General features: G+C 40.6%; 3 protein-coding genes across 6 annotated transcripts in view; 1 reads left to right on the forward strand and 2 right to left on the reverse strand.

The window, feature by feature from the left end:
- Window positions 1-3974: 3974 nt before the first annotated feature.
- On the reverse strand, window positions 3975-19931 carry csrp1a (cysteine and glycine-rich protein 1a). Its single transcript, XM_062052122.1, has 6 exons — window positions 19736-19931; window positions 12553-12665; window positions 11832-12000; window positions 11634-11763; window positions 11459-11555; window positions 3975-4160 (listed from the first exon to the last, which is right to left on the reverse strand). Exons 2-6 carry the CDS (start codon window positions 12659-12661, stop codon window positions 4084-4086), a joined length of 582 nt encoding a protein of 193 aa, XP_061908106.1. The 5' UTR covers window positions 12662-12665; window positions 19736-19931; the 3' UTR covers window positions 3975-4083.
- A 4103-nt stretch (window positions 19932-24034) lies between these two features.
- On the reverse strand, window positions 24035-43389 carry LOC133654383 (uncharacterized). Its single transcript, XM_062054701.1, has 9 exons — window positions 43299-43389; window positions 43010-43207; window positions 42626-42712; window positions 37990-38243; window positions 37732-37854; window positions 33801-33941; window positions 33601-33739; window positions 33353-33532; window positions 24035-24126 (listed from the first exon to the last, which is right to left on the reverse strand). The coding sequence occupies exons 1-9, from the start codon at window positions 43333-43335 to the stop codon at window positions 24035-24037; spliced, it is 1251 nt and encodes a 416-aa protein (XP_061910685.1). The 5' UTR covers window positions 43336-43389.
- Window positions 43390-65416: 22027 nt separating this feature from the next.
- The window catches only part of nav1a (neuron navigator 1a), a 154902-nt gene continuing 148229 nt past the window's right edge, over window positions 65417-72089 (forward strand). For all 4 annotated transcript variants that reach the window (XM_062053855.1, XM_062053856.1, XM_062053857.1 and 1 more), the window contains exon 1: window positions 65417-65518. The gene's annotated coding sequence lies outside the window, so the exon portion shown is untranslated. The remainder of the gene's footprint in view (window positions 65519-72089) is intronic.

Raw genomic sequence — 72089 nt, forward strand, 5'->3', positions numbered from 1 at the left:
GACTAGTATCAGGACAGTCTAGTTTTTAAAAAACAAAATGACTCAGTTTGCGTCTTCATCAAAGTATTCCAAAAAAAGTTGATAAACGTAAACCCTGAGATGAGGGAAAGTCTGAGTTTTTAGTGCCAGAAATAAAGTAGGTCAAACTCGGAGTCAGTTACCATGGTAACTGTGAACCTAACCTCCTCTTTGGCAGGTTTTCTTAAACAAACCCTGACTTTTCATGTACAGTATTGCATAGTAACATAAAGTAACATAACAAGCTTGATTATGGCATCAACATTCTTGTCCTGCCTCACATTCTTAACGTGGCTTCTAATGGGAAACAGCTTCTTGGGCGGAGCTAAACTTTAATTCCCACACCTTTTGAAATATGTTCTATTATTGTACCTTATGTGGTCACGCCAGTGTGATGTGTCAGCAACATGCTATGAGAATAATGTTTACTATCAATGGGCGTTATTTCTTCAAACTTGATTGCATGATGTCACCCTCAACGTTTACTCTCCCAGCCTTCACAGCAACTATTTGCATATTTGTCATAGTAGCCATGGAAAGGCTGATGAATTTTGGAAACAATGGAAGCATCATTTTTGCTGTGTTGTACTGGTATGATGCTGCTGCTTTTTGTGCAAGCGACCCGGGTTCAATTGTCAGACTGAATCTTGACGCCGTACAGTGCTGGTCCCAATCTTGATTAGATGTCAGGGATGCGTCACGAAGGTGAACTGGTGTAAAAACTAAACCAATAAAATCATGTGATTGACCCACTGTGGCGACCTGTGACAGGAAAAGCTGAAAGACAACAAACCAACTGCAGGTTATTTCCTCTTAATGACATTGAAGAAGATTGTTTCTACCCAATTAGGCACTTTTTTAGAGGACCATAATATTCAAGAGGTGTTTCAGTCGGGGTTTAAAGCCCCCCATAGTCCTGAGATCGGCTTCAATATGGGGTTTTTAGCAACTGATTCAGGTGATCATGCAATTCTGGTCTTGCTTGATATAACAACAGCCTTTGGTAGAGACAACCATAATATCTTAGTTGGCAACAGACAGTGCCATATGGGCATCTGTGGCACTGCTTTAAATTGGTTCAAGTCCTATCTGGCAATCAGGACATTCTGTGTAAATGTTACTGGTGTAGAATCCTATGTTGCTCCTCTCTTATGCGGGGTCCCACAGAGCTCAAAATTAGGACCACAGCTTTTCTTCCTTTACATACTCCCGATCCAAAATAATTTATGATAATCTCGTTCCATTGTTATGGTGATGACAGCCAATTTTTTTTAGTTTAAAGAGGAAATATGCCTTCTTGGTGCAGCCACTTCTTACACGTCTTGACGACATTAAAGCTTGGATGGCCCTACATTTTTCAGCTTCAATAAGGAAAAAACTGAAATGATGGTATTTGGACCCTAATTGTTTATATACTCTGGTGGGCACATCAATCAGTCTGAGGAGTAAAAGTTGGCACTTTTTTGTGTGAACTGTTACCCAGCATCACATCTGTGTGTCGATAAAGTATCCCCAGATTGTCGTAACCTGCGTACGGCGGGTATGGAGTTGCCCTTAGGCAGCGCACTTTCACGGCCCGGGCGCACGCCATTGCACATTAATGTGTGCGCTGCGCTGAGCGCTCTTCCAGGACCGCGTCAGGCAAGCGGCTGCAATCAATCGCCAGCAATCAGCACACCTGTGGCTGATCAGGGGACCTATTTTAATAAGCCTGCACAACCTGCTATCCCGCACCAGAACGTAGCTACCTGTCCTGTACAGTAAGTCAAACCTGTCTAGCTCTATGCATACTCTCTCTCTGTGCTTCTCCCCCTCCGTGTTGATTTGTCTCGTGTTTTCTTGTCGATCCAGCAGCCTCCCTCCGTTACCGCATTACGAGCAGTGTGTCTCGCCTCCCTGTGTTCCCTCTGCTTCCCGGACTGCCTCTTGGATCTCGACCTCCCGCCTGGACACGGACCTTCGACGCCTCGCTATAGCCCCCAACTTCCTGCCTGCTCACGGACCTCCGAGCTCTGCCTTGTCCCTCTTGATCTTCCGCCTCTCGCTCAACACTACCGGTAACACTCAACAGCTAATCACCACACATAGTCACACACCACAGACATTTGGGTTAGTTTCACACTTAATGTATTATTTATGTATATTATATTTATATATAAATAAAACATAGAGCTAAATACGACGTTTTTGTTGTCTGTGCCGTCTCCTCCTCCTGTACACATAACACGCACATTTCCAATGTCAACGTCAGTCTTGGTACAGCTCACCTTTCCTGTAAAAAAGTGTGTATGGCAGGTTTTTGTGCGTATGCAAGCTTGTTACATGAGGGCCCAGAATGTCATGACGCATGCGCAATCCCTCATGCGCAATCCCTCATGCCATCTGCAGCAAGCGGCGCCCCGGTACACGCCCCTGCTCGTTCTTCCCGCATCGTGGCCACACGCCTGCACGGCTGCAGGCAATCAACAATTTGCGCACCTGGATCTGATGAGGGCAGACGACATAAAGACCAGCGGACCTGAAGATCCAGTGCCGGAACGTAGCTCACTCCTAGTAGTAAGCATTCCGTCTCTGGCTTCCCTCCTCGTACCTGCTCTCTGTGCTTTTCACTCTGCCCGTTTCTTATTTTCTCTGTGTTTCCCGCAGTGTTCCCTCCGTCTCCACCGATCGGGCTGTGCGCCTCACTTCTGTGGACTTCCTACCGGACTTTGGACTGCTTCCCTCGATCCTCGACCCCCGCTCTGACACTTCTCTCCAGCCCCCGACCTCTCGCTTGCCCACGGACTTCTTTCTTGCCTTGCCCCTCTGGACTTCTGAACGATTCATCCAACACGCACGTACGACACCCTCTAGTAACATTTACATTGCTAAAACTTCACATCATCTTGCACCATACACTTTTAGTAGCATACACACCCCAGTACATCATCAGTTTCAATAAACCTATTGAACTGATTCCTGCTGTTGTGTCGTCTCCTTCCCCCGCCGTACGTAACACAGGACTATTCAAGCAGTTCTAGCCTCACTTCACTGGCAGTCTGTGCCTTTCAGAGTCCATTTAAAAATAATTTTACAGTTGTACCTCAACCTAGGAGCAAATTGTGTTCCACGCCCAAGCTTGTAACTCGGAATATTCGTATTTTCATTGATTTGAATTTAATCGCTGCTTGGCTCTCACAAAATAGCACAATTTTAGCATGCCTTTTAAAAATAAAAACAAACTTTTAGATAAGAAATATTGTTTTAAGAACAATACAATATAATACAGACAACTACACTACAGAAATACATTATGAATATAACAGAGTAGGTAGGTGGATAACGTACAGCCAGCACTCCCATTAATGCATCACCTGTATTTTATAATACAGCAACAGTATTGTACAGCATTTTCCTTTTCCAGCAGAAAGGAGGACTTTAAAAAAAATTTTGTCCATTCTGATCGGCATGTTCCTGTCTCATTAGATTCAACATGTACATCGAGCAAAGTTATCAAATAGGGAAGGCTGGTCAATAAGGCTAAGAAAGCAGCGAGTATTGGCATTAAAAGAGCTGCTATTCCTACAGTTGTACCTCCCATAATCCGTGTTGTGACAGAGAAGAGTGGACATTTTTCAGGCAATGTGCTGGGATTGTTACTTGGTATCTTAAAACCCACTTTTTTCACTAGCTTTTAACCCAGCACGGGACTTTGAATCTTATTTTATTCTTCGCAATTCTGACTCACTGTTTCTTATTATATTTCTTCCAATTCTGAACATGTGTTTTTAATTTTGCTTACAAACTATATTTTAATGCATGTTTGTTTTTTGATTTTAGTGCTTTCCTCTAGTTTTACGTATTTTGGTGTACAGCCCTTTGTTTTCATCTGTTTGTTGTGAAAGGTGAAAGGGGTTTATAAATAAAGTTGGCATGGTATGGTATACTACATGAAAACAGGAACAATGTATTTGAGATTTTTATTTTAAAAAAAGGGGTACCTGATACACTTGTATTATATACTTTTAGCGTTGAGCATTGATTAGATTCAAACATTATTCAAATTATATATTCAGTCGTGGCTGTCTACTGAGTGAGTGACAGGACTCCTGCCCCAGATCCATAGCCGTATCCTTTTGGACCAAAGTTCTTGGCGTAGCACCCTGTAGACCATAAAGGCAGTATTAAAAAAAACACAAATTTCATAAAATATGCTGCTGTCATTATTAGTGGAGTTCGTTCTTTTACATTTCACATGAAACCACATAGTACATTTAAATTATTAATGCACAGTAAAATAGAATGTATACCCCAGTTTGCCACATCAATAGAAAAAAGTGCATGTTTAAAGGTCAGAGGTGCAGTGAGGCTGAACACATGTGATTACTGTGAAGCAATTGCATATCATAGTGCAACCAAAAGTGCATAACCAGTTCTCTCCTTTGAACAAATATTAGAAATCAAAATCTGCAAGATTTTGTTTCCTTGTAGTTTTTGTGTACTGTGGCCTACTGGTAGTGTAGTGGGTCACTGAGCTGACTTTTGTGACGTTTTCTACAGTTGCCCTGCGTTAGCAGTCACTGTACTATGGCGCCCTCTGCTGCCCTCGAGTTAATTACACGGCTGCCTTATTAAAACGGATGACGATAATGTGTACATTTTGTTCCACGGTAACATATATAAACTAATTACCGAGTATGTCTGCAAACAGTTCAAGGATTCAAGGAGGCATTCTCTTCAGATTGCATTTGAAACCCTCCATACTCCACCTTTTCCAAAATTGCCACGTCAAAAAAAAAAAAGAAAAAAAAAGCTGCAATCATGTGCATTTATCTCACTGAATGTTGCATGTCGATGTTGTTGTGTGTAATGTGAGTGCCACAATTAGATGAAAATAATATTTTATTCTAACTTAACTTTTGTTTCCTCATATAAAAGTATTAATGTCACAATGGTCTTAATCACAGAAGTCTAGTGGCTAATCCGATTTCTTACTGGCCCATGTTGACAAAACAGTCCTGGGTAAAATGTTGTGGCCAAATAAACACAGAAGTATTTATTTTATAGACATCAGAGCTGGCGGGAGGGCATGAAACGAGGAGGAATAACACGGGTGACTGCAGGACTATGCCCACAAAAGTACATCTGCCAATCTGTGATGTAATAAATGGCCCACTGTTAAAAAAAAAGACCCCAAAACCAGGCGTTCAGAGACATCCATAAATGTGTGCACACTCACGGCCAAATGCACGAACCTTTTGATTATGCGCTTTGATTTATTTTACAGTTTATGACCAGTGACCAACATTATAAGATTTGGAAAGTCAGAAAATATGAAAATCATCATAGGTCACTTCTAACCAGGTCTTATAAAAGACTGTTTCACAAATATTCAACACAAATCCAGAAAAGTGTAAATAGAGCAGTGCTTCGAACGGTAATAAAAAAAATAAATCAGACTATTCACACTTGAATTTATAAAGATAACCCCAGTATTTTATAGGGGTGTCCCAATACAACTGTTTCACTTTCGATACAATACTGATATTGGAGCCCTGAGTATTGGCTGATACCAATATGGATCTGATCCAATAATAGCAGAAAGCATATTACGTCCATCCATCCATCCATTTTCTACCGTTAGTCCCTTTTTCTTTCTGTGTGGAGTTTGCATGTTCTCCCCGTGACTGCGTGGGTTCCCTCCGGGTACTCCGGCTTCCTCCCACCTCCAAAGACATGCACCTGGGGATAGGTTGATTGGCAACACTAAATTGGCCCTAGTGTGTGAATGTGAGGGTGAATGTTGTCTGTCTATCTGTGTTGGCCCTGTGATGAGATGGCGACTTGTCCAGGGTGCACCCAGCCTTCCGCCCGAATGCAGCTGAGATAGGCTCCAGTGCCTCTATTGCATAATTCTATAATATTGTAGTGTAGAATGTTTCAAAAAAGGCTTGATCAAGTGAAATTACTCAGAGAACAATGCTACTAATCTTATGACAGATTTATGCTTTTAAAGTGGGGTTTTGATTTGTTTTTAGTGGCACTTAGTGGTGAAAAGAATATTAAATTGAGGTCAAAACACAGTCAATTGAATAATCCATTCATCTATTTTCTACCGTTTGTCCCTTACGGGGTCGCGGGGGGTGCTGGAGTCTATCTCAGCTGCGGACATGTTTGTTGGTAGCATCTGCCTTGGAGACTTTGTATGTGCATGGACGTAATTTGGGGAAGAAGGGAACATGTCTCTTTTAAAAATCAGTTTTTGGTCCCTCTACTTTTTAACGTACATAAATAAAGTAACATTTTTTAATGGAAGGAGACAAGTCAAACTCTAGTACTAGGGAAATAAACAGCCACTCAGGCTGAAGTTTGTTTCTGTAGGACGCCCACAAACTTTCTGGAGCTGCCTTCTTGCCGATGTTACCATGACTGAATAAATAAAAAAATCCAAACAAGAGGAGTCTTGTTTTGTCACTCAAAGGTAGTTATGTTGTTGCCTAAAATGCAAATAGCAGCTGACGTGTTTGCAATTCCTGGTACCGCATTAACCTAATTTTCATTATTTCCTTTTAGCTGACATGGTTCGATCCCCAACCAGGACATAAGAGGGAAACCTTAAATGGGAATTTGTCCGTCATTCACAATCCTTATGTGAGACCAGCACTGTGAAGCACACACTTTTCTATTTTTTATGCATTCTAACTTGTAATTAAAAGCTAGCAAAAGTCAGCTAGCAAGGGAGGTTTTGTGAAGTGAAATATATTTATATAGTGCTTTTTCTCTAGTAACTCAAAGCGCTTTACATTGAGAAACCCATTATCTACATTTAAGCTACATTTATGTTAGTGTGGGTGGTTTTTGGAGCAAAGTGGGTGAAGTGTCTTGCCCGAGGACACATCAGCAGTGACTAAGATGGCAGAAACTTTGTTTCAAACCAGAAACCCTCAGGTTTGTGGTACAACGCTTTACCATCTGAGCCAAGCTGCACCGCTCTCCGGGTCTAAGACACCTCAATCAACGTTTTATATACCCACTGTAAGTATATATGTAATGTAGTAACAGTTACATTCATAATAACATGTAATATTTATGTATTTTGGTCATTTTACAGAACCGTAGTAGTTTCACAGACGCATTACAACAGACTTCATGAGAGACAAAATCGACTACTTTGGTACACATGATGATCCAGAACCTTATATTTTTTAGCCTGAATATACGGAGGATGGGCTACAAGTTTTAGAAGCTGAGTGATGAGCAGATTCAGTAAGTAGCACAATTGCTAAGTGCTAAAGAAATAGAAGCTACAAACATAATAAAACAATCACTTACTGTACAATGTCTGCTCTCATTGGGATGCCGACTGGTGGTATGTTTATATCTTCCCGTTTAGATAAAGAATTAATCATTGTCCTCACACAGGTAAAAAAAAAAAAAAAAAAGTGGGTGCAAACAAGTGTATTTTCGTGTTTTTCTCGTGGTCTCTGAGTCTAAGTTGAATGTCAATGTACTATGCATTTGAGAGGCATCATTTATAATCAAGATTAAACTTTTACCAACTCAGAGTAGTAGCTCACCGGGTCAGTATGTCAATAGTTGCAAAAGCTAGTTACTGTTACAAAATATCATGGCTGCGGTAATTGTGACCCCAAGATGCAGAAGACAGGAGTACGACGTTTGTATTAAAATAAAATAAAGTCTTTAACATAAATCAATCCTCGAGCCCTGACTGTGGGACAGGGCAAGCATAAATAGAAGCCTAATTGGCAACCAAGACCAGATGTGGCCAGGCTGCCAATCAGCGACAGGTGTGGGGAAAAAGCACTCAGTGACACAGACAGGAAGTGGAACTAAAATAAGGGCACTGACCAGGATGTTAACACAGAAAGTAAGGAAACAGAACATGTGACACCTGATGTGACAGATCGTCACAGTTACAGTACCTCTCTGTGATCATGGTGTCGCTAAAAGTAGTTCCTCTGAGTTAGGGCTTATAATAATATCGCTAATATTATTATTCAGATCACAACATGTAAATGTAGTATTTTTTAAATGTTTTTAGAGGGCTTTATGTGTGCAATAGATGACTCCCAACAGCTTCATTTTTAGCCACATTGTTCTTGCCATATATTACAAATTAGAATGCATGCGTTCTTGTCTCACATTGGGATTGTGAATGATAGGCAAAATAAAATTTAAAAAGTGCAGTTCCCCATTAAACTATGCAATGCCAACTTTAAAAAGTATTTTGTTTCATTGTTTTAAATCTGTTATTTCTTTCAACAAAAAAAAAAAAATTGTAACTTTTATTTTGAAAAGGGATTAAATGCAAATTTAATCCCTGCTTGTATGTAAATATAATGCAGCGATAATGATTTAATACTTACATCCAGGAAAGCCCGTGCATGAAGGCGACGCTGCCTACAGTATAGTCTATCATGTTTACCTTTTGTAATCGACTCCAAAAAAATGCAGGAAAAGATTTGGTGCTTAAGTGCTTATTGGATGACAGTCAATACGCTGCAGGGAATCTTGTATTGGGGCTTATATCAGAGATTTGACATGCAATTCGTTATCATGTTTTACTTGTTTTTTGTGATATTTGAAAGATGTCAAAGAATCAATAATATTTTTACTCAAATGCAAATTTTTTTGTTAAATGTGACACAGAAATGTGTTTGTTTTATGTGAATGCATGTCTAAACTTGGTATTTTGGTATTAAAAAACAAGTGTTAGAAACCTAAATAAAATGTAAGTTTGCAGTTCTCTTACTGCAGTCAGTGCATCGTAGATTAAACATTTGTTAACACGTATTTCTATTATTATTTATAATAATTGTAATATTATTATATCTTCAAATAATAGTTTATGTATTATAACATTTATGTGTACTGTACTTTTGTCCATCATTCACAATCTTTATGAGAGACAAGAACATATATGTCTCTTTTTTTATGCATTTTAATTTGTAATATACATCAAGTACGACGTGGCTAAAACAATGAAGCTAATGGGAGTCATCTATTGTGCCCAACTTCCAAAAAAACATGAAAAAGTTGTAGATCGTCATCCTTATATTCCAACTAAAAAATCAAATTTAAGGTTCTGGATCATCATGGTGTCCCTCATGAAGTCTGCCATGATTAGTGGTAGTTGTTGATGTTGAAGGAAATAGCGAACGTTTTGATGCGCCAGTGAAATAATGCGGCGCCGTATGCTTAAAATGACCAAAATACATATATATTAAATATTATTATGAATGTGCCTGTTATTACATTAAATATATACTTACAGCGTGTACAGAGGTTTTGGATGTTTTTTTATGGTGCATTGTAGGCAAAATAGAGCAAATTCCATTACTTCCATTGTTAGCTGACTCTTGCTTGCTGTCATTTACAAGTTAGAATGCATACAAAAAAGAAAGAATGATATACCAAATTCCTCTAAAAAGTGCAATTCCCGGGCTATTGGCTAGAATACAGACTTATGTTTTTTCATTAAAAAAAACAATGAATACCAATAGTTTCACCCAAGGAAATAGTTACGAAGACCAAAAATGCACTCAGGTTTGTTGCACCAATGAGGTATAAAACGTGGTTTCAAATGACAAAATTTGGCATGTTTTTATTAGACTAGCCAAGTACTAGTAAAAGCATTTTAATTGTTATCCTCTAGAGTGCCTCAGATTATTTTCTTATAAATTACAAAAATTAATTATTTTATTACAGTCCATCCATACATCCATTTTCTACCGCTTGTCCCTTTCGGGGTCGCGGGGGGTGCTGGAGCTTATCTCAGCTGCATTCGGGCGGAAGGCGGGGAACACCCTGGACAAGTAGCCACCTCATCGTAGGGCCAACACAGATAGACAGACAACATTCACACACTAGGGACCATTTAGTGTTGACAATCAACCTATCCCCAGATGCATGTCTTTGTAGGTGGGAGGAAGCTGGAGTACCCGGAGGGAACCCACGCAGTCACGGGGAGAACATGCATATCCACACAGAAAGATCCCGAGCCCGGGATTGAACTCAGGACCACTCAGGACCTTCGTATTGTGAGGCACATGCGCTGACCCCTGTGCCACCGTTAAAACATTAAAACTATCACATGGGCACATTAACAGTTAAAGGCCTACTGAAACCCACTACTACCGACCACGCAGTCTGATAGTTTATATATCAATGATGAAATCTTAACATTGCACCACATGCCAATACGGCCGGTTTAACTTATAAAGTGCAATTTTAAATTTCCCGCTAAACTTCCGGTTGAAAACGTCTATGTATGATGACGTATGCGCGTGACGTCAATCATTGAAACTGAAGTATTCGGACCCCATTGAATCCAATACAAAAAGCTCTGTTTTCATCTCAAAATTCCACAGTATTCTGGACATCTGTGTTGGTGAATCTTTTGCAATTTGTTTAATGAACAATGAAGACTGCAAAGAAGAAAGCTGTAGGTGGGATCGGTGTATTAGCGGTGGACTACAGCAACACAACCAGGAGGACTTTGAGATGGATAGCAGACGCATTATCCGACGCTAGCCGCCGACCGCATCGGTGATCGGGTGAAGTCCTTCATCGCTCCGTCGATCGCTGGAACGCAAGTGAGCACGGGTGTTGATGAGCAGATGAGGGCTGGCTGGCGTAGGTGGATAGCTAATGTTTTTAGCATAGCTCTGTGAGGTCCCATAGCTAAGTTAGCTTCAATGGGGTCGTTAGCAACAGCATTGTTAAGCTTCGCCAGGCTGGAAAGCATTAACCGTGTAGTTACAGGTCCATGGTTTAATAGTATTGTTGATTTTCTGTCTATCCTTCCAGTCAGAGGTTTATTTCTTTTGTTTCTATCTGCATTTAAGCCCGATGCTATCACGTTAGCTCCATAGCTAAAGTGCTTCACTGATGTATTGTCGTGGAGATAAAAGTCACTGTGAATGTCCATTTCGCGTTCTCGACTCTCATTTTCAAGAGGATATAGTATCCGAGGTGGTTTAAAATACAAATCCGTGATCCACAATAGAAAAAGGAGAGAGTGTGGAATCCAATGAGACCTTGTACCTAAGTTACGGTCAGAGCGAAAAAACATACGTCCTGCACTGCACTCTAGTCCTTCACTCTCACGTTCCTCATCCACAAATCTTTCATCCTCGCTCAAATTAATGGGGTAATCGTCGCTTTCTCTGTTCGAATCGCTCACGCTGCTGGTGTAAACAATGGGGAAATTTGAGGAGCCTTTCAACCTGTGACGTCACGCTACTTCCGGTACAGGCAATGCTTTTTTTTTATCAGCGACCAAAAGTTGCGAACTTTATCGTCGATGTTCTCTACTAAATCCTTTCAGCAAAAATATGGCAATATCGCGAAATGATCAAGTATGACACATAGAATGGATCTGCTATCCCCGTTTAAATAAAAAAAATGTCTTTTCAGTAGGCCTTTAAGAATGTGTTACCTTTGCAGTAGATTTCTCCGTCCTTGTCAGCAAGTGTGGTTGACTCAAGGCCCTTCCCACACGAGGCACAGCGGAAACAACCAGTCTTGTGCCACGACTACAAATAGACACAAAACAATAACTATGTTATCATATTTTATTGTTTGCAAGCTGGCCTACGTGCATTCTTACTTACACTGCCAGCCCCTATCACTTTCTCAGCTGCGTAGACAGCCTTGCCACAGCGAGGGCACTTCTCAGAACCTCCAAATTTCTGAGCCATCTTTGACGGATTCGGGTTGGTGGTTGGACGATGAGGACTAGGTCTGAGAGCAACATGTGACTAAAAAGTTTGAAATCAGAGAAAGCACAGCACTTTGTGTGGTATACTCACTTTTCATGGGTGATACCCTGACCCTCCCCCTTGTCCATGTTGAGGGTTCCTGCTCCAACGCCATAACCGTATCCCTTTGGTCCGTACTTCTTGCGGTAACATGCCTTGCAGTAGATTTCTTCCTGATGAACAGCAACAATGGTGCTGTCTAAGCGCTTTGCACACACCACTGAACAGATGCAAACGTGAGAAGAGAAACATTGTTTTGCATTTATGTGTTGGTATACACGCCATCTTTGAGCTCATTAGTGTGGGTTTGGAATGTGTTTTGTCTAAATTACATTGGAAGAATGCACAAATAACCTAATTGGAACCCACATCTACTAAAGTGTTTCAATTCATTTATTTTCAAATTGAATCAAACTTATTTGTAAAGCGCTTTCATACATAAAATAAATCCAACACAAAGTACTTTGCAGACTTAAAAACAACGCCTTAATGACCCACGTCCCCAAACCCCATTTGTGGCTGCAATAATACAACAAGACACAAGGGGGACGTTGGTCAATACTGCATTATAGTGGGTCACATAGCCTTTGAAATAGCTGCTATGCGTCTCATTTGTGCATTTTCAAATGTGTTTGTGGAAATATATTATAGTCTTTTTGGATAGATTGTGCATTAACCTTGTACGTGCCCTGGAATGCTCCTGACTATATACTGAAGTGGATTTTTTTTTGTGACGGTAAACAATTAGTTAGACAGGAAGCAGTCTACTTACTGCACAGGAAGCAGGACTTGTGGAATCTCTGACCGTGACACAGTATCTCCTCTGCAAAGTAAACTGTGTCCTTACAACGTCCACACTGGTTTCCTCCTCCGAAATTCATCTTTCTGAAATGCACCAAAAAGGAAAAGTATCTGCTTAGTCTGGACATCTTGGTTTAGTTGCTATTTCTGTTTTTTCCATAACAGGCTGTCAAAGTTAACATATTAACGCAGACGATTAAACAATAATTTTAAATCTTTAAAAAACAGCATAGTTTTTGTTACAGTATATGATTAGTGATCAGGTCGATGCATAAGAGCAAAGATGAGTGAGCGGAAATATATATATATATATATATATATATATATATATATATATATATATATATATATATATATATATATATATATATATATATATATATATATATATATATCCATCCATTTTCTACCGCTTATTCCCTTCGGGGTTGCGGGGGGCGCTGGAGCCTATCTCAGCTACAATCGGGCGGAAGGCGGGGTACACCCTGGACAAGTCGCCACCTCATCGCAGGGCATATATATATATATATATATATATATATATATATATATATATATATATATATATATATATATATATATATATATATATATATATATATATATATATATACTGTATATATATATATATATATATATATATATATATATATATATACATATATATATATACAAGGGTTTTCTAATAATCAATTAGCCTTCTGAGCCAATGAGCAAACACATTGTACCATTAGAACACTGGAGTGATAGTTGCTGGAAATGGGCCTCTATACACCTATGTAGATATTGCACCAAAAAACAGACATTTGCAGCTAGAATAGTTATTTACCACATTAGCAATGTATAGAGTGTATTTCTTTAAAGTTAAGACTAGTTTAAAGTTATCTTCATTGAAAAGTACAGTACTTTTCCTTCAAAAATAAGGACATTTCAATGTGACCCCAAACTTTTGAACGATAGTGTACATATATGTGTTATCTATAGTACTTAAAGCAAAATTGTACACAGATCACACACATTATATATATATATATATATATATATATATATATATATATATTTACACACACAGTATATATATACATATATGTATACATATACAGTATGTATATGTACATATATACAGTATATATATATATATATATATATATATATATATATATATATATATATATATATATATATATATATATATATATATATATATATATATATATATATATATATATATATATACAAACCCCGTTTCCCTATGAGTTGGGAAATTTTGATAGATGTAAATATAAACGGAATACAATGATTTGCAAATCCTTTTCAACCCATATTCAATTGAATGCACTACAAAGACAACATATTGATGTTGAAACTCATAAATTTTTTTTTTTTTTTTGCAAATAATAATTAACTTAGAATTTCATGGCTGCAACACGTGCCAAAGTAGTTGGGAAACGGCATTTTCACCACTGTGTTACATGGCCTTTCCTTTTAACAACACTCAGTAAACGTTTGGGAACTGAGGAGACACATTTTTTAAGCTTCTCAGGTGGAATTCTTTCCAATTCTTGCTTGATGTACAGCTTAAGTTGTTCAACAGTCCGGGGGTCTCCGTTGAGGTATTTTAGGCTTCATAATGCGCCACACATTTTCAATGGGAGACAGGTCTGGACTACAGGCAGGCCAGTCTAGTACCCGCACTCTTTTACTATGAAGCCACGTTGATGTAACATGTGGCTTGGCATTGTCTTGCTGAAATAAGCAGGGGCGTCCATGGTAACGTTGCTTGGATGGCAACATATGTTGCTCCAAAACCTGTATGTACCTTTCAGCATGAATGGCGCCTTCACAGATGTGTAAGTTACCCATGCCTTGGGCACTAATACACCCCCATACCATCACAGATGCTGGCTTTTCAACTTTGCGCCTATAACAATCTGGATGGTTCTTTTCCTCTTTGGTCCGGAGGACACAACGTCCACAGTCTCCAAAAACAATTTGACATGTGGACTCATCAGACCACAGAACACTTTTCCACTTTGTCTCAGTCCATCTTAGATGAGCTCAGGCCCAGCGAAGCCGACGGCGTTTCTGGGTGTTGTTAATAAACGGTTTTCGCCTTGCATAGGAGAGTTTTAACTTGCACTTACAGATGTAGCGACCAACTGTAGTTACTGACAGTGGGTTTCTGAAGTGTTCCTGAGCCCCTGTGGTGATATCCTTTACACACTGATGTCGCTTGTTGATGCAGTACAGCCTGAGGGATCGAAGGTCACGGGCTTAGCTGCTTACATGCAGTGATTTCTCCAGATTCTCTGAACCCTTTGATGATATTACGGACCGTAGATGGTGAAATCCCTAAATTCCTTGCAATAGCTGGTTGAGAAAGGTTTTTCTTAAACTGTTCAACAATTTGCTCACGCATTTGTTGACAAAGTGGTGACTCTCGCCCCATCCTTGTTTGTGAATGACTGAGCATTTTATGGAATCTACTTTTATACCCAATCATGGCACGCACCTGTTCCCAATTTGCCTGTTCACCTGTGGATGTTCCAAATAAGTGTTTGATGAGCATTCCTCAACTTTATCAGTATTTATTGCCACCTTTCCCAACTTCTTTGTCACGTGTTGCTGACATCAAATTCTAAAGTTAATAATTATTTGCAAAAAAAAATGTTTATCAGTTTGAACATCAAATATGTTGTCTTTGGAGCATATTCAACTGAATATGGGTTGAAAATGATTTGCAAATCATTGTATTCCATTTATATTTACATCTAACACAATTTCCCAACTCATATGGAAACGGGGTTTGTAGTTATAACTCAACGTTTATTTTTTTTGTGAGATTAACCACAGTTGATACAAAAGTGTTGCTTAAATGATGTATGACACTTTTGTTGACAACATTGCCATAGGTCAGTGCTTCTCAAATATTTTCTGTTATGCCCCCACTAGGAAGAGGAAAAGATTTTGCACCCCCCATTTTCCACCGGGACTATAAATAGTATAATTAGTCGATAAAATTGTTACAACTATACCTCTGGATAACATTGTACGCTTATTAACAATAAAGGAAACAACACACTGGTCTTTCCCCGTCTCCCACCGTGGTTACAGTGAAGCCAAGTGCTGCATACGCTTCATCATATTTATCATATTCTGGTACGGCAAAAAGAGCATGTTCCCCGAGGTCGCATTGAGCACCACCTGGGGAGCCCGCCCCACTATTTGAGAAGGACTGCCATTGGTAGTCATTTGTCTTCCACTGTTTGTTGTCGATGCATTAGTAGCGTTCTTTTGTGGGTTTTATGTTTAGATTCTATATTAAACTTGCGCTTCAATGATAAGATAATTATTTGCTGCAATATCTGCTAATTTCATGTACATTTATTTAAAGTGCCATCTGGGTGTATTTTGAAGCAAAATTTGCCAGCGAGCACACCAGTCGGAGTCTATTCGCTCGTCTTTGCACTGACGCATGCATTCACTGACCATACAACAACCTGCGCCACATTTCAGGTACAGCAGTAATCCACGATTAAGGTAAAAGCTTGTGCAGCCAAAATATTGATGTGATAAATGTATGTGATTAATCGCATGCATTAACCCGAAAACTTTGACAGTCCGAACTCTGACATGCACTACAAATCCTTTCATTTTAAGAAAGCAAGTAGTTGCCACAAAGAATGGAGTGACGTTTCCACATTCATTTGAAATCATTTTTTTGTGAGTGGGGCGTGGGGTGGTTATTAAAGCCTTTAAACATATACAGTATATGGATGATATGAACATCTCTGAATAATTTACATTAATGATTAACATTACAATTATACAGGCTTCATGTCAACTAATTGTATATTGCAGTGGTTGTCAAACTATTTTTTCTTTTACCAGGTACCACCTCAAAAAACACTTAGCTCTCCAAGTACCACCATGGTGACCAACATTAAAATACAGTAGCGTAGTAGGCCTAAGTATTCATTCAAAACAAGGCTGAGGTCTTATTTAACAAGTATATTTAATAATTTGGCCATTGTAACATTACACACAGTTTGAACAGTAACACTCTGTTTCAATATTTATTTAAGTGATTCTTTGGCGCACCACTACATAGAGCCCGTGTATCACTAGTGGTATGTGTACCACAGTTTGAGAATCACTGGTCTATTGTATATACAAACGTATAGCAGTGGTGTGCCATCAGGGCCAGCAAGGCCTTCTCTGCTAGCCTAACATAACCAAAAATCATGATCATAACTAAAGATACAATTATTTTTTTATTTACTTTCCCTAAATATCGAAAAGTATTCATATTCTCTTCATGTCATATTATGCTCCTTCCAGTGCTGTTGTTTTTAGTTTTAGTTTGTATCCAATCAGAATTCAGCTAGCTTATGTTGCCATGCTGTACCAAATATGCCCGGGGCCTTCAGAATCAACAATGTCGGCGTCCGTGCAATGTAATTGAACGGGCACATACAGTTGATAGACAGTTGCGATAGCCAATCAGATCACAACTTGTTGTCAGTAAGGCCTTCTAGATGGCCTCACATTGAACGTGACATTTACGCGTCCTGTGATTGGATACTCATCGGGACTGTTAGCGGATGAATTTGAGAACACACACAGTTGATAGACAGTTGCGATAGCCAATCAGATCACAAGTTGTTGACAGTAGTTAAAGTTAAAGTTAAAGTACCAATGATTGTCACACACACTAGTAGCCTATCTAAGTAGCCTGATGTTAACGAGACTGTGACTGGATACTCACTTGTCATTCCAAAGTGAGTATCCATTCACAAGTTTCAATTTAGCAGGAAGCGGTTGTTGCGCCGTAGCCATATCGGAATAGCAGAGAAGGAGAACAAAACGTTGATTAGGTGGCAGATATATATTTGCAAGGCCATTTAAAGAGAAACTATATCTTGTGAGACGATGTTGGCCAAGTCTGGAAACTAGCTCAGCTGTTCTGGCAATGAAATGTTCGCCATTTCCACTCGAATAAGCCGAATACGAGGAGTACCACTGGTTCTATAAATTGTGAGTTCAAATATTTAATTTTTTCACTTTTAATATGATTTTTGCCATTTTCATTTTGACAATACCAAATAAGATATGTTTTAATTTCTGAAGCATTTTAATTGATTTTTAAATGCGCCAGAAAATAACCCGTTAACTTCAAGAATAGAGCTGGAGATCTTGGAGATTGCCCATACTTTTAGCTCAGTAGTCAGGACGCAAGCCTTTCACACAGGCGACCTGGGTTTGTGCCCTGCCTGGAGCAGTAGGGAAAAAATCGTAGCCAAGAGAGAGAGTTCATAATCACTTCACAAAGCTGAGCCATCTGTGATTGACATTTATGAACACCAAACATTGTATTCAGCAGTTTAAATCGGTATCCCTTGATTGGGTGGGACCCCCTGGGATTCAGCCAAGGTAAGCCCGTGCATTTAGGTGGTCCTACTCTCGCTTTCAACACGCCTAAATTAAGGTTCTCGTTGTAGGTGCACCGCAGGACTGCTTATAAAATTCCCTGAAAAAGTGGTACATGTATGCTGCATGTTTAAAAAAATATCAAAAACACCGTATTAGGTAGGAGAAAAACACCACAGGGAGGAGCATTATAACATGACTGTGCAGTGAAGGAATGTCTCCAAAGTCAAAGCGGCGTATACTAAAAATCTCATTTAAAGAGGACAGGTTGTACCACTTTCGCACTTAATATTAATTGTATATTAAGCAACACACCCACTAATAGTACACACAGAGCTTATAGATTGTTGAGCATGTGCTTGGATCTTAGTAGATCAGTCCCATTATGTTCAATTACATTTCCAGTACTACTAGAATAGCCAGGCTTTAGAATATATTGAATACATAATTATTCCTATGAGACATTTTGTGTGTAGAACACAAGTACACATTTGTTTTTAATTTTGCAATTTGATTTTTATTTGACTTTATTAATATTCAGACATGGACCAAAATGTTATTTCCTTCAGTTTTGACAATTGCATTATTATTTATTTATTTAACCATATTTGAGCGATTATAAAGCAACTCCACACTTAGGTGTGACCTCAGCCTTTATTTAAAAGCATGGGCAAATTCAATCAATCAATCAATCAATCAATGTTTATTTACATAGCCCTAAATCACAAGTGTCTCAAAGGGCTGCACAAGCCACAATGACATCCTCGGTTCAGAGCCCACAAAAGGGCAAGGAAAAGCTCACAACCCAGTGGGATGTCAATGTGAATGACTATGAGAAACCCTGGAGAGGACCGCAGATGTGGGTGACCCTCGCCCCCTCTAGGGGAGACCGGATGCAATGGACGTCGAGTGGGTCTAGCATAATATTGTGAATGTCCAGTCCATAGTGGAGCTAACATAATAGTGAGAGTCCAGTCCATAATTCAAGAGTATTTATACAGAAATGTGCATTCATGCATATAAAGCATGCACTTGCAGTTTGTTAAGTGATTCAATCCTCGACACCTATCCAAAAATACAATATGTTCTTCCAAAATCCAATCTTTTCTGGTTTATCAGTTTTTGTTGTTCCCTGCTGATGGAAAAAAAAACACAGAATGACGATTCAAAGTCCTTGGTGGAGTAAACTTGACATGTCATATTGTCTGCAGCTTTGACTGTTGCACATATAAACACTACATTTTGTGTCATCACATTGAAGTCTTTTGAATGTAACGTCTCCCCTGGTTGGGAGGCGATAACCCAATTGTTATGATAATGATGTATAATAAAAATGTGGGATAACCAGAGACTTGCACAGGAATGCATAAATAAAACCGCAGGACAGGTAAATGTAGACAGTCAGCACAAACTACACACACCGTAAATGTGTCTGCATTTGACAAGGTTCCATTGATGTCAGTATATATCTTTGAACCCCAAGCTATTCCTTCATTATACTTTTAAACTACAAGCTTCCTGAACCTAACGAGCATGCATTGTCTTTTTCTACACAAAAGTGTTGCTCAAACAAGTGAGTCTCTCCTCGCCTGACTTAACTTGAACCAGAGGCTAAGCTGGCAAAGGGCGTTGACCCAAGCAGCTGAGGAACACAAATGCAATAAAAGAGGAACGCTTTTGAAGTCAGTAGCAGTAGTAGGCTACTGTACGTCAGAGTTACGTACCTGCAGTTGTTGTTGCTTTTAGTCAGCAGTTGTGAAGAACGAGTCAAAGTTGGACTGTCTAACAACAATCAGTCAAGCAGCACAGTAGCAGCCCTCAACTGTATTTATTTCTTCGCTCCTCTTTCTCGAATCAAAATATGCTGAGAGGGAGGTGCTTCTCTTCTTGCTGCTTTAGTCAGTAGCTGCCTTGTGCACAAAAGAAAAAGGAATTCATGACTGAGTGCATGGTTCAGGGAGGGCCGAGCAATCAGGAAGGAACTTGAATACGGTACTGCACATTTTTTTCTTCTACCGTAAATGGAAAAAATACAGTGTATCTGCAAAAGGTATAATGAGTAGGCGAACAATTTGAAGTATTGGATTCTCTGTGAGGGCTTTTCTTACCTCTTTCTTATTAGTATAGTTTTGGTTTGATCATGAATCCTGGTAAACTGAAACAAAAATGTGAGAGTAAAGCTTTGGTCAAGTGACTGGTAAGGACTTCTGTTTGATTTTTCTCTGCGTGTTTTTTGTTTAGCTCCTGTCTTGTGCCCTTATTTTGCACATTCGCTTCCTCATTCCATGCACAGGCATCCACATCTGCTGCCTGATTGGCAACCGGGACACACCTGCACCCGGTTGCAGTCTCAGGCCATGTCTACACAAACACGGAGAGTTTCAAAAACACATATTTGGGGTTAAAACAATCTCCATCCACACAAGCGTAGTTTCAAAACTGTCTATGTCTACACACAAACACATACACCTTCTGTCATGCACATTTTGTCCAATCAGAAGCCTTGAAAAAGCAGTAATAGCTGACTTAGTGGTATTACACCTCTAATAGGTTTATTTTGATATACTTTAGACGTACAATGACATGTACATTAGCTTTAAGACCAGCCTGCACGTACACAGAATCCTGGGAACATTATTAAAGAGCGAATGCATGCCTGTGCTGCTGAAACCCAACACTCATAGAATTATAACATGTTCAGCAACATGGTGATGTACTACATGTGCAGTGAAGTGTACATTATTTCTAATATCAACACGCACTAACGAGCCAAGGAAACACTTTTGCATGTTTAAGTGCCTAAGGTGCACGGACGTTTGAGTGCCGCTGCAAAACTCTTGTGAAATTATAAAGACTTTAATTATGGATATAGTGATACATTACATGTGCAATGAAGTGTATATTGTCTTTAACATCAGTACACACTACAAGGAGGACGCTACATCATGTTTTTTAGTTGCTTGGTGGCTTTTTACCCACTACACCAGCTCCATCTATAAAAATGGAACCAACATACGTAAGTTAACTTCATGATCTGTCTAAAAACATAAGATCATGTTGCACCTTTCTTATGACACGGAGCAAAAAGTCTTGCTTGTCAAAGTTGTTCCGGTGGAGGTTCCACAGCGATCATATCCAAAACAGCTAACTCATTAGCGCTGGTGGGAGCATCGCAAAGCCCATTTTGATGTCATTTTTATTCATGTTGAATGAAAATAGCAGCATGCTTACGTTCAAACATACAGTAAGTCCTCTTATAGTGTGTTTAAAGCCAGCAAGGAAGTGTTGTTGAACTTTGGAAATGACAGCGCACAACCGTGACGTCATCAGAATTGTACAAGTCTCCGTTTGTGTCGTGTACACGCATACGCTGAGCGGAGAGTTTTGGAACTCTATACTTTGGCCAGCATTTGCAAAAGTCTGCATTTTTAAAGATGAAAGTATTTGTTTGCGTGTGGACAAGAGGCCTAAACGCAGAGATAAGTATGCATTTATTAAGTATCTGTGTTTATGTGGACATTGCCTCAGTCTCCTATTTAGTCCGGCGCTGTCTTCATTGTCATTTGCAGTTCTCTGCTGGGCTATGCTTACTGCATATTGCTCTGCTGGACTGCACGTGTTGTTCCTTTAACAAAAAAAAAAGTTCAGTATCTTGTGCCGTTATGTTTGCACTCGCCTTCTTTTGTTCTTTTCCACTTCTAGTTGCGTGTTCCCCCACTTCTCCGCAAGTGCTTTTTCTTTTATATATATTAAATATTATTTTACTCACCAACTGCTTCCCATCTGCTGCATTTTGGGGTCAAGACGCTAAAGCTGCCTTTCACATCGTGACAGCTTTCCTCTTTCAATACTACCTTTAACAGATCCCTAATCACGACCCAAGAAGTTAAAGTTAAAGTTAAAGTACCAATGATTGTCTCACACACACACTAGGTGTGGTGAAATTTGTCCTCTGCATTTGACCCATCCCCTTGATCACCCCCTGGGAGGTGAGGGGAGCAGTGGGCAGCAGCGGTGCCGCGCCCGGGGATCATTTTTGGTGATTTAACCCCCAATTCCAACCCTTGATGCTGAGTGCTAAGCAGGGAGGTAATGGGTCCCATTTTTTATAGTCTTTGGTATGACTCGGCCGTGGTTTGAACTCACAACCTACCGATCTCAGGGCGGACACTCTAACCACTAGGCCACTGAGTAGGTAAACAAGCAAGTGATGTGTATTGTATGACTCTACACTTTTATAACTCAATAAAACTGTAAGAGTAATTCCAACCTCTGATGACCTTTGCTGCAAAAGGTCAGCCAGATATGCTCGAATGAACACACGTACAAAAACTGCTTGTTGGAATCGATGGTAGTTAAGAGAGGCTCTGCTACTATGGAGAGAAATTTATTTTTCTTCAACCAAACAAAAAAAGATTTGTAACCAAAAAAAGATTTGCTACCATTTTTTTTATTTGCAATTTACAAAGATTTGCAACCCAAACAAGTATTTGCAACCAAAACGTGTTTTGTTTGCAATTTATGTTTTGGGTTGAAAATCCATTAGTTTTGGTTGCATATATTTTTTTGTTTGGTTGCATTGCATCAAAAGACAGATATATATTTCCATATACAGTACTACCACTTTGTGGTGGTTTGTAATAATAAAACGGCTGTATTTTGACTCATTGTCAAGGAAGGCAGAGCCTCAGTTGTCATGATGAGAAATTGAAACTGTACAACTAAGCACACGTAGGAAAGTACATCAATATACGCATGAAGTGGGTATGTTAAATTAATAATGCAGTTTTGAATAAACTGAAAAAAGCAATACAATTATTGTATAGTTGGCTCTAATGCCGCTAGCTTAATGCTAACGTACAATGGACCAGCTCATTGACAGGCTAATGAGAATTAGCAAGACCAATCCCAGGGTACATATAGACAAACAAGCATTCGTACTCACATGTATACCTATGGACAATTTACAGTCTCCAAGCAAGCATATTTTTGGAATATGGGAAGAAGCCAGAGTATCCAAAGAAAACCCAAACACGCAAAGGGGAGATCATACAAACTCCACAGTCCACACACAATGTCCAAAAGGAGGTTCGAAGAGGCACACGACGCAAAGTTAGACTTTACTGTCGATATTAATGTCAACATTTTTCACAGGCTTGAAGTAGAAATGCATTAATTAACTTGAAATATCTTTCTACAGATCCGCTACACCTCCCTGATACTAAAGTACATGTCAAACTACTTCCATAATGTAAATGACCGCCATAACCACAACACCAGGGGGAGCTCCACAAACCATGTTAAACCCAGATTCCGATCTAACAAAGGTCTTAACTCATTCTCCTTCTATGCCACATCAATATGGAATGCACTCCCAACAGGTGTAAAAGAAAGTGCATCTCTATCCTCCTTCAAAACCGCACTAAAAGAACACCTCCAGGCAACTTCAACCCTAGACTAACACCCTCCCCCCTCCACATCCTACCTCCCTGGATTGTAAATAATCAAATGTAAATAATTAAATGTTTATACTTGTTCTTATGCTTTCTGGACTCACTATGTTCACTGCTCGCTGTACATATCCTACCAAGTCAGACCTACACTGTTTCAATGTCCATTTCTCAGATGATGCAATTGTTGATGATTGAAGTGCTGATATCAACCAAACCTAACCCCCCCCCCCCCCCTCCACATTCCACCCCCCGGATTGTAAATAATGTAAATAATTCCAGGTATATACTCTGTTGATTAACTTCTGTGATGACTGTATTATGCTGATAGTATATATAAATATGTAAAAAAAGCCATATTTTTTTTAGGCGTAGCTGCTTTTATTTTGCTGTTGCAGTGCGTCACGTTGGGATATATTATGTTGGGATATAATTAAGATAATGAAGGATGAAGTGATTAAGAAATGTTCAATATAGATGTGCTTAGAATAGGCCGTGCAACTAATCATATGTTCTGAGTTTCAGTTGAAACTGGCCATAAACCGACCATAAACACTCCTATCTCCTACATCTTCACTGGTCACTTGGCTTCTTTGCCGAGGTCAGAAGGACACCAGATGTGGGGTCGGAGTCCAGGAAGAAGAAAGCAGAGGAAGATTCCACGCCTGGAATAAGACACTTTATTACATATTCATACATTGTGATATATATTGGAAGAGCGCGAGGGAAAGGGCGCGTCCGGACAGCCCTCTGTAAGTCACCGTGTTGATACTAAGGAAAGATAGCGCTCAGACAAATTGTATTAGAATTGTATCCAATAGGGAATAAATACTTCTGGTTTTAAGTTTACGCATCGTGTCCTCTTTAAACATCTTCTGGCTCCAGATTAAACAAATATGTCGACAGCCACGATCAACTTCATGTAGAGGAAACATAAGACAAGACCTCCCAATCTCCTTGTTCTGAGGCCCTGTCCACACGGAAACCATCCATCCATCCATCCATCCATCCATCCATCTTCTTCCGCTTATCCGAGGTCGGGTCGTGGGGGCAGCAGCCTAAGCAGGGAAGCCCAGACTTTCCTCTCCCCAGCCACTTCGTCCAGCTCTTCCCGGGGGATCTCGAGGCGTTCCCAGGCCAGCCGGGAGACATTGTCTTCCCAACGTGTCCTGGGTCTTCCCCGTGGCCTCCTACCGGTTGGACGTGCTCTAAACACCTCCCTAGGGAGGCGTTTGGGTGGCATCCTGTACAGATGCCCGAACCACCTCATCTGGCTCCTCTCGATGTGGAGGAGCAGCGGCTTTACTTTGAGCTCCCCCCGGATGACAGAGATTCTCACCCTATCTCTAAGGGAGAGTTCGCCACCCGGCGGAGGAAACTCAATTCGGCCGCTTGTACCCGTGATCTTGTCCTTTCGGTCATAACCCAAAGCTCATGACCATAGGTGAGGATGGGAACGTAGATCGACCGGTAAATTGAGAGCTTTGCCTTCCGGCTCAGCTCCTTCTTCACCACAACGGATCGATACAGCGTCCACATTACTGAAGACGCCGCACCGATCCGCCTGTCGATCTCACGATCCACTCTTCCCTCACTCGTAAACAAGACTCCTAGGTACTTGAACTCCTCCACTTGGGGCAGGGTCTCCTCCCCGACCCGGAGATGGCATTCCACCCTTTTCCGGGCGAGAACCATGGACTCGGACTTGGAGGTGCTGATTCTCACACGGAAACATTTCTTCTAGTCTTTTTTAACTGCATATGTTGGTAGAAACAGGGAGGGGCATTATAAGAGGTGCCATGAGGTGACATGATGCCTCCCTTTCCCGGACGTATGCTCCGGGTTTGCATATTTTTGCTTCATTCAATCACATTTTAAAATAAATCTAAGATTGTAAATCTGACATTTTAATCAGACAGAATGTTATGTACAGGGGGGAGGAGACGGCACACACAACAGGGGCGTAGTATTAAGCTATATTTATTTATATATATGACTATATATATAAATAACAAATAATAATATTAAATAAACAAGGGAATGGAGTGTGACTAAATCCAACAGTGTATGTGTGTGACTATGTGTGGGAATTCATTGCTGAGTGTTACCGTGAGTGTTGAGCGAGAGGCAAGTCCAAAAGGGCAGGGCAGGCTCGTGGATCCGAGAGACAAGCAGGAAGTGGGGGGTGATAGAGAGGCGTCAAAAGGTCCGTGTCCAGGCGGGAGGTCCAGATCCAAGAGGCAGCCACGGAACCAGAGGGGAACACAGGGGAACACAGGGGAAGACGAGACACACCGCTCATCACGCGGGAACGAAGGGTTGCTGCAAGATATGACAAGGGGTACACGGGACCAACCAAACATGAAGAGGGAGAAACACTGAGAGAGAGTATATCATAGAGCTAGACAGGTTTGGCTTACTGTACAGGACAGGTAGCTAAGTTCTGGCACGGGATAGCAGGTTGTGGTCCTCTGATCAGCCGCAGGTGCGCAGATTGCTGGTGATTGATTGCAGCCGCTTGCTGTCACCGGACTGACACGCGCTTGGCGTGCTCCTGGAAGTGCGCTCCTGGAAGTGCGCTCCTGGAGGTGTGCTCATCAGAGCGCAAAGATGTCAGTCTACCCCAGGGCAGCTGTGGCTATGAAAGTAGCTTACCACCACCAGGTGTGAATGAATGATGGGTTCTACATGTAAAGCGACTTTGGGTATTTAGAAAAGCGCTATATAGATCCCAGGTATTAAAGATGAGTGCACATTGGAATGCGCTGGGGCCGTGACACAGAAAGCAAACATGCTGCGGAGAAAAGTATTCTTTCCCTTTAATTACATATTGTCAAATGGCTTTTTTCACATGGGGCATTGACAATGGTTCAAGAGGCTGGCTTGCAGCTGGCATATGATCACTTTCCACTGTGGCCCCATTCACAATCACTCTGTGATGAAAAGTACTGTATATAAAATGAAAAGGATGGGAACGTTTCCAGAGGTGGGACCAAGTCATTGCTTTGCAAGTCACAGGTAAGTCTCAAGTCTTTGCCCTCAAGTCTCGAGTCAAGTCCCGAGTCAAGACAGGCAAGTCCCGAGTCAAGTCCAAAGTCAAGAATGGAAAGTCTCAAGTCAAGTCCCAAGTCCTGCATTTTGAGTTTCGAGTCCTTTCAAGTCCTTTTAACCACAGACTAATATTTTTACACAGATTGTGTATGCTTTCAAAACGCTGTATTTATTTATTAAAACAAGTGCATTTGAAATAGCAGGAAAAAAAATAGTGCTGACATTGCAATTCATAATAGCACTATTAACCAGTCATTTTAATAGTTTAAACAATTTAAAACATTTAACTCATTCCTTTACAGAATAAACACATTTGCAAAAACAAGTGCAACTGTACTTATTTGCAGAGGTGGGACCAAGTCATTGCTTTGCAAGTCACTCAAGTCTTTGCCCTCAAGTCTCAAGTCAAGTCCCGAGTCAAGACAGGCAAGTCCCGAGTCAAGTCCAAAGTCAAGACTGGAAAGTCTCAAGTCAAGTCCCAAGTCCTGCATTTTGAGTTTCGAGTCCTTTCAAGTCCTTTTAACCACACACTAATATTTTTACACAGATTGTGTATGCTTTTAAACCGCTGTATTTATTTATTAAAACAAGTGCATTTGAAATAGCAGGAAAAAAAATAGTACTGACATTGCAATTCATAATAGCACTATTAACCAGTCATTTTAATAGTTTAAACAATTTTAAACATTTAACTCATTCCTTTACAGAATAAACACATTTGCAAAAACAAGTGCAACTGTACTTATTTGTACAAAAGTGTTAACATTGTATTTCCATGGCATATTGCATTGTAACTAGTTCCACAGCAGTTTCTATTCTGTTCTTACCTTATCTCATTGATCTCATCTCATACTGTATGTGTGTTTATGTGTGCGTACACATGAAAAACATAACAAATACATGAACATAACAATGAACAGAGTTGTACTTTTTAGATGTCAGGGCCCTATGCAATATGTACACATATTCTTAATATACTATACATTTTAACTGACCTTTATTTGACTATGTTTGTCTTTTTGTAGGTGGCTAATACGCGGTGCTGCTGACCGCCGTCTAACGTTATGTTACTGTGTGTGATACATTGACTAACGTAACGTTATGTGTAGGTACCTCATGCAACCCTGCTTAAAAAAATCACTTGACAAAAAGTATGAATAAGGTAGCAAACTGCAGTGGACGCAACATATAGCTGTGTTTGAAATGTTATAACCATAGACATCTTATAAGTAGACGCAGTATTGGTTGCTGTGACGCGAGCAAATTGCATCTTGAAGTGGTGATGAGGAGCCGGCGAGCCGGGCTGGTGTTCAGCTTTTTCCTGCTCCAATGAGCGGACTGTTGAAAATAGGAATCGGGGGATTACTTTTCACAAGTAAGATTTAACATTAATGTACTATTGGTTGTATTTTATGAAAATAACATTACCACAGAGTTGAGAAGGAGCAAAGATCTTCAATATTTGTATGTGAAAATCACAAATAAATCTTCTGGGGGAGGATGACGCCCCTACAGGGGTTTGGTTTACAAACTTTCAGCCCCACCTAAAACAAAATTCACCAGCCGCCACTGATTATGATGCATTCTCATTTTAGGCAAAATATAAGACAATACTTTCTTAACAGTATAATTGTAACAAGGAATAAGTCTTCAAGTAACAATATTCAAATACTAACATTGTTGGGTAAGACAGCATTTGGTTTTATTCTGAATCCAGTGAAACAGATTGGTGGTTTTAGCTGATATAAAGACTTTCAGGTGTTTATATATGTTTAAGTATTTGGAAGACGCTTTTATCCAAAGCGACATACATAAAAAATACATATATAACAATCACTGTAAACATGATCATTTAAGGGAAGAATGTAATACAAAATATCAATACAAAGTGTCAAGACAGAATAAACTCTCTGCTGCTGCAGCAACAGAGATACGGTCTATAAGATATATAGATATCTAATGTATTCATACATTGTTTATGTAGGATATACGCATGTATATATAACGTAATGATATTGTTTCTTCAACTTAAAAATAGCTGACCGATTTTTTCCCCCTTCTCTGGGCTTATATTCCCAGTTTTGATCTCGGACGTCTGGTCACTTATAGCATATAAGAATATTATATTACTGTTAAGCAAACTATGAATAATAAAACATGTGTCCGTTATCATAGCTACACGTATGACAAAAAAGCGTGTGAAAATGAGTGGTATTCAGTGAGGTAAAATGAATTAAATGCGCTGACAGTTCATTGCTCCTGCCAAATGAATTGCACTGAGTGGAGCGGATCACCACTCCAAGATGGCGGCCCCGCGTCTCGTCTGCGCCAGTAAGCAGTAGCGCTCGATGCTGCGTCTACTTATAAGATGTCTATGGTTATGACGTTAGCAGTGAGTTAACAGCCTCACTGATTTAACTACACAGCAAATAAAAGTCATGTTACTTAGCCAATAAACGTTATCTTACATTCAAAACGTATCCTTCTTTGTGCAACTTCAAATGTCGAACGAAGTTGGAAGTTGTTGCGTCTCCGTCTGTAATATTCGAACTGCGTGATTTGCATACGGCAATTCGTTTTTTGTTGACCAAGTCGTAGTTTTTATACCCGAACGAAACCAACTTTGGTATAAATCTTTCTCACTGGCGCGTTGTTTGACAACTCTTGTTCATTGGTTGTCCTGCAATTTGATTGGCTGAATGCTGTGTGATGAAAACAATGTAGATCTAATTTGATTGGCTGTTGTACTGAGAGCACACACGCTGACACGCAGCACACACACTGATAGACAGACACGTACAATATGAAAGCTACGGAGCGCTCCCAAATAACTTTTTAAACTTTAGGTTTTGGGGTAAGTAGCAAGTCATGTCAAGTCAAAAGGCTCAAGTCCAAGTGAAGTCACAAGTCATTGATGTTAAAGTCTAAGTCGATTTGCAAGTCTCTTTACATTTTGTCAAGTCGAGTCTAAAGTCATCAAATTCATGACTCGAGTCTGACTCGAGTCCAAGTCATGTGACTCGAGTCCACACCTCTGCTTATTCGTACAAAAGTGTTAACATTGTATTTCCATGGCATATTGCATTGTAACTAGTTCCACAGGAGTTTCTATCCTGTTCTTACCTTATCTCATTGATCTCATCTCATACTGTATGTGTGTTGATGTGTGCGTACACATGAAAAACATAACAAATACATGAACATAACAATGAACAGAGTTGTACTTTTTAAATGTCAGGGCCCTATGCAATATGTAAACATATTCTTAATATAGTATAAATTTAAACTGACCCTTATTTGACTATGTTTGTCTTTTTTTAGGTGGCTAAAATACGCGCTGCTGCTGACCGCCGTCTAACGTTACGTTATTGTGTGTGATACATTGACTGACGTAACGTTATGTATGGGTACCTCATGCAACCCTGCTTTAAAAAAAAATCACTTGACAAAAAATATGAATAAGGTAGCGAACTGCAGTGGACGCAACAGATTGCCGTGTTTGCAATGACTTTATAACCATATACATCTTATAAGTAGACGCAGCATTGGTTGCTGTGTGCGAGCAATTTGGCCGCCATCTTGAAGTGGTGATGAGGACCCGGCGAGCAGCCTAAACTGACAGTTGACAGGTAGAACACAAAGATGCCGGGCTGGTGTTCAGCGTTTTCCTGCTCAAATGAGCGGACTGTTGAAAATAGGAATCAGGTGATTACTTTTCACAAGTAAGATTTAACATTAACGTACTATTGGTTGTATTTTGTGAAAATAATATTACCACAGAGTTGAGAAGGAGCAAAGATCTTCAATATTTGAATGTGAAAATCACAAAGAAATCTTCTGGGGGAGGTTGACGCCACCTATAGGGGTTTGGTTTACAAACTTTCAGCCCCACCTAAAACAAAATTCACCAGCCGCCACTGATTATGATGCATTCTCATTTTAGGCAAAGTATAAGACAATACTTTCTTAACAGTATAAATGTAACCAGGAATAAGTCTTCAAGTAACAATATTCAAATACTAACATTGTTGAGTTAGACAGCATTTTGTTTTATTCTGAATCCAGTGAAACAGATTGGTGGTTTTAGCTGATATAAAGACTTTCAGGTGTTTATATATGTTTATGTTTAATTATTTGGCAGACGCTTTTATCCAAAGCGACATAGATAAAAAATACATATATAACAATCACTGTGAACATTATCATTTAAGGGAAGAATGTAATACAAAATATCAATACAAAGTGTCAAGACAGAATAAACTCTGCTGCTGCAGCAACAGAGATACAGTCTATAGGTCCCTAAGATATATAGATATCTAATGTATTCATACATTGTTTATGTAGCATGTATATATAACCTAATCATATTGTTTCTTCAATTTAAAAATAGCTGACCGTTTTTTTCCCTCTTCTCTGGGATTATATTCCCAGTTTTGATCTCGGACGTCTGGTCACCTATAGCGTATAAGAATATTATATTACTGTTAAGCAAACTATGAATAATAAAACACGCCAAAACATGTGTCCTTTATCATAGCTACACGTATGACAAAAAACCGCGTGAAAATCAGTGGTATTGAGTGAGGTAAGATTAATTAAATGCGCTGACAGTTCATTGCTCCTGCCAAATGAATTGCACTGAGTGGAGCAGATCACCACTCCAAGATGGCGGCCCCGCGTCTCGTCTGCGCCAGTAGGCAGTAGCGCTCGATGATGCGTACCCTTAGAAGATGTCTATGGTTATTGTGAATTACATTTTTTATGTGAATTACATTTATATAGCGCTTTTTCTCAAGTGACTCAAAGCGCTTTACATAGTGAAACCCAATATCTAAGTTACATTCAAACCAGTGTGGGTGGCACTGGGAGCAGGTGGGTAAAGTGTCTTGCCCAAGGACACAACGGCAGTGACTAGGATGGCGGAAGCGGGGATCGAACCTGCAACCCTCAAGTTGCTGGCACGGCCGCTCTACCAACCGAGCTATACCGCCCCGTTAGCAGTGAGTTTGCAGCTTCACTGATTTAACTACACAGCAAATAAAAGTCATGTTACTTAGCCAATAAACGTCATCTAAAATTCAAAACGTACCCTTCTTTGTGCAACTTCAAATGTCGAACGAAGTTGGAAGTTGTTGCGTCTCCGTCTGTAATATTCGAACTGCGTGATTTGCATACGGCAATTTGTTTTTTGTTGACCAAGTCGTAGTTTTAATACCCGAATGAAACCAACTTTGGCATAATTTTTTCTCACTGCCGCGTTGTTTGACAACTCTTGTTCGGTGGTTGTCCTGCAATTTGATTGGATGAAGGCTGTGGGATGAAAACAACGTAGATCTAATTTGATTGGCTGTTGTACTGAAAGCACACACGCTGACAGGAACAACACGCTGATAGACACAGACGTAGAAAATGAAAGATACGGAGCGCTCCCAAATAACTTTTTAAGCTTTGGGTTTTGGTGAAAGTAGCAAGTCATGTCAAGTCAAAAGGCTCAAGTCCAAGTGAAGTCACAAGTCATTGATGTTAAAGTCTAAGTCGAGTTGCAAGTCTCTTTACATTTTGTCAAGTCGAGTCTAAAGTCATCAAATTCAATGACTCGAGTCTGACTCGAGTCAAAGTCATGTGACTCGAGTCCACACCTCTGGTTTACACCACCTAAAAAGCTACCCTGTCACCTTTTCCTGGTTGAGAACCCCTACTCCATACAATCATTCAGGCTAGTGGTCGGCAACCCAAAATGTTGAAAGAGTCATATTGGACCAAAAAATAAAATAAAAAAATCTGTCTGGAGCCGCAAAAAATTAAAAGCCTTATATACTGTAAGTGTTATAATGAAGGCAACACATGATGTAAGTGTCTATAATGGCAATATTGGCCTACTATCAAAGGGTGACGCAAATTTTCGTTGACAGAAATGTTGTATTTTTATTTTTATTCTACACATTTTTTCAACATTGGTAATCATTAGTAAAATGGAGGCTTCTCACAGGATGAGATAACTTCTGGAAATGACTGGCTCAAAATGGCCAAAGGTATAGATGTGTGTGTCCAAGTTTAAGGAAGCAGCAGGCTGTCTTCTTCTAATGGATTTATTACAATCTTTGCAAGCTGGGTAACGTTTGCTGTGGTCTGGAACAACATGGCATACAAACAACTATGAGAAGTGCAACCAATATTACATAAAGATAATGTGTCATTAGACATGCACATATAAATCAAATGCACAGAGGACATAAGTAAAGGAAATTAAATGAGCTCAAATATACCTACAAACGAGGCATAATGATGCAATATGTGCATACAGCTAGCCTAAATAGCATGTTAGCATTGATTAGCTTGCAGTCATGGATTGACCAACTATGCCTGATAAGCACTCCAGCAAATCAATAAAATCAACAAAGCTCACCTTTGTGCATTCACACACAGCATAAATTATTTGGTGGACAAAATGAGACAAAGAAGGAGTGGCATAAAACACGTCTTTCTGTGGCAGCATCGGCAAAATTTGTACATGTAAACAAACTACGATGAGTTCAAGGATCGCTGAAACCAGTAGCACAAAACGGTGCTTGCCATATACTCTCATGAGTGAAGCATGTATAACATAAACAGTGGGATTTCTAACAATTAGGAAGGTTTTTGTCATGTTTGTTCTCCGACAGAAAATATATCAAAACAAAACAAACGTTTTTTTCTTCACCTTTTTCCATTTTCATAAATCTCTGAAAGAGGTCCAGGTAGCCACTAGGGCGGTTCTAAAGAGCTGCATGCGGCTCTGAAGCCACGGGTTGCTGACCCCGATTTAGGTTAAGCCAAAGCCAGTACAGCTGGTTGATATACATGCGCACAGATCCTGGTAGAATGTGCTGTACTCTGTGTGGTGCCTTGGCAGCCTCAGTTTCTCAAAACATGTTACAGCTGTGGGAAGCAGACCCTCAACGATTTCCACTCTCATTCCTTCTTCTGGCACCTCCCATCCGATCCAGAACCTAATGAGACCCTTAAGCTCCGCGGGAGATGCTGCGATCATAATAATCACATGTTTTACAGAGTATTTTTGCAAACAGTTTCACAATAGGGATACATACCACTTTCAATAAATGTTTTCAAGTAGCCACAAACTCTAGATGCATCTTCAATGTCACGCTCATCATCGTCCACCATCTCGTATTCGTCGCCAAGGATGATGGTTGTAGACCGAGGCCATGTGATGCAATCCAAGAGCATCTATAATTGCATAACCGTATTTGGTTACAACAGTAAAATGATCAAGAAGCAGCTTTCCAACCTGAGATGTGAATTGTGTCTCGGATTCCCTTGGAAATAGGATTTGGATGACATCTTTTCTGTGATGTAAAAGTGACCACAGTCCTGTGTCTTGGAGGCCTCTTTGGAACTGGTTGATTTGACTCTGTGTTCGCCCAATCACCTACAATGGAGTAGATGACATAGAAATAACAGTAACATAAAGGGCATGGACTACAAGGAATGTTAATTGTGATGGCCTGGAATCCCTTCTATTTAGCGTGTAACTGCTTGGATGAGAACCAGCACCTCCACAGTAATCTGAGACCATGGTTTTCATTTGGCAAAAAGGAGGAACGTGTCCTCTGGGCTGGCAGTGGCATCCTATCTAAGATGGAGGAAGGTTAGTGTCTTGATACCATTGAGGAAAGGATGGTGAGAGAGATTAGCAGTTTGTGTTTTTAATTTAACCCTTTTGCAACATTAAGATTGACACATTCTTAGGATCCAAAAGGGATTCGATAATCATAAAAATGTCATAAGTCAGCAATAAATTAACATTTTGTTTTACTTTCAATGCTTGAAATATTTAAACAATGTCAGATTTCCCTTTTAATGTAAGTTGTTTGGTAATTTTTTGTGGCCTTTATGTCAAAAATAACACTTCTTTTTTTCTATCATGGGAAAATGCAAACTGCAATATTTTAAATTGCAAAGTGGAATTTGAGGTTGGATAAAAATTCATGAGCTTGTTGATTTTAACAGAGCAGATAAGCAGACAAACATATATTTTTTTCAGTATTTTATCAATGCCTGTCATGTTATATTTAACTGCCCAAGAGAATTGCCATTGCATTTCAGCGGTTTAATGGCTGTTTAACTCATTTACACTCATCAAAACGCTGAGAATTATGCTCATGGTTTTCTGGCTTCATCTGGTGGTTAAAAGGTGCAATTACATCAAAACATCGTCAAGAATGAGATTAAATTGGTTTCTATGGGGGGAAAAAGCATAGTAATATACCAGGATTGCAGTCTGTCAAAACATCCATCCATCCATCTATTTTCTACCGCTTGTCCCGTTCGGGGTCGCAGTAGCCTATCTCAGCTGCATTCGGGCGGAAGGCAGCTGACAAGTCGCCACCTCATCGCAGGGCCAACACAGATAAACAGACAACATTCACACACTAGGGCCAATTTAGTGTTGCCAATCAACCTATCCCCAGGTGCATGTCTTTGGAGGTGGGTGGAAGCCGGAGTACCCGGAGGGAACCCACGTAGTCAAGGGGAGATGATGCAAACTCCACACAGAAATATCCCAAGTAGGGTTGCAAAATTCCGGGAATATTCAAAGTTGGAAACTTTCCATGGGAATTAACGGAAATATATGGGAATTAACGGGAATTAATTGGAAATTAATGGGAATAAACATTGAATGCAACATGCTAGATTTTGCAGCTTAATTATTAGCTAAAACAACCTGATTTTTTGCAAATTCAGTTGAATTTCAACCCTGCACTGTGCATTCCTCCATCACATGCACAGATAATTCCCAGCATGCTACGCACTACAGCTGGGCTATTGAGGCCACACTAGTATTTGAGCCCAAGGACTTAATCCAGTCAGGTAAATTTTGATGATATTACTGGGGTAAATATATTTGATCTATGGTATTTAAGTTTAATAGAGGTGTAATTGCTTGTTACTGTATGACTGTAGACTACTCCAGCAGACTTCCACTCAAGCTAGCTAGCTGTTCCTGTACTTGTTAAATGATTTTGGGGCCAATATCTCTAGCTAGCTAGGTTTATGTACCACCACAGTCTCATAATGAACCAAAAATATTTCTCCATTAGCCGTAATGCTAATTTTCTCTATGTTAAATCCCATTCATTTATGCTAACAACATTAACGATCCGATTTATCTTTTTTGTGATCTGTATAGTTCAACAAGCAAATACTAAATCAAAATGTGTAGTTTCCTCTGCCTTCTGTTCTGCTAGCCATTCTGTTGTCATACAAGAATGTAGGTTATAGTTTGATGATTTAGCATGCTGATTGAGTGTTCATTTATTCATCTAGCCTATTTCTATTCATTTGTCCATCAGTAAAATGTTTTTAAAGACTACTCCAATTGTTTACTGACTATTTGTATCTGTGTGTGGCATTGCATTAGTGTTTTACAAGAATAAATGAAAAAACAGAGGCTTGAGAAGCTTAACTAATGTTTTCATTTTACATTTTGAATGGGAGTTTTTTTTTGGGGGGGGGCATCATTTATTTTATTCAGTCAACATTGATGTTTTTTGATGAAGTTCTGCTCACAAAAATAAATTTGTATTACAAATGTTTGCATGCGTGTCTGCTTATTATGACCACAAAATGTTTATATTTATTTCTGTATATGATGGTTAGTATAAATTACCCCAAATTTCCTGGTAATTTTTTCCATTAATTCCCGTTAATTCCCCATTAATTCCCATATATTCCCATTAATTCCCATGGACCGTGTCCAACTTTGAATAATCAAAAAATGGTCAATATTTCCAAACTTTCCGAGCTTAACTTCCCGTGGTAAATTTCCGGAAAGTTTCTGGAAATTTACTGGAAACTTTCCACCCCTTTGCAAACCTAATCCCGAGCCCAGGATTGAACCCAGGACCTTCGTATAGTGAGGCACACGCACTAACCCCTGTTCCACCCTGTCAAAACATAAAAGTTATAATTATTATGACTCCAATTATAAAACATAACAGTTATAATTGGAGTCAATAGAGCCGAAATAGTTCTTTAGAGCAGTGGTTCTCAAATGGGGGTACGCGTACCTCTGGGGGTACTTGAAGGTATGCCAAGGGGTACGTGAGATTTTTTTTTAATGTCTGTCAAAAAGAACTGTGAAAAGAAATGCAACAATGTAACATTCAGTGTTGACAGCTAGATTTTTTGTGGACATGTTCCATAAATATTGATGTTAAAGATTTCTTTTTTTGTGAAGAAATGTTTAGAATTAAGTTCATGAATCCAGATGGATCTCTATTACAATCTCCAAAGAGGGCACTTTAAGTTGATGATTACTTCTATGTGTAGAAATCTTTATTTATAATTGAATCACTTGTTTATTTTTCAACAAGTTTTTAGTTATTGTTATATCTTTTTTTCCAAATAGTTCAAGAAAGACCACAACAAATGAGCAATATTTTGCACTGTTATACAATTTAATAAATCAGAAACTGATGACATAGTGCTGTATTTTACTTCTTTATCTCTTTTTTTCAACCAAAAATGCTTTGCTCTGATTAGGGGGTACTTGAATTAAAAAAGTGTTCACAGGGGGTACATCACTGAAAAAAGGTTGAGAACCACTGCTTTAGAGCAGTGGTCCCCAACCTTTTTGTAGCTGGGGACCGGTCAACGCTTGAAAATTTGTCCCACGGACCGGGGGGGAGGGGGGGGATTTTTTTTTTTAATTTTTTTTTTTTTTTTCATAAAGAAATACAATCATGTGTGCTTACGGACTGTATCCCTGCAGACTGTATTGATCTATATTGATATATAATGTATATATTGTGTTTTTTATGTTGATTTAATAAAAAATAAAAAATAACAATTTCTTGCGCGGCCCGGTACCAATCGGTCGGTGGTTGGGGACCACTGCTTTAGAGAAACAATCAAATCACATAAGGGAACCCTATGGCTGCTCAACGGTTAAAATGTATTTCATTTCTCTACGAAGCTGTTGGCCCTGTAATGGGGGGGGAGCCTTGTGCCTCCAGGATTGTTGCAGCTTGCATAGTCAGTAATTAACCCCGCTTCCAACTCAAGAAGGAAAAAAAATGGTAGAACATGGATGGATGGATGGACAACATATACTGTAGGCGGCCAAGTCAAGAGTTGGCAATGAGCGTTCTTAACAGTTTGTTTCAGAGTGTTCATTGCTAGAAGGAGTAATTGAGAAACGAGAGAATTCATCTTACAGCATGCAAAATAAGTTTTTCTGACAGCCACTTCCTGTTGGTTGCATTCAATGTGGGGAAGTTCCACAGCAGGCAGAGCTGGTTGATGGAGTCAACATTATTTAGTTCAGCATCTCCACCTAGCTAGAATGAAAGATAACAAGTTACTGTTCTATTGGCTGATTTTGATGTTGTTCCATACATGAAGCGACAATGTGAGAGCAGGTCTGTGTAAAATTTAGGCAAAGAAATGGCCGACATTGTTCCAGTGAAGCTCACCATTGTCACTATGTCACGAATGTCAAGATCAGGGCAGTCCTGCACTGTTATTGGGGCTGTCTCCAAAGAACCGCCTAAAAGAATATGAACAATGGCAGGGCTAAGTCCTGGAAAACTTGGTCCATGATGCAGAAAGGAATGACCAATCATGCGTCCGGCTACCGCGAACATGTCATTGTCAAGCAGTTTGTTTGAAATTGAGGGGATGAGATGATCTGGCTCGCCTTCAAAGATTTTGGTTATTCGTGCACCTCCTGCAAAAAATCCAATAGGGGAAAAGTAGGGAATATACTGTAAGTATTTGATCAAAAAGTATGAACAGTCCAGAATATTTGTGGGAGGTTCATTGTAATACAGAAAATCTCAATGTTATAAAATCAAGAAAAATAACATGAAACAAAGGTTAGTTTGTACTAGATTGAGGAAAATAAGTACCTAATACCCTACCACTCAGAAATAATTTATGAGCCAGTGAAGCACATACTTTTTACATTAGTCTTGTCCCTTCAGGAAGAAGGTTGGTAAAAATGAGACCACTGTTGGCGCAGTAAATCATACATTTAATAAATACAAGATAACAGTCAATCACCCTCATTTTGTTACTCCATGAAATATTTTATCTCGTAGGCTAAGGGGAATTGTGATACAGGTGAGGGATCTACCCAGAACTACACAGGAAGACATTGTAAATGACCTCAAGGGTCCTGGCCCCTGAGTCACCATGAAAAACACTAGAAAAACTTTGATGAAATGGATTAAGATCCGGCATAGTGCACAAAAAGTCGTTCTGCTCAGGCCCGTCTGAAGTTTACAATTAACACCTGAATGACTCAGACAAGGCTTGGGAGAATGTGATGTGGTCAGAATCGTACGAAATTTAAGCTCTTTGTGCAACCCTGTACTAACCAAGTACTAAGTGACCTTTTACATTGGGGTCACATATTTATTTCCTAATTTATAACCTTAAATTAATGTAATTTTTTTGATTTGTGACTCCCTCTCCCTGTTAAAATACAACTGCTATAAATATATATATATATATTGTTCATCCTGTATATGTGTGGAGAGTAAACTTAGAAAATCAGCAGTGGATCAAATACTGTTTTTTTTCCACTCCGTATTAAAACAGCTTCACAGCAAATCCTAACTAATTTGTTCTTTGGCCTAGTGAATATCGAGGCAAATATTTGTGTGTTTGTGCATCTTAAAGGGGTCATATTACGATTTTTTTTCTACATAAAAACACTTCCTTATGGTCTACATAACATATAATGGTGGTTCTTTAGTCCAAATTTGTAATAGATTACGTCTTACAGACGCAAGCTGCTCTCCGACTGTCTCTTCAGGATGCACCGTTTTGTAGGTCTCAATTTATGTGCCTCTACTTCGACAGCGTCTTCTCCCCGTCAGCCATGTTGTAGTTTCTAGCGCTTCCATGTCGAGTCTACTGACAGATTTAAGTTACAACTATACACTACTTTGTATTCGAAATTTTACCAGCGAAGGATGCATGTGCATGTATGAGCCAGTCCGCCCCACAACAAGAGGAGGGAGAAAAATAAGGAACTGAGTGACTGCAATGGCGAACTCACACAAAGCTCTTCATTTAAAACTTTACCATATATGGAGATATCCGAATACGTAACTAGCGACAAAATATGTCATTACATACGGCTTGTTTGGAGCAAGTATGAAGTAAGGCAAGATTGTTTTATAAATATCTCCACCATGCCTCCATGGTTTACACAAAAACATATGCCAACGGGTAAGAACATTTAATTTTGCGAAATAGGACCAATTTAAGAGGAATACAAAAAAAAACAAGTTTTCACTGGTAGAGCAGACACCTTTCCCCTAAAATTACAATATTATTTAAGGTACTGTTAGGTGACAGATGTGATAAATATGTCCACAAACTAAGCAGCAAACTATAACAACTTTAAAGATGTAATTCCTGAAATACTAAAAATATTACATATACTATGCTGTCAAAAAAATACTTTTAATCACAATTAATTTAAATTTAATTTAATTAATTAATTAATTAATTGTATTATTTATTTTACTAATTATTTTTTATTTTTCCAAGATGGCGCCGCTGTAGTGGTTGCTGTTGGCAGGAGCTCTCTGCTCTTGTGTCATCCTTTTGTGTTCCTGGTGTTTCCCTCTTGTCTTCATGTGTTTTTTGGGGGGTTTTTTGCCTTTTGGTTCGGGACTCTTTGGGGCTGTGTGACAAGGGGTGGCACTTTCGTGACTTCTGCGGTGCTTTTTGTGAACTTCTGGATCTGCCTCCCGGGAGCCTTTTGGCCATGGAGACCAGCTGTTGGGTCTCTGCCACACCAGAGTCCATTTGGAGAGACTGGAGGAGATGCGGATGAAGAGACAGGGCTGCGGAGCTTTTGTGGCTTTGTGTAGAAGTGGCTGGTTGCATCAGCTCTGCTCTTTTAATGTCTTTAATGTACTTTGTGTTCTTTGATGTTTGATGTTTCCCTCTTACACACGTGCAATGGCTATGAATTTTTTTCCCCTCGGCCTCAGTCTGGACCTCCTCTCCAGGAGCCCAGGCTTAGACTGATTTTTTTTTTTCTGCCCCCAGTTCCCAGCGTTTACCTGTTTCTCACCTTTTTTTTGTAAGGGGCGCCGGAAGTTTGCAGACCCGTCAGCGATCCTGTTCTGTCTCCCTGCAATGTTTGTCTGCTCTTGAATGGGATTGTGCTGCAAATATTATTTTCCCCTCGGGGATTATTAAAGTATTTCTGATTCTGATTCTGATTCTGATAATCACAGTAAATTACTTCCTTGCATCATTTAAAAGAACGTTGTAAAAAACTCCAGTGTTTTGACACATATGCAGTTTTATAAGAATGTCATACAAGGACATTAACTAAAAATGTTATGTCATTTATTTGCTTAAAACCGTTTTATCCAAAGTCCCATTGGTGTGTATTTTGAAGTGTCATTTTCCAGCAAGCACACCGTTCGCAGTCTCATCGCTCATCTTTGCACTGGTGTATGCATTGTCCTGATCACTGACCGTATAGCAACTCACTTGTTGGTAACCATTCTGGATTAAGGTAAAGGACTAAAATAAGTTGCCTAGTTAATAGGACTCAAAAGGGCACATGATTTTGCAATGCATTGTAGGTGCCGGGTAGCCATTTTTGCTGGAAGTACATTTTGTTTACATGGCTGTACTGTACCCGTGAGAGAAAGCAACAAACTGAATTAAAATGAATCATGTAAAATAAAACAAATTAAGGGACCGCACCGAGACAAACCGTACCTTATTCCAAAGGCTCCCTACCTCAAAAAAAAAAGTCAAATTGGTGGTGCTGATCCATATGAGCACATCCAATGAACAAGAGATTTTAGTAAGCTGCCATCATTGTCAAAGTCAAACGTTTTACATTTTGTCAACTGAGTCAGTTTTTATACCAGTGAAGAATTTCCGAATACAAAGTCTACTAAGTCTCGTTGTCCTCCGTTTAAATTGCTCATAATCTACGGCTTTCATCTCTTACGTGTTCGAGATGGAGTGAGAGTCCTCAGCCTCAATTCTTAATCAGGTTTGAGCTTCGGTTAAGTTAAGGAATGGTGTTACTCTTTAACTACTAGAAACTATTTGTCCATACATATACAATCATGTGTTTTGTTTTTACTATCTTTTAATTACATTTCATAAGCAGGTTTCCTCGAAAAAAACAAGACCTACTTTGATCACTTTGCTACTGCTCCAAAAATAATACTATTTAATTTGTGTGCTTACCCAAGACTATAAGTAAACAGACAACATACTTTTTTTTCCAAAATACTGTACGTTGTTTGTCGAACTTAGTGGTCTTAAAATGCAGTGAACACACCAACATGTACCAGGTGATGGCGTTAAAAGTCATGTTTGATTAACTCATGGCTGCTATCCAGGCTATTCACTGTCTCTTTATTGGCTTCATAACCCAACTTCTTTCGGCTTTGCTTTCATGCTAGAAATGGGAAAAATGTCACCAAATCTCTTTTTTCTCGGAAGCGATCATGACCACGATTGTGGCAGTTAATGATGCTGCACGTTTGCGCCATGTTATGAACTTGTTGAAAGAAAAAAAAATTAAGCAGAGTCTTGCATTTAGTCATGTAAATAAGCTATTCAGAGTCCAGTAAGACCCACAATGCAATGTGTTTCCCTGTTACACTTTCAGGCCCTAAAGGAAAGTTCATCTTGCAACAATTCACAATTCAATTCAATTCTGATTTTTGATTCAAACCAATTCCACAAAATATAATTTTGTATATAAATCATAATAAAACCTGTTAAAAACAGGTTATAGGTTACAAAACCTCCTTTGGCTGCTAACGTATGACATAGCGCGGCGATGGCCTAAAAAACTTTTTTTTTTTTAATCGATTTTTGAAAATTGTGAATTGATTAAGATGTGATGAATAATAATCACCTTTCAGATATGAATAAAAAATGTTCCGGTACTCCTACTGATTAATCAGCATTTATACATGCTTATAATGCAATAATCTTTTGTGATTAATATCACATTTACTAATTATCTTTGACAGGCTTAATTTATACATAATACATACAACAATACATGATAAAGTTGAATGTATTTACATATTCTGTGTGCACCACCTAAAGTTATGTGGAATCCGTTTATTATTCTGGAAATCACCGTTGACATCAAGTGACGGTCAACTCCTTTTCCTGTAGCAATGTCACCTGTCAAAAAACACATTATTTTTTGAATGGAAGAACAAGACGAGTAGTTGGCATCAGAATTTCTATTTAAATGTGGCAAAACGATGTGCACTTTTTGGCTGCAAACAGCAGAGGCTCTTTTCTCATTTTTAACTAGATCATAGTCTTAAGTAGAACAAATATTGGCATCAGCAGTGAAGTTGAGCTAGATCTATGCAGCATTTTTCTTCTCAACACAACTCTGACATTGAAACAGAAGATCAGAAGACTGACAGAGATGATCGCAAAAGTAGGACTACTTCATGTGCATATGAATACCTTGGAGTTTGCACTGAAGTGGAGAAGCCCACTGAATGTTGTCCCTCTTGTAGAAGGAGACTAAAGCCTGATCTTGTGTTTCCTTGTCTTGTCTGATGTCCATAGTCAGGCGTAATGTTTTTAAAAGCCTGTTGTTGTGCAGAAGGTCTTGTGCAAAGAGCCTACCAGCTTGTATTGGATCTGATATTGTTTTCCATTCTTTGACAACACAAATGGACACAATAGAATGGAAAGAAGAGAGGTTACGATTCAGTGAATAGAGATGTAATGTTCTAGATGAAGGACATACCACTTTTTGAACTGGATGTTTCTTCAGCTTCTTCCATCTCTGTAGTCTGTGATCAGACTGTGATAGACGGTAAGTTAAAGAAGAATGCTCCTTAAACCACATAAAGGAAAATGTCACAGTGAACTCACCACTTTCAAATATAACTCTAATCTCACATTGATTTCCATTTCCATAGAAGCGCATGTCCGATTTCCGCCAACAAATGTGTGTTCCTACAGTTCCGGAAATAAAGGTGTGTGTGTTCTAATCATAGTACAAACGTACAATCGAAAATAGACAACACAGATTACTATTTTTGGGCAAATTAGGATTCACAACCTTATATTTTTGGAGCTGAATATATGGAGGATGACCTACTTCTTCTAGAAGCGAACACGAACAAAGGGTGAGACATTGGAGCAGATGGAAGCCGAGAGAGTGAGGTGAAAGTGACTCTATAAAGGTGGAACTTGGAGCCAAGCTATTTTGCCATAAATGGATGGCTTACCCAAATAAAACGAAAAAAAACATCCACAGCCAGCCGGACCAAACGCACAACTGTCCATCAAGTGAGCCACACTTTAAATATTGATCATGACACATGCAGCACGTCATGTGTGTTATTAAAACTACAGTGCATATGCTGTCGAGCTAGCTGTGTACAAACAAAACATGAAATGTGGGCTAATACTTTACAGATACTGACTGTACTGACTGTTTTTCAGTCAGTACAGATTGGTGACTTATTGCATTGTGTTGTGTATTACAAACTAAAACGTGTTTCATATTGTCGTAGAAGCTTGCTTATCTCTTGCCGTAGCTAGCTTTTACGGCTAATACCGTTGCCGATTTGTTACTACGCTAGAAAAAGAGTTCCTCAGTTTTCGCTTTTACAATAACAATGTTGCTATAGTTTAGTTATTATTCAGGTTACGGAACGTAAATAAAGTATTGTTGGTGGTTTTTGAATGCATTTTTAAAGTGATTTAGCTGTAAAACCGATTGCTCCTATTAGCTGCAATGCTAGCCACCAAGAGCGAGACAATTTTTACATGTTAGAATGCAAAAAAATAAATGCTGTCTTCTTGTTTCTCATGATTGTGAACAATGGGCAAAAAAAAAAAAAAGCGCAGTTCCCTTTTAAAAAAATAGTAAAAACAAAGTACATAGTTACATATGTACAGACACATAGTTTGTAGTAGTTAAACACCATTTCTTAACTTAACCTTATATAAATTGGTGTACAAATGCAGTAAAATCGTTCAATAAGGAATTGTCGGAAACATTCTGCTCTGGCATATTGACGCCAAAGAATAATTTAAAAATTACACAGAGATTGAAAAAAAAGACACAAAACAGTTAAAAAAGAAACATATGTAATTGGTTAAATTTATAATTGCTTTAAAATGTAGCATTTAAAAAAACATATGTTTTTAAATGAAGAGGACAGTACATCTAATCTTCTGCAGAGGTTAAACCATCCATCCATACATCCACCCATGTTCTACCGCTTGTGCCTTTCGGGGTTAAACCATGCATAAATAACAAGAATATTGGTGAAGTCGAATTGAAGGTTAGGTTTCAGGCAGGGTCTGTGTGTCACTTCAGGATCTAGAGGCTCAACTGCTATGACTTAATTTAAAACAAATTTGAAACTGTCATGACGCGGAGTCTAACCCACGTTTCCTCTGCAGCTGGAGCTGCAGGCACTTCTGTTAACCCCTCTGCTGGCAGCACACTCAGACACACCTCTGCTCGCGCTGAGCACAACACGCCCACACAGCAACAAGCCTGCAAGCAATCAGTCATCAGAGCACCTGGACCTGACGAGGGGGAGCGGCATAAAGACCAGCGGACCCAAGGAACCTTTGCCAGAACGTCGCTAACCTTCCAGTAAGCATCACGTCTGGCATTCCTTTCCCAGTGATTTCCTCGTCCTTGTTTTGCTCTCTCTCCGTGTTTTCCCCCTGGTTCATGCCCTTTTGTATTTCCACAGTGACTCTCCTGACCTCCGTGATCGTGCCTTGTCACTCGACACCCATCCGGATTTCTAACTGCCCTCCTCGATCCACGACCTCCCTGCTCGGACCTAGACCACGCTGCCCTGCTCTTGCCCACGACCACTTGCCTGTCCACGAACTGCCTCTTCGCCTTGCCCCTTGGATAACGACGAAAGATACAACCAACATTTACAGACAACAACCCTTGGTAACATTTACATTATTAATTTTACACATAGTCAACACTCACTCACTTTGAGTAGCATACACACGCCACATATTCATCAAAGGTTTCAAATAAACCTTGTAAACCTCAGTCCTGCCCTGGTTGTCGCCTCCTTCCCTTCTCTGATACACAACAGAAACCATAACTAAGAAAAATAGGTCAGATAATGACATTCCTGTAAAATTAATATACTCACATACTTGCAAGTCTGCTTAAACAGCATGATTCATTGAATTCATGTAATCATTATTCAAGAAAACAATGTAACATAAATCAGAAGCGGTGCCTGCAGCATTGTACAATTAGCTGTTGGGGATCTTATTGTTGTCGCTACAAAACTGCTTGGATGGATTTATCAGAATCAGAATCAGAATCGTTTTATTGCCATTGTTTGAGAACGGGTTCACAAACTATGAATTTTTCTTGGTGCAAACGTGCGACATAAAACACATATAACACATATTTGGTAATAAAAAGAGCTGTAACTGAGCTATCAGATAGACTTAGAAGGGATTCAATGAATTCAAGGAGCTGCTGTTAGGAGTTATTGTTCATTTGCCTGATGGCCGAGGGGAAAAAACTGTTCAGGTGGCGGGAGGTGTGGGTCTGGATGGAGCGTAGTCTCCTGCCTGAGGGGAGAGGGGAGAATAGTGTGTGTCCAGGGTGAGAAGAGTCAGCTGTGATCCGACCCACACGCCTCCTGGTCCTGGAGGAGAACAAGTCCTGGAGGGATGGGAGCTTGCAGCCAATCACCTTCTCAGCAGCACGTACGATGCGCTGCAGTCTATTCTTATCCTGGACTGTGGCGCCGGGGAACCACACTGTGATGGAGGAGGTCAGGATGGACTCTATGATGGCTGAGTAAAACTGCACCAGCATCTCGGTCGGCACCTTAAGTTTCCTCAGCTGCCGCAGGAAGTACATCCTCTGCTGGGCCTTCTTGATGAGGGAGCTGATGGTCAGCTCCCACTTGAGGTCCTGGGTGATGGTGGTGCCCAAGAAACGGAAGGAGTCCACAATGGGGACCGGGGTGGGAGAGTCAATCAGGGTGAGGGGGGATGGTGGGGCTGTGACTTTCCTGAAGTCCATGATCATCTCCACTGTTTTCTGGGCGTTCAGCTCCAGGTTGTTGAGGCTGCACCAGGACGTCAGCCGGTCCACCTCTCTCCTGTAGGCGGACTCATCGCCATTCGAGATGAGCCCGATGAGGGTGGTGTCATCCACAAACTTGAGCAGTTTTACGGATTGGTGACTGGAGGTGCAGCAGTTTGTATACAGGGAGAAGAGCCAGGGGGACGACCACTTGCCTGTCCACGAACTGCCTCTTCGCCTTGCCCCTTGGATAACGACGAAAGATACAACCAACATTTACAGACAACAACCCTTGGTAACATTTACATTATTAATTTTACACATAGTCAACACTCACTCACTTTGAGTAGCATACACACGCCACATATTCATCAAAGGTTTCAAATAAACCTTGTAAACCGCAGTCCTGCCCTGGTTGTCGCCTCCTTCCCTTCTCTGATACACAACAGTACGTTCTGGCCAACATGTCGGAACCAGGCGACAGCAGCAAGCCCCAGGCCCAGATAGCCATATCTTCCGACCTAGCTATCCTTAGCTCCGTCGTTAGCGAACACCAGGTTCGGTTTACTGCCCTTGAGGATCATCTTGAGAGAGCTTTTACCAGACTTTATTCCAAGCTGGACAACATGTGCCCCGGGGCCAGTTCTGGACCGGTGGTACCTCCACGTGCTTCTCCAGTTCCTGGACCCGAATACAGCATTCTGGAACGAGAGCCCAGGATTGCCAGCCCTAAACCCTTTGAAGGGGACTTTGAACTTTGTAGAGGGTTTTTGGTACAATGTGACCTCATTTTTCGGCACCAGCCCTCCCGTTATTCCTCAGATGGCGCCAAGATTGTATTTATTTTCTCCTTACTTTCCGGCCCGGCTCTCAAGTGGGCTACTGCTGCAGTCGACAGGACCATTGGGCTCAACGCAGACTATTCTGCGTTCCGTGCAGAATTTCGGGGTGTCTTTGATCACCCCAAGGATGGGGGGGACGCGGCTGGACGTCTACACTCCATTTCGCAGGGTTCACGTTCCGTGGCAGCCTATACCCTGGAATTCCGGACCCTGGCGGCGGACAGCGGTTGGGGGGACCGGGCGCTCCAAAGCGCATTCCGCCGCGGCCTCTCTGAAGAGATTAAGGACGGTCTACTGAGAGACAGACCTACTTCCTGCAAGGACCTCATCGAACTAGCCCTCGAATTTGACCTAAGACTTTGTGAGCGAGCAGCAGAACGAAACCAGAGAACTACCTCAATGGCAGTCCTGGTGAGCCATACTTTATTTCCCCGTAATGAGGAAAACCCCGACATACTGCTACCCGCTATTCTGGCGTGGGACCAGAGGAGCATTCAAGTACAGGCATTTGTGGACTCTGGAGCTGATGAAAGTCTTTTGGACTACAAGTTCGCCCGGCAGATGGGCATTCCCCTGATCTCTCTGGACAAGACGCTGCCAGCACAGGCCCTGGATGGACGGCCATTGGGCCCCATCAATTACCGCACTGAGCCCCTTTCCATGACCATTTCTGGAAATCACAGAGAGACCATTAGTTTATGGGTTCTGGAAGCTCCGGTAGCCCCGCTGGTACTTGGAAGATCTTGGCTTCGTCACCACAACCCTCATATCTCTTGGTCTTCCGGCAGAATTCTGGCATGGAGCACACCCTGCATGGCCAACTGTCTTGGATCAGCATCTCATCCGGTCTACCATTCCACTACCACGACTCCCCAAGTAGATCTATCTCTGGTTCCAGCTTGCTACCATGACTTAGCCAAGGTCTTCAGCAAGGTACGTGCCCTGGGACTACCCCCTCATAGACCTTATGATTGTGCCATCGAGTTACTCCCTAACGCTACTTTACCGTCTAGTCGCCTATACAATTTATCTCTGCCAGAGAAAGAAGCTATGAGGAACTATATCACCGAGGGCCTTGCCTCAGGCATCATTACACCATCCAAGTCTCCACTGGCGGCGGGATTCTTTTTCGTTGCCAAGAAGGACGGATCCCTTCGTCCCTGCATTGACTACCGTCACCTTAACAACATCACAATTAAGAATAAGTACCCTCTTCCACTACTCAACTCATCTTTTGAACCTTTGGCACCTGCTACCATATTTACCAAACTGGATCTTCGTAACGCCTATCACCTGGTCCGGATCAAAGAGGGGGACGAGTGGAAGACTGCTTTCAACACTCATATGGGGCATTATGAGTATCGGGTGATGCCTTTTGGACTCACCAACGCACCTGCAGTTTTTCAAACTCTTGTCAATGACATTCTTCGGGACATGCTGGACCAATTCGTGGTAGTATACCTCGATGATATTCTAATTTTCTCCCGTAACCTCTTTGATCACCAGAAACATGTTCGACTTGTCCTGCAACGTCTTTTGGAAAACTGTCTATTTGTTAAGGCTGAAAAGTGCTGCTTCCACTCCTCTTCGGCGGAGTTCCTCGGATTAGTGGTTGAAAAGGGTCACATAAGGCCAGACCCGAAGAAGGTGGAGGCCGTGGTGAAGTGGCCGCAACCCACTACTAGGACGGAACTTCGGAGGTTCCTCGGCTTCGCTGGCTTCTACCGCCGATTCATTCAAGACTTCAGTAGAGTTGCGGCACCACTCCATTCACTCACGTCTACAAACGTTCCTTTTGTGTGGACTCTTTTGGCGAGGAAGGCCTTCGAGGAGTTAAAAGAGCGTTTTGTTTCTGCCCCCATTCTAGTCCATCCCGACTTAGATACTGCTTTTTTGGTGGAGGTTGACGCCTCAGACTCGGGGATTGGGGCTATTCTCTCTCAACGGTCAAAGAATGACAATTTGGTTCACCCTGTTGCTTTTTTCTCCAGGCGCCTGACCACGGCCGAACAGAATTATGATGCTGGGAATAGAGAATTACTGGCGGTCCATGAGGCCCTGGTGGAATGGAGACACTGGTTGGAAAGAGCTAGACACCAGTTTCAGATCCTTACCGACCACAGCAACCTCCTACACATCCGAGCTGCCAAGAGGATCAACAATCGCCAGGCAAGGTGGCAGCAATTTTTCTCTCGCTTCAATTACGTGCTTTCTTTCAGACCTGGGTCCAAGAACACTAAGGCTGACGCACTGTCTCGGCTATTTCTGAAAGAACCTACCGGTCCGGCAGTGGCAGAACCCATCCTTCCTCCCACTTGCATCATTGGGATGGTAACTTGGAAAGTGGAGGACCTGGTTAAGTCTGCACTGCATTCCAATCCAGGACCGGGAGGTGGACCTCCCAACAGACTGTTTGTCCATCGGGAGCTACGACCCAGGGTCCTGGATTGGAGGCACTCAAGCCTGTTCTCATGCCATCCTGGCTTTCAACGAACCCTATCACTGCTGCGAAGACGTTTTTGGTGGCCATCCATGGCCAAGGACACTCGGGAGTTTATCGCTGCTTGTTCAACTTGTGCCCGCAGTAAGACGTCACACTGGCCTCCTGCTGGTCTTCTTCGCCCTCTCTCCATTCCTGCCCGTCCTTGGTCGCACATCGCCCTGGATTTTGTCACGGGATTTCCAGCTTCCAGAGGTAACACCACTATCCTTACAATTGTTGATCGTTTCTCCAAAGCAGCCCATTTCATTCCGCTGCGCAAGTTACCTACTGCTTCAGAGACTTCTGACCTCCTCACACTTCACGTCGTCAAGCAGCATGGTATTCCGGTGGATATCGTTTCTGACCGAGGCCCTCAGTTTACGTCGCAAGTATGGAGAGCTTTCTGCAAGGGAATCGGGGCCTCGGTCAGCCTCACATCGGGATATCATCCCCAAAGCAACGGGCAGGCCGAGAGAGCGAATCAAAGCTTGGAGACCATGCTCCGATGTGTTGCCAGTCGTCAACCCACATCCTGGAGCAAGTTTCTGCCATGGGTGGAGTTTTCCTATAACTCCTGGAAGAGCTCCGCTACCGGTATGTCTCCATTTGAGTGCTCATTAGGTTATCAACCCCCTTTGTTTCCCCAACAAGAACTGGAGATCGCTGTACCGTCTACTAGAGCTCATATTAGACGGTGTCAGAGGGTGTGGAGAGCCGCTCGTGCAGCTTTGGAAAGAGCATCCGAGAAAATGTGTCGCAACGCCAACCGTCATCGCATTCCAGCTCCGTCCTATAAACCAGGACAACAAGTTATGCTTCTGACTAAGGACCTCAGCCTCCAGGTACCTTCTAAGAAATTGGCTCCACGTTATGTTGGTCCGTTCTCCATCATGTCTATCATAAGTCCTGTATCAGTTAAATTGGCTCTCCCACCCTCGGTCAAGCGGCATCCAGTGGTCCATGTTTCCCAGATTAAACCGGTAGCGGAGAGCGCTCTGTCCCCTCCTGTCCCTGCCCCCCCACCCTCTAGGTTCTTACCTAATGGAGATCAGGTTTGGTCGGTTAAGGAGATCCTCAGGGTCCGTCGACAAGGTAGGGGGCTCGTTTATTTGGTCGACTGGGAGGGATATGGACCTGAAGACAGATCTTGGGTGCCAGCCTCCTACCTTGCCGATCCCTCACTCCTAGAGGATTTCTACCGTGCCAATCCTGATGCTCCCCGGCGCTCGTCGGAGGCCTCGCATAAGGTGGGGGGTACTGTCATGACGCGGAGTCGAACCCACGTTTCCTCTGCAGCTGGAGCTGCAGGCACTTCTGTCAACCCCTCTGCTGGCAGCACACTCAGACACACCTCTGCTCGCGCTGAGCACAACACGCCCACACAGCAACAAGCCTGCAAGCAATCAGTCATCAGAGCACCTGGACCTGACGAGGGGGAGCGGCATAAAGACCAGCGGACCCAAGGAACCTTTGCCAGAACGTCGCTAACCTTCCAGTAAGCATCACGTCTGGCATTCCTTTCCCAGTGATTTCCTCGTCCTTGTTTTGCTCTCTCTCCGTGTTTTCCCCCTGGTGCATGCCCTTTTGTATTTCCACAGTGACTCTCCTGACCTCCGTGATCGTGCCTTGTCACTCGACACCCATCCGGATTTCTAACTGCCCTCCTCGATCCACGACCTCCCTGCTCGGACCTAGACCACGCTGCCCTGCTCTTGCCCACGACCACTTGCCTGTCCACGAACTGCCTCTTCGCCTTTCCCCTTGGATAACGACGAAAGATACAACCAACATTTACAGACAACAACCCTTGGTAACATTTACATTATTAATTTTACACATAGTCAACACTCACTCACTTTGAGTAGCATACACACGCCACGTATTCATCAAAGGTTTCAAATAAACCTTGTAAACCTCAGTCCTGCCCTGGTTGTCGCCTCCTTCCCTTCTCTGATACACAACAGAAACCATAACTAAGAAAAATAGGTCAGATAATGACATTCCTGTAAAATTAATATACTCACATACTTGCAAGTCTGCTTAAACAGCATGATTCATTGAATTCATGTAATCATTATTCAAGAAAACAATGTAACATAAATCAGAAGCTGTGCCTGCAGCATTGTACAATTAGCTGTTGGGGATCTTATTGTTGTCGCTACAAAACTGCTTGGATGGATTTATCAGAATCAGAATCAGAATCGTTTTATTGCCATTGTTTGAGAACGGGTTCACAAACTATGAATTTTTCTTGGTGCAAACGTGCGACATAAAACACATATAACACATATTTGGTAATAAAAAGAGCTGTAACTGAGCTATCAGATAGACTTAGAAGGGATTCAGTGAATTCAAGGAGCTGCTGTTAGGAGTTATTGTTCATTTGCCTGATGGCCGAGGGGAAAAAACTGTTCAGGTGGCGGGAGGTGTGGGTCTGGATGGAGCGTAGTCTCCTGCCTGAGGGGAGAGGGGAGAATAGTGTGTGTCCAGGGTGAGAAGAGTCAGCTGTGATCCGACCCACACGCCTCCTGGTCCTGGAGGAGAACAAGTCCTGGAGGGATGGGAGCTTGCAGCCAATCACCTTCTCAGCAGCACGTACGATGCGCTGCAGTCTATTCTTATCCTGGACTGTGGCGCCGGGGAACCACACTGTGATGGAGGAGGTCAGGATGGACTCTATGATGGCTGAGTAAAACTGCACCAGCATCTCGGTCGGCACCTTAAGTTTCCTCAGCTGCCGCAGGAAGTACATCCTCTGCTGGGCCTTCTTGATGAGGGAGCTGATGGTCAGCTCCCACTTGAGGTCCTGGGTGATGGTGGTGCCCAAGAAACGGAAGGAGTCCAGAATGGGGACCGGGGTGGGAGAGTCAATCAGGGTGAGGGGGGATGGTGGGGCTGTGACTTTCCTGAAGTCCATGATCATCTCCACTGTTTTCTGGGCGTTCAGCTCCAGGTTGTTGAGGCTGCACCAGGACGTCAGCCGGTCCACCTCTCTCCTGTAGGCGGACTCATCGCCATTCGAGATGAGCCCGATGAGGGTGGTGTCATCCGCAAACTTGAGCAGTTTTACGGATTGGTGACTGGAGGTGCAGCAGTTTGTATACAGGGAGAAGAGCCAGGGGGAGAGTACACAGCCCTGAGGAGTGCCAGTGTTTGTGGTTCGACTGTCCGACACAATCTTCCCCAGCAGTACGTGCTGTCTTCGGTCTGTCAGGAAGTCATTAATCCAACTGCAGAGGGAGTCGGGCACGCTGAGCTGGTAGAGCTTATCTCGTAGCAGTCCAGGGAGGATGGTGTTGAAGGCAGAGCTGAAGTCCACAAACAGGATCCTAGCGTAGGTTCCTGGGGAGTCCAGATGCTCCAGGATGAAGTGGAGGGCCAGGTTCACTGCATCATCCACAGACCTGTTGGCTGTGTAGGCGAACTGCAGTGGGTCCAGGAGGGGGGCGGTGATGTCCTTGAGGTGGGGCAGGACCAAGCGCTCAAAGGACTTCATGACCACAGACGTCAGCGCAACCGGCCTGTAGTCATTTAGTCCTGTGATCCGTGCTTTCTTGGGGACAGGGACAATGGTAGAGGTCTTAAAGCAGGACGGCACGCGGCATAGCTCCAGAGAGGTGTTAAAAATGTCAGTGAAGACAGGAGCCAGCTGGTCCGCACAGTGTCTGAGAGTGGAGGGGGAGACACCATCCGACCCGGGGGCCTTCCGCGTATTCAGCTTCAAGAACTGCCGGCGTACATCCTCTTCTTTGATGGAGAGGGTCTTTACAGTCTTATGGTGTTTTTGGAGTCCTGTGATGTCATTGGAGTCCTTTGAGTCCTTTAACTCCTTTAATGATGTGCTGGCATTGGTGGGGAGGGTGATGGTGGGGGGAGCATGGCTTTGATGAGCTGAAGGCCGTTCATGACGACAGTAATGTGTGTTGAGGCCCTGAGCGAGAGTCCGGTCATTCAGGGCCTGGGGGGTTTTGGGCTTATAGTTCGATAGTTTATAGTTTATAGTTATGAGGCACTATGTGAAATAAATATTACCTACCAGAGGTTAACTAATATTTACCACACCAATATGGCGAACTAACTTTAACCCAAATATATTAAAGGCATTTTATTGATAAAAAAATGCCTATGCCACAGTGTAATCTTGATGCAACAGTTAAAAATGAACATGTGTACCCATAATGCATTTCTGCAAATGTCGGGGATAAATCAATGTCCTTTCATTGCAACAAATATATTATCTGATTGTGTGCAACATTTATCTGCAGCCAAACTTACTTTTACGGGGGGGGGAGTTGAAACTGTAAGTAAGAATGGTAGGCTGAACAATGACATCCCTGGGTGAAAGCATCATAAAGCCTATTGCCCATCTAATTTCTACTGCTCCGCACTTTCCGGTGTGTCGGGGGGCTGGAGACTATCCTAGCTCCACTCGAGTAGAAGGCAGAGTACACACTGGACCAACAAAATGAGACCCACACACTAAGGCAAATCGTAGCGTTGCAAATCAACCTATCCCCAGGTGCATGTCTTTGGTGGTGGTAGGGAACTGGAGTACCCGGAAAGAACCCGGGCAGTCACGGGGAGATTATGCAAACTCCACACAGAAAGTCACATATTGTAAATGGTTTGTATCACCTTATCATGTTAATAAGGTAACCTGCCTTGATACTTCTTTGTAACCTGCCTTGATACTTCTTTGTAACATGTATAATGTTAAATGGATGGGGCTATCTTGATTATGTCACTAGAAGGAGGCTAAAGCCGACTTGCAGTATTTTTTTTATGTACATACATAAAAGACAAATCATTTTGATATGTTATAAAATGTACCACAAAAATGGTAGATGTCTTAAAGACTAGAAACCGGATGCCAGATATGCTATAAACGGACCTCTGGTAAAAAAAAAAAGAACTGACTACAAACACGGTGGATCCCTTAAAAACTACAAAATGGCACTTGCACATACCTGAATATTGTCATTAAGGTTCATGTTTTTCTCTCATAAGACCTAACAGTGACAGCATATGTAACCGCCATGGTGGAGATGATTACAGTGCTGTTGTTGTGAATATACGCTGCTTTGGAATGGCCTTCGGACAGAAGAGGATGTGTCAACCTGAAATGCGTTCCAGTTTCAAACAACTTTGTTTTCTAAATCTATGAATGCATTTGTCCAATGGTAATAAGTTGTTTTCTGTAAGTTCTTCACCATACATGTGTAACTTTCCCGTTACACATGTTGACATTTAGCACTGTCTTTGCAGGATGCCTCAGTCTACTGAATGGGTTTTTGCATCTCAACTTCAGTGTCAACAGCTGAAGTGCTCCATCAACTCAGCAGACTAAATGATGCAATGAGCAGCAACTGAGTAAAGAGGTGTTTCCCCAGGTGTACCACCTACTTGTGCAGTAGATATCCCACTCAATATCTCAACTAATGATCAAACTTTGACAGTATAGATAAGGCTGACTGCACTTAAAGAAGTAGCAAGATTCAATGATAAGCAGGTGTGCTTACCTGAGTGAGGATCTGTGTCTCCTCGATGGCTGTTTTCTCTACGTTGTGTCTGTAGGGATAGACATTCTATCTCCCAGCACACTAAGCTGGTTTGACTTGTCAGTGCAGGTATTGCATAGGCTACCCTAACTATACTATAAGTGCTCCCGCAGGCAACGAGGCGTTTAACTCTTTGACTGCCTGCTTAAGAAAACAAAACCTGCTATCCTCCTCAACGAGTTTATGCTCTGTCTAATAAAAACTCAACAAGTAACTATCAAGTTTCAGATTCACGTCTTACAAATAATTTTAAATCTCATTGATAGAAGGAAAGAAATACTGTCACCTCAGCGCTCCTCTTAAAATGTCTGTCTTCTGCTTCTTCCCTGGAGGAGATATACTGTCTTAAAAAATGTAATTTGACTCAGGTTTCAATGCAGTGTTAATTTCTAATTTAATTTTAGTCATTGTCTTTTGACGAAAATGTATTTTAGTTTTAGTCAAATTTTAGTTATCTAAATTCATTTAGTTTTAGTCGACTAAATTTCACAGACTTTCTTCAGCAAACATCTTTTTAAGTTCATTTGACTAAAATGCAAAGTACAAAATATAAGGGATATTGGTAACACTTTAGTATGGGGAACATATTCACCATTAATTAGTTGCTTATTAGCATGCAAATTAGTAACATATTGGCTCTTAATTAGTCATTATTAAGTACTTATTAATGCCTTATTCTGCATGGACTTATCATACAACCAGTAAGCCATTAACTAAGAGTCTTCCCTCAATAACCTCAGAATTATTGCTTATTAGTAACCCTAACCCTAACCCTTATATGTTCCCCTAGTGTCCAAATAACTCTAAATTAAGTCTTTGTTACTTAGAATATGTTCCCCATACTAAAGTGTTACCGGGATATTTAAAGTTTCATTGAAAGCACCGTTATTTAGCCTACCTGCAAAATATTTTTTAACACAAAAGTAACATGAGCTTATTACAACCAGGAATTATGCAGTAATTTTTTGGTCCACATCTCAATGTCAATAAATATTTTCCAGGCATTCTTTATTTTAAATTTTTTTTGCTTCATTCCAGCTTCATAAAGTTTGTCTGATTGTGATATAATTTGAATAAAGTCCTCATCTATAACATTAGTCAGCGCTGTATACGCTTAGCCCCTAAATTTAAAAACATTTAGTTGCACAGAACAAAATTAGGAGTAATATGAAATGTCCAAAATAACAAAATTGTATTATCAACACTCAAGCAATGTACACAGTAACACACAATGTGCACTCATACATACTGTATAAACAGTGCTGTCACAAGGCCTCATGCAACCCGTACGTATTTATCCCTGTCCCACAGCTTTTTATAGTCAAGTCATACTACGTCATGCAGTACACACACGTACTAATCTACCCCACTAAAAAGGGATGTTTGCAACCTTTACACAGATGCAGAGAGAGTGTTAAACTTCCCAAAAATATTAAGCATTGTATCCTGCCCATTTAAGGTTTTTAGCACGTAATGGCATAACTATGTTTGGTAACATAAGCTAACTCGTAGAGTTCTTGTTATAATTTTTGTTTGAAAAATGTAATGAGAGCAAGTTGCAAACACCTCAGCCCTTTTATAATCATGTATTCCTTTCCATTTCTTATATATGTATATATTTTTTTTTAAAACATTGATTTCCTTTGGCGGTGATATGATATGATATGGTTATAATAACAGGTGGAGTAATTTATGTTGAAAATGTACTTGAACTTAAAGGGGAACTGTTCTTTTTTTTTTTTATTTTGCCCGTTGTTCACAATCATTATGAAAGAAGTGACAATGGATGTTATTTTATTTAAAATTTTGCATTCTAAATACGTTAAAAGTTCACTTACAACGGAGCCTATGGGAGGCGTACAATTCCGCCTACAAATCCCTTAAAAAAACATCCAAGCACCTTCATTGAGGTTGTAGACGTAAGTATGTATGTAATGTAGTAACGGGCACATTTAATATTTACGTATTTTGATCATTTTAAACATTAATTTCAAAAAAACATCACAACGTTCGCTTTTTTTTTCTTCATCACTGATTATTACTCACTGCAGACTTCATGAGAGTCAACAAACATAATAAAACATCACTTACTGTGCAAAGTCTGCGGTCATTAGGATGCCGACTGCTGAGACGTTCATATAAATTCCCATTCAGGTGAAAAATGTCTCATAATCCTCACGAAGAAATGGGGTGGGGGCCTGGGGGACCAAGCATCTTTTCGTGTACCAACTTGTCGGAATACCTACTCAGACGTCTTCTGTCCAGGTGAGATGCATGATTTATGACCTACAATAAACTTCCAGGGAGCAGGGAAGCGAGGAAGCAGCCGACCACTCAATGATGTAAACATTTGCAAACATGAAGTGATCACGACGCCGCTATAAGTAGTTTGTCTGTGTTAAAAACTTATGATAACAATATCACTAATACTTGGTTAATATTCGAGTCACAAAATATAAATGGAGTATTGTTGGCGCTTTTTGAATGGTTAATCATTGGATTTTATTGGCGTAATAGAGGACCTCCTTTTGGCTCCACTGTAAGTGTAATAGTGTGATGTTGTTGCGCTATATTATGAACTAGACAGGGTATTATATTTTATTTTGAAGTATCGCTTTTATTTTTGAAGAACCGGATGTCTGGTGCGGGAAGTGTCTTTGCTGTTTTTTCGTTTGTTTACTTCCTCTTGCTTCGGACTTTTGAGTTGGAAGTTAATAGTTCTTCACTGCTCCGTGTTTCTTCACTTTCTGTTGTAAATATTCTTCCTAAACGTTCTTAAATACTTGAAAAGTTAACACATTAATGTTGTGGGTACAAGTGACGTGTTGTTTTAAGTTATTTTTCTGCACAATTCTGCTAATTAAGGAATTGATTGACTGGTCGCATTTACGCATGGTATTTACACCACACAGGAGCAGAAATCAGTCCGCCAGTGAAGCTGAGACCTGTGTGTGTGTTTTGTGTTTCCAACACAGGTACCGTATTTTTCGGACTATAAGCCGCACAGGCCGAAAATGCATAATAAAGAAGGAAAAAAACATATATAAGTCGCACTGGAGTATAAGTCGCATTTTTTGGGGAAATGTATTTGATAAAACCCAACACCAAGAATAGACATTTAAATAAACATTGATTGATTGATTGAAAGGCAATTTAAAATAAATAAAGAATAGTGAACAACAGGCTGAATAAGTGTACGTTATATGACGCATAAATAACCAACTGAGAACGTGCCTGGTATGTTAACGTAACATATTATGGTAAGAGTCATTCAAATAACTATAACATATAGAACATGCTATACGTTTACCAAACAATCTGTCACTCCTAATCGCTAAATCCCATGAAATCTTATACGTCTAGTCTCTTACGTGAATGAGCTAAATAATATTATTTCATATTTTACAGTAATGTGATAATAATTTCACACATAAGTCGCACCTGAGTATATGTCGCACCCCCGGCCAAACTATGAAAAAAACTGCGACTTATAGTCCGAAAAATACAGTATGTGCATTTGTGCATTTTTTTTTTTTTCTGATTAAACGTTTTTGTTTATGTAATTTATTACATTATTATTTTTATATGAATTAATGCTTGTGTTACTTTCTCTTGCTTCGGACTTTTGAGTTGGAAGGAGCAGAAATCAGTCCGCCAGTGAAGCTGAGACCTGTGTGTGTTTCCAACACAGGTCATCAATAAATGGTGAAATGACGGCATGGTGAAGTGTCTTTTATTTTTTTAAAAACTACACAACGCAGACTAAGACTCACTACATAAGCAGACTTTTATTTACGTTTATTTAATATTTGAATGTATTAAAAAAAAAAAATAGATGTCATTTATAATGATTGTGAACGATAGGCAAAATTCCCAAAAAAGTGCAGTTCCCCTTTAAACAAAACTGTCACAATTCAAACAAAATGGCATTTTATAACAACATCAATAACACCTAAATAAATTGATAAAATTTAAATCAAAACAAAAACTATCAGTAGAAGTGCTGATTTCAACACAAACAAAACATTCTTAACTGTAATCGATGTGCCTGTTTTGTTGGCAGTAGTGCAAATGTGGCATTCTATGAAATTGTCATCTGAAAAGTGCAGACATTTTTATGCGGTGTTTAGCCCCAGCTGGGGAAAAGTAAACTTTTTAGGAGGAAGATGCAGAAGGAAGAGGAACTTAATTTGCATCAGGTTTAGTAGACGTGACAGAATTGCATAAATGGTAAATGGGTTATACTTGTGTTGCGCTTTTCTACCTTCAAGGTACTCAAAGCGCTTTGACACTATTTCCACATTCACCCATTCACACACACATTCACACACTGATGGCGGGAGCTGCCATGCAAGACGCTAACCACGACCCATCAGGAGCAAGGGTGAAGTGTCTTGCTCAAGGACACAACGGACGTGACTAGGTTGGTAGAAGCTGGAGATCGAACCAGGAACCCTCAGGTTGCTGGCACGGCCACTCTCCCAACCGCGCCACACTCGACCTCCATAGGTTTTAGGCATTGTTTGAAGTACTATCGCTAATTTGATCATTGGTAGTGGAAGCAGAAAATATACAGTAGCTGCACACCAAGCAGACTACCAAGTACAATGATCCAGCGCTAACGGAGGGACACAGGTGAAACTAAATAGAACTAATCAATGAGAATCGGGTGAGCTGGCAGGACATGGAACAGAAAATAAAGGCGCTTCAATACACAGAGATCAAACTATAAATAAATACTGAAAACAAAAGCACCAGGACAGGAAGTGATTCTGAACACAGGAAGTTGATAACAAAACCAAAATAGTCATGAAGGATCATTACATAGGTCAAATAGAGTAAGATTTGGGGAAAATAAACGTTGTTGTTCGCAGACCATACAAGTGCAAAATCAACTCTCTTCGCATCTGCTCAGCGCAGGCGTGATCACGTGTACACATTATCGCCGCTCTCAAGACATGCTAGGTTAGCTGCTACCAAAACAATTAGCCAGTCACTGCGGACTTCATTTCAACAAGTAAAGATACAAACTTGAAAGAAAATAAACCCACATTTTCACTGCTCGATGTTTTGCTCATTTATGTCGATTGTGTTTTAACTTGAAGGGGACGTGCTGTAAAGAAATAAGTAAACATAAGCCGTTGGCGGTGATGAAAAATACTTTGCAATCCCAGCCGAGTCATACCAAAGACTATAAAAATGGTTATGCTTGGCACTCAGCAACAAAGGGTTGGAGTTGGGGGTTAAATCACCAAAATGATTCCCGGGCGCGGCGCCGCTGCTGCCCACTGCTCCCCAAGGGGATGGGTCAAATGCAGAGGACAAATTTCACCACATCTAGTGTGTGTGTGACAATCATTGGTACTTTAATCTTAATCTTAATGTCAGCCGTCGTTATGTTATGCCCAGATGGCTTCTGTGCACATATGCTGCTCTTATAGAGATGGGAAGCAAAAAAAGAGAATGTAAAAATGCCACTGAAGAAAATAATAAGCTAAAGTACCAATGATTGTCACACACACACTAGATGTGGTGAGATTATCCTCTGCATTTGACTCACTGCCCCCCTCACCTCCTGGGAGGTGAGGGGAGCAGTGAGTAGCAGCGGTGGCCGCGCCCGGGAATAATTTTTGGTGATTTGACCCCCAATTCCAACCCTTGATGCTGAGTGCCAAGCAAGGAGGTAATGGGTCCCATTTTTATAGTCTTTGGTATGACTCGGCCGAGGTTTGAACTCACAACCAACCAATCTCAGGGCTAAATCTCAGTGATAAATGTTTCATATAAGGTTTGTTCCCTGCTTTTTGTTGCCATTAAATCTAATTTTACCTGCATTCTGCCTGTTGTTTTCTGCATCCTTGGGGTCACGCTGCAAACCACACTCACCAGACCGTGACAATCTACTTTTTATGAATTTATTTTAGGAGCAAAATGAGAATGGAAGAATTGAAATCCGCATTTATTTTTGTGTTTTTTTTTGTCGCACAGCCTATTTTTAGTCGCATATGCAAGTAAATGTGTTGCATTGTACAGCCCTGTTAGTGGTAGGTAAATGTGTGCTCGTAATCATTTTGTTTGCTGTATTAGTCACATCTAGCAGCCACATATAAAAGAGTTGAAAATACAGTTTATCTGCATTGTGTGCCGTTCTTTGCACCATGTGGTCCATTGTTGTCAACTGTGACGTCAATATTTTGTCAGAGCAACAACCACGTTTTAAAAAACTTGTTATTTTTAATCATTTAATCAGCACAGGAAAAGTGTGTAAATTCAGCAAAGCGTAGCAGTGGTTTATATATTAACAGTAATAAGTAATGTGTTATTATCAGCTATTAGCGTATTGGACTAAAAAAAGCCAACTGCATGTAAAGTTGTATACCGGTATATATTATATATATATATATATTATATATATTTATATATGCTAGGGCTTTCAAGTGATTCATGTAAAGTTGTATACCGGTATATATTATATATATATATTTATATATTATATATATTTATATATGCTAGGGCTTTCAAGTGATTCATTTTTTTAATCAGATTAATCACACTCTAATTGTGTGATTAATCATGATTCACCAAAGGTTATAATGTGCTTGTATTAATAAAATGTTCTTTAAAAAATACCCTAATATTTAGAAAGAAATGCAAATGTGTAATCAAAATGTCATACGGGAAATGTTTTCTTTAATGTTTTACTGAACTGCAAGTCATTGATTTGCTCAAAACTCTGACAGTAAGAATTAAGTGAACTTTTGTTTTGTCTTAAATATAAATATTTCCTGCTTAACTTAATAAAAATAAACATATTTATTTAAAAGGGGTATATCCTGCTTAACTTACAACAGAATAAATTCAGTGTGCAGCTTTATGATAGAGCAGGTCTCCAACTTCCATCACTATGAAAACTACTTCAACAAAAAGAGAGGTGAGATATTTGTTTCACTAATATGACTGGCAACATTTCAATTGTGCTTTATTAATGAATGAGATCTCCTCTCAGTGAGATTATTGTTTTTATGATATGTTGTGTAACTTTTCATGAAATAAAAGCACCTCACACACGCTCTTAGCTCATTAAAGTGGAATAACTGACACGTCACTAATAGTTGAAGCCTCTCTTCTCCTACAGAAGGGTGCAAACTGGATGTGTAAAATCCTCATTGAATGATGACGTGTGATTGACCTCGGACCAACTGCACTCAATGACAAAACCAACACGTTCACATAAATATTGTGCTTATTGCAAGCATAGACAGCAGATCACTTGTATTAAAACATTTATACACTTACTTTAGTTATCTGCTGCACTGACAAGATGCCTGCTTGGTGCATGTTGGCGAAACTGCAGAGTCAAAACTGGCGTGTGACGTCACAATTTACCTTTTTTTTTGCAGGGCGCATCAAAAAAAACAAATAATTGGTTCTGTAGGCCACTTACATGAAAAAATACTGGACGAAGTGCGTCCCTTGACAGCTCGATACGTAAAGCGTATTTTTGTTTGCAAATATGAGATGATTTCTTTTTCAAGGGATGTTTGGCAACTCTATTTAAGTAACATTCAGGCTAACAGCGCCATCCTCACATTCATGGTTCGCATTAAGATGCTATTTTAAACTTGATGTGTGCGGAAGGTAAGACAGTTTGTCGCTGCAAGACTAACTACCTCAGTTTTGTCTAAAGTTCCATCGAGGTTTATTTTGAAGCGAACATGGGCGCAGAGCACATCACTCTAACTATCACTGGTGTGTGATGTGATCACTTCCTGAGCAATGCGCCCTGACGTCATGCGGCGGTCAAAACATACACTTTGATTAATCATCATTCATTTATGGTAACGCGATACTTTTTTTTAAAATTAATTGCATGCGTTAATGCGTTAACATTGACAGCCCTAATATACTGTATACACACGTATACTGAACAAAAATATAAACACAACACTTTTGTTTTTGCTCCCATTTTTCATGAGTTGAACTCAAAGTTCTAAAACTTTGACTAGATACACAAAATACATATGCCTCTCAAATATTGTTCACAAATCTGGTGTAACCCCCATTTGCCTCATGCAGTGCAACACATCTCCTTTGCATATAGTTGATCAGGTTGTTGATTGTGGCCTGTGGAATGTTGGTCCACTCCTCTTCAATGGCTGTGCCAAGTTGCTGGATATTGGCAGGAACTGGAACACGCTGTCGTATACGCCGATCCACAGCATCCCAAACATGCTCAACGGGTGACATGTCCGATGAGTATGCTGGCCATGAAAGAACTGGGATGTGGTTTTAGCTTCCAGGAATTGTGTACAGATCCTTGCAACATGGGACCGTGCATTGTCATGCTGCAACATGAAGTGATCGTCTCGGCTGAATGGCACAACAATGGGCCTTAGGATCTCGTCAAAAAATCTCTGTGCATTCAAAATACCATTAATAAAATACACTTGCGATCGTTGTCCACAACATACATAACACAACGCTGACATCAGCAAACCTCTCTCCCACATGATGCCACTCATGCTGTCTGCCACCTGCCCTGAACAATGAAAACCGTGATTCACCTGTGAAGAGAACGCCTCTCCAACGTGCCAGATGCCATCAAATGTGTGCATTAGCTCACTCAAGTTGGTTACAACGACAAACTGCAGTCAGGTCGAGACTCCAATGAGGACAACAAGCATGCAAATGAGCTTCCCTGAAACGGTTTCTGACAGTTTGTGCAGAAATTATTTGGTTATGCAAACCAATTGTTGCAGCAGCTGTTCGGGTGGCTGGTTTCACACGATCATGGAGCTGCACCTGCTGGATGTGGAGGTCCAGAGTTGGTGTGGGTACACATGGTCTGCAGTTGTGAGGCTGGCAGGATGTACTGCCAAATTCTCTGAAACACTTTTGGAATTGGCTTATGGTAGAGAAATGAACATTCAATTAATGGGCAACAGCTCTAGTGGACATCCCTACAGTCAGCATGCCAACTGCACGCTCCCTCAAAATTTGCGACATCTGTGGCATCGTGCTGTGTGATAAAACTGCACAATTCAGAGTGGACTTTTATTGTGGGCAACTTAAGATACACCTTTGCAATAATCATGCTGTTTAATCAGCATCTTGTTATGTCACACCTGTGAGGTGGGATGGATTATCTTGGCAAAGAAGAAGGGCTCACTGAGAGAGATTTAGACATATTTGTGAACAATATTTGAGAGGAGTAGGTCTTTTGAGTAAAAGTTTTAGATCTTTGAGTTCAACTCATGAAAAATGGCAGCAAAAACAAAAGTGTTGCGTTTTTATTTTTGTTCAGTGTATATATAGCCTAGCCTTTATATATATATTGCATTTATTAGCTTCACACAATCACAATGTAAAACAAATCTAAGATAGTGATTCGGAAAATTGTCAACGACATGGTGAGCTTTATTAGAGATTTGGTGCACGCCTCATCTTTCTGACATGTGCATGCCTGCCTGCCTGACTATACTGTAATACTAGATACAGTACGATAGTGTAATTTCACAACATTATCATGTTTGTTATTTGGGCGTCTCCTATCTTTGCAACATCACTCGAGCAACATGTCCGAGCCCCCTTGATAAGACTGACGATAAACACACAGACACACTCACAACTTTCCAGATGTCCCTCGGGGTGACAGTGACACAAGTGTCCCATTGTCACAGCAGCGTCTGTCAGGGCCTGCCTCTGAAAGAGAGGTGGGTGGAGAGGGGTATGCCTTTTGGGCCATTAGAAGATTAGCTATGACATGGCACACGCACGCCTACACACACACACACACACACACACACACACACACACACACACACACACACACACACACACACACACACACACACACACACACACACACACAATTGACACAGACATTTTGCACTCTCTTACCCATAATCCCTCAGTCATAAGCCACTTCCCGTTTCGTGAGGCACACAAACAAAGCAAGCATGTGAATCTGAGTGTGTGCGTCTGACTTCAGAGTTTAATACCAACCAAGCTGACTAAAACAAAGGGGGATGCTGCATTACTGTGAGTATTTACAGTTCATGCATATTACTTGATTGTGGCATGCATGGTTGAAGATGCCGTGCTTACAGAGTAAATGAGTACTTTAGTTTACAGTGTAAAGATGCATGGCCACTACTTTTGATGTTCTGATGGTTAGATTTTATCAGCAAGACCATGGAAAATTACCAGACTTGACTTACTCTTATTTATGCATCAGTTCAGCAGAGCTTATAGCAGACATATTCAAGCTACAGTGCAACCAGTCAATACCCGGTCAATATGCTTTGGCACACTCAGGCTGGTGATCTAGCACTATTGGGATTTAATATAATTGAGTATCCTTATGTATTCATCACCATCATCAATGTCGGCGTGTCAGCCTCAACTCGTAACAGTGGAATTGTTTGTTGCACAAATTCCACCAACTGTGAAATCATGAGCAAATTCAGACATATTTAGTGGAAGCATCAGTGAAATATACTGTAGGTCAGATCTGTATTAAATTAAGCTTGAGACCACTGACCCATGTCATCAATGTGTGCATTCCCACTAAATCTGATAAGAAACATCCTTGAAAGGACCTTGAAAATACAGGTTGGCAAACAAATAAAATCCCAGAGGTAGAGGTAACAAAGAATGCACCTGAAGCTATTGCGGATTGATAGTACATGTAATGACAGCTTTATGGTTTATGAGAATGTGGCTTACAGCTCTAGGTGAGATCTGATGTATAGTACATCATGCTACTGGTATCTCCTCCCTGAAGACAGATGCTAGTTGTTGGTTCAGTCCTAGGTTCTATCCTGATGTATCCTCCTTCTCAGCCTTTATTTCTGTAATACATAGTGTCTTGTCCTCTCACTTTGAACGAGTGAACAAATTAAACAAGTGATTAATGGGTTACTCCATCATCATGTGCGTATAGTGCTCATGTCCAGTGGCGCCGCCAGGAATTCTAGGCGTCATGAAAAAAGGATGGCATTGGCCCCGCTTGGATAGCTGTTATCAACACAATCCTATTGGAATTGTCCCATTTTCACCCCCACATGGCGCTTCTTCTCATGTCATGCATGTGTTCTTAATGTTTCACTATATTCTTTATCATGTTGACCTCGGCCCGCCACTTATACTATAATTATTGGTGGCTCTATTATTCGGCGTGTGTGGTCCAGGCCAGCGGTCACAATGTGTTTCTCTTGCGCCAAAGTAAGGTAGATTACTGAGAAAATGAATGGTGCAGTCGAAGCGTCTCTGTCAGCACATACTGTTGTTGTGCTTGTGGAAACTAATTGTCATGATCCGTGGCCCGGATCATGTTTTGTTTATTTTTGTTCTGTTAGTTTGACTCCCTCAGTTCCTGTGTTGTGCACCCCTGGGTTTGTTTTAGTTGCCATGGGTGCAAATTAGTATCACCTGCCTCTGATTAGTGTCCGGGATGCTCACCTGCTGCTGGGCACTAATCAGAGAGATACTTATTCGGCCTGGCTTCCTTATTTGCGGTATGCAACAAGTTACGTTGGTTTATTCCTGTTCTCGATTCCTGATTCCTGTGCTAAGTTGTTGCCTTAGCTTCCCGTGCGATCGGCACGCTTTTCTTTTGTTTGTTTCCTGTCTTTTGGTATTGTGTAGGACTTATGACAATAAATCATATCCTACCTGTACGCTTCGTCCGGAGTGGTCCGTCTGCATCCTGGGAGAACGACCCCCTGAGTAACATGCGACCCCCATTTTGATTGATTGATTATTTGAAACTATTATTAGTAGATTGCACAATGAAGTACATATTCCATACCATTGACCACTAAATGGTAACACCCGAATAAGTTTTTCAACTTGTTTAAGTCGGGGTCCACTTAAATTGATTCATGATACAGATATATACTATCAAATATATACTAACATCATAATACAGTCATCACACAAGATAATCATCAGAGTATATACATTGAATTATTGACATTATTTACAATCCGGGGTGTGGGATATGGAGGGGGGTGGAGGGCGGGGGGTTAGGTTTGGTTGGTATCAACACTTCTGTCATCAACAATCAACATCAACAATTGCATCATCAGAGAAATGGACATTGAAACAGTGTAGGTCTGACTTGGTAGGATATGTACAGCAAGTAGTGGACATAGAGAGAGAGAGATCAGAAAGCATAAGAAAAAGTATATCTACATTTGATTATTTACATTTGATTATTTACAATCCGGGGAGGGTGTTAGTTTAGGGTTGAAGTTGCCTGGAGGTGTACTTTTATTGCGGTTTTGAAGGAGGATAGAGATGCCCGTGACACTAATTATCTTCCATGACAACAATCTAAGATTTTAGATGTTTGTTTTTTTTAACTAAGCAAAAGAGAGACCCTTCATCTATGGACCAGATCTAATTATCAAATATGGGGAAGGCCGTTTCTCCAGATTCCTATTCCTCCATACTTGACTTTCATCGGTCTGTCAGGGCCACAGTATACTTTTTATTGATCATTTTAATTTACTTTGGTAACATAAAACTATTTTCCCAATGAAGGACTGCATATGAACATAGTAGGAGCATGTGTTAAAATACTGAAAAAAGTCAGCATTAAAGGCCTACTGAAACCCACTACTACCGACCACACAGTCTGATAGTTTATATATCAATGATGAAATCTTAACATTGCAACACATGCCAATACGGCCGGGTTTACTTATAAAGTGCAATTTTAAATTTCCCGCGAAACTTCCAGTTGAAAACGTCTATGTATGATGACGTTTGCGCATGACGTCAATGGTTGAAACGGAAGTATTCGGACACATTGTATCTCAATACAAACAGCTCTGCTTTCATCGCAAAATTCCACAGTATTCTGGACATCTGTGTTGGTGAATCTTTTGTAATTTGTTTAATGAACAATGGAGACTGCAAAGAAGAAAGTTGTAGGTGGGATCTGTGTATTAGCGGCTGGCTGCAGCAACACAACCAGGAGGACTTTGAGGACAGCAGACGCGCTATCCGACGCTAGCCGCCGACCGCATCGATGATTGGGTGAAGTCCTTCGTCGCGCCGTCGATCGCTGGAACACAGGTGAGCACGGGTGTTGATGAGCAGATGAGGGCTGGCGTAGGTGGAGAGATAATGTTTTTATCATAGCTCTGACGAGGTCCCGTAGCTAAGTTAGCTTCAATGGCGTCGTTAGCAACAGCATTGCTAGGCTTCGACAGGCGGCACAGCATTAACCGTGTAGTTACAGGTCCAGTGTTTGGTTCGGTGTCTCCTGATAGTAGTATTGTTGATTTGCTGTCTATCCTTCCAGTCAGGGGCTTATTTCTTTTGTTTCTATCTGCATTTAAGTACGATGCTATCACGTTAGCTCCGTAGCTAAAGTGCTTCACCGATGTATTGTCGTGGAGATAAAAGTCACTGTGAATGTCCATTTCGCGTTCTCGACTCTCATTTTCAAGAGGATATAGTATCCGAGGTGGTTTAATATACAAATCTGTGATCCACCATAGAAAAAGGAGAGAGTGTGGAATCCAATGAGCCCTTGTACCTAAGTTACGGTCAGAGCGAAAAAAGATGCGTCCTGCACTGCACTCTAGTCCTTTACTCTCACGTTCCTCATCCACGAATCTTTCATCCTGGCTCAAATTAATGAGGTAATCGTCGCTTTCTCGGTCCGAATCGCTCTCGCTGCTGGTGTAAACAATGGGGAAATGTGAGGAGCCTTTCAACCTGCGACGTCACGCTACTTCCGGTACAGGCAAGGCTTTTTTTATCAGCGACCAAAAGTTGCGAACTTTATCGTCGATGTTCTCTACTAAATCCTTTCAGCAAAAATATGGCAATATCGCGAAATGATCAAGTATGACACATAGAATGGATCTGCTATCCCCGTTTAAATAATAAATAAAAAAATTCAGTAGGCTTTTAAGTATACACCATGGAACAAAGAGAACAAAAAAACAACAAAAACTAAATACTGTAGCAGGAAAGCTGAAATGAGGAGGGGGAGGAATATTAAAATTACAATAAAACAAATAACTCATGATAAATTCCATATACGGGGTCTGATTGATTGAAAAGCCCGAGTAGGCGGGCTTATCGAGGTAGATAGGGGATGCAGTCAGTTCTAAGGTAAGTTCTGAACATAATAATTGAGATATCACGTAGCTATTAGCTACAGATTTCTGTCAATGGGTAGAGTTGTACTTAAAAAAATTTTTATTATTATTATTTTTTTTAATAAACCTTTATTTATAACATGTAACATTTACATATAAGCAAATACATAGTAAAGATTAAAACATGTACAGAAACAGTACAATTGATTGATTGATTGAGACTTTTATTAGTAGGTTGCACAGTGAAGTACATATTCCGTACAATTGACCACTAAATGGTAACACCCCGAATAAGTTTTTCAACTTGTTTAAGTCGGGGTCCACTTAAATTGATTCATGATACAGATATATACTATCATATATACTATCATCATAATACAGTCATCACATAAGATAATCACATTGAATTATTTACATTATTTACAATCAGGGGTGTGGAGGGGGGGGGGGTATGGACATCAAGTAGTGGATATAGAGAGAGAGAGAGAGAGAGAGAGAGAGAGAGAGAGAGAGAGAGATAGAGAGAGAGAGAGAGAGAGAGAGAGAGAGAGATAGAGAGAGAGAGAGAGAGAGAGAGAGAGAGAGAGAGATCAGAATGCATAAGAAAAAGAAAAAGTATCTGCATTTGATTGTTTACATTTGATTATTAGCAATCCGGGGAGGGTGTTAGTTTAGGGTTGTAGCTGCCTGGAGGTGAACTTTTATTGCGGTTTTGAAGGAGGATAGAGATGCCCTTTCTTTTATACCTGTTGGGAGCGCATTCCACACTGATGTGGCATAGAAAGAGAATGAGTTAAGACCTTTGTTAGTTCGGAATCTGGGTTTAACGTGGTTAGTGGAGCACCCCCTGGTGTTGTGGTTATGGCGGTCATTTACGTTAAGGAAGTAGTTTGACATGTACTTCGGTATCAGGGAGGTGTAGCGGATTTTATAGACTAGGCTCAGTGCAAGTTGTTTAACTCTGTCCTCCACCTTGAGCCAGCCCACTTTAGAGAAGTGGGTAGGAGTGAGGTGGGATCTGGGGTGGAGGTCTAGAAGTAACCTGACTAGCTTGTTCTGAGATGTTTGGAGTTTAGATTTGAGGGTTTTGGAGGTGCTAGGGTACCAGGAGGTGCATGCGTAATCGAAAAAGGGTTGAACGAGAGTTCCCGCCAGAATCCTCAAGGTGCTTTTGTTGACCAGAGAGGAAATTCTGTAGAGAAATCTCGTTCGTTGGTTAACCTTTTTGATTACCTTGGTTGCCATTTTATCACAGGAAAGGTTAGCCTCTAGAATGGAACCTGGGTAGGTGAATGGAACATAGGTAAAACAACGCCCAGGGGTTTGTAAACTCAATAAAGCAACTAAAAAAAGAATGAAAAATATATATACGTAACAAAGTGTAACGCCATAGGTTCACATACATTCCTTTGAAGTTTCAAAATTCGGAGTTGAATCAAGAACCTTACGACGGTGAAAGGTTTCCTGGTTTCGTGGAAATAATATATATTTAACAATTGTGACAACTTTTCCCACCCACGGTCAAATAATCGAAACCAACTCAGAAAGTGAATGGTACAAAGCACACAACCTATTGAACTAAGTGGACATTTTAAAAAAAATTTATTCACCTTACACAATTCAAAATGACACCCATTTAAATTAACTACAAAGCATGATGGGTAAAATGCAAATTCTATTTCCACACTTCGTCATGTTTGACGCATTTTAGCTGCTTGATATGTCTGATAAATTACACAACTGTAAGGATGTCGTCAGGGGAGTAACGGTAGGAGTGGTTCACATATTTTTAATCGCCAATGTTTTATCGTTTATACTTCATGTTATAGTGTTGGGGGTGCCAAGTGTGGCGGTTCAGTCTGTTATTCAAAGCTGGTTTTAAATAATGCTTTAACAAACTGAAGTGTCTCTGATTATTTCCTGAAAATATTGTAAACGATTGTTGTTACGTCACAATCAGCGCTGTGCGCATACAGACACGCACACTATATGTGTGCGTGTCTGTATGCTGCACATGACAGCATATTGGTGAGTTCCCCCAAAAACATCGTGCTTCATCACAGGCTGTACTGTATTTGTACATGTTTACCATGTTTGACACACTTCCCTCTTCAATTTGGTAATACATGTATATGCATACTTAAATCATTGTGATTGCCATTCGCGTGTGAAAACATTTGTTTAAACAAGATTCCCTGAAGTCCCCTTCATACTCTCACAGTTGAGGACAATGAATTGGAATAAATAACAAGACAGTCTTTTCCTTAAAATTTTAACTACAAGTTACTGTAACGTTCTATATACAGTTCTGAAATGAAGTGTAGGGATTTAGATATTAACTTTATTTAGATGTTTTATCAAATTACATTATATTATATATATATATATATATATATATATATATATATATATATATATATATATATATATATATATATATATATATATATATATATATATATATATATATATATAATATATATATATAT

This window comes from Entelurus aequoreus, linkage group LG07 (assembly GCF_033978785.1).
Source record: "Entelurus aequoreus isolate RoL-2023_Sb linkage group LG07, RoL_Eaeq_v1.1, whole genome shotgun sequence".
In the NCBI taxonomy this organism is placed as follows: domain Eukaryota; kingdom Metazoa; phylum Chordata; class Actinopteri; order Syngnathiformes; family Syngnathidae; genus Entelurus; species Entelurus aequoreus.

Excerpts from the sequence above, each read along its gene's own strand:
- LOC133654383 (XM_062054701.1), bottom strand. The coding sequence starts at position 43,335 with ATGGAAGAAGCTGAAGAAACATCCAGTTCAAAAAGTG. Across the intron at positions 33,740-33,800 it reads AGACACAATTCACATCTCAG|ATGCTCTTGGATTGCATCAC; the intron begins GTTGGAAAGCTG and ends ATGCAATTATAG. Across the intron at positions 33,533-33,600 it reads GAAAACATTTATTGAAAGTG|CATCTCCCGCGGAGCTTAAG; the intron begins GTATGTATCCCT and ends TTATGATCGCAG.
- csrp1a (XM_062052122.1), bottom strand. The coding sequence starts at position 12,661 with ATGAATTTCGGAGGAGGAAACCAGTGTGGACGTTGTAAGGACACAGTT. Across the intron at positions 11,764-11,831 it reads CAGGGTATCACCCATGAAAA|ACCTAGTCCTCATCGTCCAA; the intron begins GTGAGTATACCA and ends TGTTGCTCTCAG. Across the intron at positions 11,556-11,633 it reads AAGTGATAGGGGCTGGCAGT|TCGTGGCACAAGACTGGTTG; the intron begins GTAAGTAAGAAT and ends GTCTATTTGTAG.